Source organism: Gossypium arboreum, chromosome 6, assembly GCF_025698485.1.
Source record: "Gossypium arboreum isolate Shixiya-1 chromosome 6, ASM2569848v2, whole genome shotgun sequence".
Taxonomy (NCBI): Eukaryota; Viridiplantae; Streptophyta; class Magnoliopsida; order Malvales; family Malvaceae; genus Gossypium; species Gossypium arboreum.
In genome coordinates, this window is record NC_069075.1 from 117,763,946 (window position 1) to 117,836,034 (window position 72,089).

General features: G+C 32.5%; 2 protein-coding genes across 5 annotated transcripts; both read right to left on the reverse strand.

Annotated features, from left to right (window-relative positions):
* Positions 1-19,316: 19,316 nt before the first annotated feature.
* LOC108482616 (3-ketoacyl-CoA synthase 10) lies at positions 19,317-21,690 on the reverse strand. The gene is made up of 3 exons (XM_017785742.2): positions 21,245-21,690; positions 20,522-21,147; positions 19,317-19,958 (listed from the first exon to the last, which is right to left on the reverse strand). Exons 1-3 carry the CDS (start codon positions 21,656-21,658, stop codon positions 19,391-19,393), a joined length of 1,608 nt encoding a protein of 535 aa, XP_017641231.1. The 5' UTR covers positions 21,659-21,690; the 3' UTR covers positions 19,317-19,390.
* Positions 21,691-27,452: 5,762 nt separating this feature from the next.
* Positions 27,453-31,378, reverse strand: LOC108480976 (protein WHAT'S THIS FACTOR 1 homolog, chloroplastic). Of its 4 annotated transcripts, none has more exons than XR_001870731.2 (3): positions 29,618-31,378; positions 28,537-28,697; positions 27,453-28,394 (listed from the first exon to the last, which is right to left on the reverse strand). XR_001870731.2 is itself a non-coding variant. In XM_017784135.2 (2 exons), exon 1 carries the CDS (start codon positions 31,023-31,025, stop codon positions 29,625-29,627), a length of 1,401 nt encoding a protein of 466 aa, XP_017639624.1. In that variant the 5' UTR covers positions 31,026-31,378; the 3' UTR covers positions 27,453-28,394; positions 29,618-29,624. The 4 variants fall into 4 exon arrangements, 2 of the variants coding, with proteins under 2 accessions (XP_017639624.1, XP_017639623.1); XR_001870729.2 differs by having other exon boundaries at positions 29,600-31,378; XM_017784135.2 differs by lacking the exon at positions 28,537-28,697.
* Positions 31,379-72,089: the final 40,711 nt, after the last annotated feature.

Sequence of the window (72,089 nt, forward strand, 5' to 3'; positions counted from 1 at the left end):
TATGTTTGAAGGTGAATTTAGGCACACACGATCTGTCACACGGTTGTGTGGTCTATTTGATTTTACGTGCAGGATGTTCCACACTATCACAAATTGTTATATGGCCTAGCGACGTGACCGTGTAACCCTATTTTTCACAACATCAAATTGTAAGTAGTACCACATAGCCTTAGCCTTTCCACACAGCCATGTGACCCATGTTTGTAGCTTTTCCATATTTTTTCTGTTTTGTTTCAGACTAGTCCCTACTTGTTTCTAACTTGATTTCAGGGTTTCGAAAGCTCGATTTAAGGCTCTTTTGTATGTATGCTGTGAATGATAAATGATTATTAATCTATGATGAATAAATATATTTTTGTATTGCGAATATGTATTAATTGAACTTGTTTGCTGTCGTAATATCCCGTAGCCCTAATATGATGACGGAGACAGGTTATGGGTGATACAGTATAGATTTTAGGTGTGACTTTACCCTAGGTTGCCAAAAATAAAATGGGAGGAAAGGAGCTTGAACTTGGGTCTCTAAGGAGAACTCTTTAACACTTAGCCATTGAACCTAATTCATTTCTTATTTAATCATTTCAAGTAATCCCCCTATATCTCGGGGCATGACAATATTACTCAAAATTTGTTGGTTCTAAAAATAATATGTATTTAATAGTTAGAGACTTATGGTGTATTTGATAAATCATTAAAAAAATTATGACATTGAAAATGAAAGTTTTAACATTTAATTTTTAAGTATGTTTAATAATCATATTAATTTTTTACTTAATATAAAACTTTCAACGAAAAAATATTGAATATGATAAGTAAGTAGATAAAAAGACTTCATTAGGTGATAAAAGGAGCTTTCATAAGTCCTAAGATGTGTGTTCTTTTGTAATCTTTTATGCTTTCCTTTTCTACCAAAATCTATTTTTTTTACTATTTTCAAACAAAATAAGTATATTCGGTGCTTGATTTTTACAAATATATCAAACAGTTTTATAATATAAATTCAATAATAAAATTTAGTAATTAATTTTTCATCACTTAATTTTTCAATTTATCAAATAGACCATTAATTTTAATTGCTATAAATTTATAAATAATTAACCGAGAAATACGGTAAAAATTATTGATATAAATGGTAACTCTATAAAGCAAACTTGATAGTTTGACATTAGTGAAGAAACTTAATATAAATATTAGAAATTTTATCATATGTGTATGCATGTAAAAATACGTATTTAAAACATATAAGTTAGTTTAAAATAATATATAATAAATAATGAAACTTATGAGTTGAAACAAATTAATAATAACACATCAAATATGTACAATATTAAAATGTGAGTAAAATAAAATTTAAACACGTAAATACATCATATTAAGAATGCTAAATGCACTATAATTGTTTATCATGGTGTTGTCATTAATCTTGAGTTAGTGTCGAGTAAACTTATGGCATCAACTTAATCAAGGACTTAAATAATAGTATAGATATATAATTGATAGAGATAATAATGTGTACATAATAAAATTAAAATGTATATAAAATACTAAAATAAAATTTTGGTTGAGTGGTAAAACTTAAATTTTATTAATACAATTAGCATAGGTTCAAATATCACAACATGCATAATTTTTTATTCTTTTTAAATAAAAAATAAAGTACCTTCAAATAATAAATTTATTTTAATTATGGAAAGATATTTTCATAATTCTCTAACCAAGTTGGTGCCCGATTGACTCGTAACACAAACTCATCAGGGCTTAAATAATAATAAGTATAAAATATACAATTGATTGAGGTAATAAATTATGCATAATACAATTAAAATATAAATAATATAATAAAATAAAGTTTTACTTTAGTGAAAAATTAATATTTTATTAATGTAAACAATATGAGTTCAAATCACATCATATTTAAAATTTTATTGAGTTTAAAAAAATTATAATATAATTATAATAATGTTAACTCTATAGTAATAATCTATTCTAATGTTGGTTATCTTTGATCAGTTAAAAATATTAAAAATATTTCCATCTTTGTATGATTATAGATGTTTAAAATTCTTAGTTAATAATAATTTCACTTAATACATCAGTTTTATTTATTGACATGTATTTAAAAGATCATATAATGATTTTTTTTTTAAAGCTTCTAGTCTCTATTAATGTTTTAGGAAAAGTAAGTAAGAGACAATATTTTAAAATTAAAAAATAGTTAATAAAATATTACTCAAATCTTGTTAAAAAAAAAACGTGTATTTAACTTACGACTTTAGTTTTAATTGCTGTAAAACTATATAATAATTAACTTAACATTATCTGAAAACTTTTAATAAATACAAGGGATAAATATTAAAATTATATATCAATTTGGATTCTAGTTTAAATGTATAAATGAAACTATAATTTTAATTTAATTATAGATATTTAAATAAATAAATATATCAATTTATTTTTATAATAAATAAATATAATTATTTGTGTGTACAATATGTTAACGTAAAATTATATTAATTGATAATTGTGTTAGATTTGTGAAAATTGAATCAAATCAACATTTATGCCTCGTTTGGTTACTAGTGTAATATAATACGAAGAAAAAGCTTATTTATTAAGTATGTACTACAATAGTTAGACATAAAAAAAAAGTTTAATTAGTACAAAATAATACTTAATCAAAATAAGTGAAAATTTTTCCTTCTCTTTGTTAAAAATAAGCCATAAGAGTGGCTAAATATTATAAATTACATTAGTTTATTGTTAACCTATATATTAAAATACGTGTAAAAAAAATATTTCTACCAAACGGAACATTAATATACAAAATTATATAAAATTAAAATTCATGTATAACATTTCATATTAGATTAAAATTAATATACAATTTTGAACTTTATCCCCAAACACAATAACTATATAAAAATTTTAAGAGATTCACATTTAGTAGCAAACCTGATATAAATATACATAAAATTAAGGATTAAATTACAGAATAAATTTCTTATTATCTTATTTTAACTAAATATTTGGATAAAATTATAACTTCATCTAATAATAATTTATTCTAACGGTGATTATGTAATAATTAGTAGTACAAAAAATTTTATATTTTTTGATACAATGTCTAAATTAGGTATAACTCTCTCTCATAAATCAAGAATAATATGGGCTTAAGTGCACTTGAATCCATGTTTTCCTTATTGTTACAACAACAACAGTATCAATAAGACAAGACTCAATCAACAACTTTTACTTATTTCAATACTTATATAAAATGATTTATTGAATTGGTGTCATGAGTTAATTTATCATAACTTAGTAAGAAAATTATTTTAAAACCTTCTTTTAATAAAAATTAATATTAATATAATTATTTTTTCGTCTTTTACTCTTTTTATATGAAACGTTTAAGTAGAACAACTAAAAACAATCGAGCAAAAAATGTCTAAAGATAATGCCAAGTATTTAACTCAAGCTTTAACCATAAACATTTTACTAATTCACTTATAACTTAATTATTGATTTTTTCTAAATATAATTTTTTTAAATAATATTGAGGGTAGGGGATGAGGGTAATATGGTTTGAACCCATGACAGACGAGCAATTTTTTATAAATATAATTTTAATCTCATATTTTCCTTTCACTTACATCATAAGTGAGGATGACAAAGTCTAGTAATATTTATGTTGTTCTTTTTAAATAAAGTTATTTTTTTATAATTAGGAAGGAAATAAGATTGCTTATGATCCAACATAAACTCTCATGATTACAACATAATACTTTTTCCATTTGATCAAAAGTTGTTGGCTTAAATAAAATTATTATTTAATAATAATTTCTCTTAATACATTAAAAGTAATAATCTAAAATAACTATTGAATTTACAAAATATATCATCATAAATAATATTTTTGTTAATTCTTATTGAGTGCTTGTAAATTTACAAGGATTAATTATATATACTGATTGACTTAATATATACAAAATTAATTTTGTATATCTAGTAATTAAACTATGAATATCACATTACTTGAAAAGTCAAGCATGAATAATATATTTTAAGATACTCGTTTTTATTTATTTAGTATGAATAATTTGAGCTAAGTGCTCTGTACTTAATAAGAAGGGTACTTTGACTCATATTGAACTAGTAAATTATTCAATTTAAAAGATGACCGGTTGGTACAATTAATTTTTTTTATATTTATGGTTATACCCCAGCCTTTTGGGATGTAATATAGACAACGTTGACCTCCTGTTAACTTCATTTGAGAAGGTGTCTCACTTGATCACGTTTGACCACCCACTTTATACAAAGATACATCCCCCCCTCCTGTGTTTTCATCCGTCGTTGTACCAAGGTTCCGTCCCTCCATTCCACTTAGAATGGCCAAGCAACCACTTTTTAAGTGTTAACATTTCTCAAATATCAACACACCCTTGAACCGATATGGGAACCACTCGAGTATAACAATCTTGTATTAATCAAATTCATAATAGAATAGGCTCTACAGTGCACGTTCTTCATGTATCAAATAATGATAACTTCCTTCATAATGATCTGCCATGTCATACTAGTGAAAACGAAGACCTTCTTATAAGTATTCTCATCAACGATGAAGAAATGATCAACTTTTAATACCATGAAGTTATTATGCTTAATTGCTTCCTCAAGCAGCTAGTCTGTCCTCTTATTCTTGAATTGGCTCTTCACTTCTTTAGGTGAACCGACCTCCGTAGTCTCACTGTGATCTCTTTCATATCTCCTCTTTAACTTCCTTTCTTGTTGTATACTATATCTACATTTATAAAATAATCTAAATCATAATTTAGGGCTAATTTAAAAATTGAAGCTATCATTACGAAAATTGAAAAAGTTGATCCATCTATAATTATATGTCAGAATTTGGTATTTATATTTTGTGAGAAGTAAGAAATTAATTTGATTGTTGATAATTAGATGAAATTGAATAATTGATTTTAGCTAATTCTTCGTTTATAAATTTTCAAACTACAAATTTTCAGGTTAACCATTTAATGAAAAATTTTAATTGTGTTGGATTAATTTCTGGATTTTTATAAAATACAATAACTAAATTTTGATAAATTAAGATAGAGAGACTGATTGTTCACAATTTTGTAAAGCAATATGTATGCATTATAGAAGTTTAAAAATGAAAAATGTTTGCATGTTAAAGTCAACAATGGATCTGTATTATTTTCCAACAAGATTATGGCTCCGAAGTCCGAAGGGTAGGGAAATGTGAAGAAGAAACCTTAAGTGGTGTATGTGGAAATTACTACTCAAACTCACTTTTCTTTGCTGACACAAAATTTGGTAGCTTAGTCTCAACAACACTTTCTCCTTTCATTTTTGTGGAATAATTTTTTTTGTACTTAGAAGTGTATGCTGTAAGACCAAAAAGCCAGCACCTTGCATATATATTAAAGAAAATGATTTCCATTGTTTCCTCCTTTTCTTTTTCTTCTTCTACTTGCTCCTACTTTTGAAATTTAATTTTTATTTTTAATTTAAAAATTTAGTTTTATTTAAAATTTAAAATTCAAAATTCAATTAATAATAATATTAATTGACTTCTTCTAAATTTAAACATATTTTGCAATTAAAATTAATTTTTAAATCAATATTAAAATGTAAAATATTCAAAATTAATGAAAATCCATAAATAATGTTACCAAATAGATTTTATAATTTTAAGATGAAAAATAAAAGATTAAAATGACTAAATTGGTGAAAATAAAAGCATCAAACCAAGTTTTTAAATCAACCCTGTAGAAGATTTTGATATTTTAAATTAATTTTAATATTTTTATCTTAACTATTTTAAAAATAAAATACAAACATTTAATTAAATTATTCAACGTAATTAATAATGCTAAAATGTATTTATATGTATGTAATACGTAAATAAAATATAAATATTTTTAAAATATAGGTAAATTGGAAAAGAATATATATTAAGACCAAAATAAAACGGGTAGTGAGTTGGAAATTATTTAAACCTTAATTTCATAATTAAGAAATATAATAGAAAGAAGATAAAGAGGGGAGGGGAGGGGAGGGGTGAGAAATTGAAGCATGTGGCACTCGTCAAAACAGCAGTTTCCTAGCACCACACTGGCTCAATGCATCACGTCACATTGTCTACAGCTCTCATTTTATTAAATCCTAACAACTTTTTTGGGGACAAAAAATCTTAACTAAACACGCTTCATTACTCAAACCATTCTTCCCCAACTATATGATAATAATTACCAAAAGGAAGACCTCATATCAATTCAACTCATATACAAAAATTAATTTGTGACTTTTTCGGTAAAAAAACAAAAAATAACTTTCCTTAATTTGAAATCTTCATTGCTATTAAATTTAAGATTTGAATTTCCACAACTTAATTACTCCCCATCTTATCAAATCAAATATATATAAATTCTTTGTTTGTTTTCTTCCGGTAATTAGAGTTATTAATTAAATTAAATATTAACTTTTTTTTTTGAAAAATATGAAATTGGACTGCCTACTCCCTTATCACCAATACCAAACAATTTTCATATTTAAAGTATTAACAATTTATTAGACTAATTATTTGGACTATATTGATTATATGGTTGATATTTAGCCATTATAGAAGATTATATTACTCTGAGAATCTTATATTGGTTGGATTGATTTGAAATTACATAAGACAATTCGTTGGATCATGGATTAGATCATAATTTTAGTTGTCAAGAGTCCATATTTATAGTGTTTGATATTATTATAATGTATTAAACTTATTTTGTTGTTGCTTTAGTGGGATTGATATAGATCTTCACATGTAAGCAAGTCTTGAAATTAAGGCTACATATTTGAGAGACTTGAATAGGTGATTGTACTAAGAGTTAAGTACTTAATATGTTCTTTTGATAATAATATCGTGTGAGTACATGATTTTACTTGTTGAATTCAAAAATGATAAATTTAGTGGTAAGAGTATCGTGTCTTTAAAGTGCAAGAATAAATAAAATTATCACGAACTGTATGATTGAATATGTTCACTTTTATATTTATTGAAGAGATTACATATTTTTTATTGAGCTAAACTCCACATAAATAGAAAAAACTTTTTATGTGGTGGTTGAAGAAGTGCCACCACTTCAATTTAAGGTGTTTCAAAAATAATTTTGTTATTTGTACCTGTCTTTAAAATCTATTACTTTTAGTAAACTTGAAGCCTTTAAAAAAAGTAAAGCTCCGCTTCGACGACTAATAATATTTAGCCTAGTTAATTAATTATAAGGTTATGATATTTAGATATAGCTTGTATAATATTATTAGGGTCATGCATGGTTTTGGACTGAGCTTTACGTCATACGCGGAGATTTTCCAGTCTTCCGAAGGTTTCCACCATTTTTACTAATTTAAAAGAAAAAAAGGTTTATTTACCATGTCAAACAATTTATTATTAATTGAAAAAGAAAAGAGAAAACCCACAGTATTTAATTGTTTGGTAAAAAAGAAAATTTTGTACATACGCAGTAGTCATGGAGAAGATGGAAAAAAGGAAGTAAATAATGGTTGTTGAGGATTGTGGAATTTTATTTATTTATTTATTTTTGGTTAAATGAAGGATTGTGGAAATACTTTATATAAAATAGTCCAAAGGGAATTTATTACCATCTTTAGTACTACAACCGTCTGCATGCATAGTCCATTTACATAAATATATTTTATTCGGCCCTTTTTTTTGACGAGACAAGCACTTGCCTCTTTTCATAAAGAAGGATTTCATTTCATAATTCATAAGACGACAGAACAAACTCCCAAACAGGAAGAAGACAGCAGAGAGAGAAAGCCATCAAAGTGCCCTGAAAAGCAGGACAGAAAAGGCGGATCCTTATGGGCCTAGCCTCAAAATTATGGGAAATTTTGAAAGTTTTAATAAATTTTAGTTAGGCGTCAAAAATTTTTAAAATTTCTTATTAATTTTATAAAAAATTTAATTAGACCCTAATTTTTTTAAAAAATTCTCATTAAACTTTTAAACTTTCACTAGGACCCCAAAATTTAGTTCTAGGATCCATCACTGCAAAAAAGCAACCTCCAGATCAAAATAACATATGATCCAAGAATTATGTTTTAAGGTCTAGTAAATTTTTTTTAAAAAAAAATTAAGAGTTTAATGAAAACTTTTAAAAAAAATTGAGGTCTAATTAACCTTCTTATAAAATTAAAAAAATTTTCAAAAATTTAATCAGCTTAACTAAAATTCACTATAACTTTTAAAGGAAAGTTTCATTATTGATTACCAAACATGTTTTTCAATTTTTCAAAAGTAAAAATAAAAATTAAAAAATTAAAAATAGAAATAGAAAATATTTTCAAAAATCAAATCCAGCCTAACGCTATTATATAATTTTATAAACAAACATTACTAGTTTTTGGCCCTGTGATGCATGAGTTTGAATTTTATATTAACATTATTGATATTAATTCATTTATTGGTATATAATTTTTATTTAAAATTTGTAACTTTCACAATTTGATCTAGACATTAGGTCCGAATTCAGAATATTACATTGGCCACCAAAATTATTAGTAAGTTAATGGAGTTTATAAAAAGATATTTTAAGCATTTGTTTATTTTAGATGAAAACTTAGTTAATTTCTATTTTATTTATTACTCAAAATTTATTTATATTCCAACAACGAAAAAGTGATATTCAACTAAATAAACCCAAAATCGTAGTCCCATGCCACAATTCAAATAAAGCAATATAGTTCCAAAATAACATAAATTTTAAGTAGTAAATCTAAAATATTTTTTAATAAAAAAGATCAATTCGAGCCGAGCCTTTCATATGCCGAGTTCGTGTCATAACCTAGTGGATTATCTGTAAAGATAGAAATAATGGAGGAGTGAATTTAAGAAGCTCAGTGTGAGTTCAGTCACAAGAAAATCAATGTAAGCAGTAGACAAATCATACAGAATAACAATTCATAGAATAATCACAATTGAATAGCAATTTAGAATATTGGTAGTTCAGATCAACTCCTCAGTATAATATCTCGGTATTCACAACCATGTAAATGCTTATGAATGCAATGCAATTTCAATTTATCAGAAAAGCCCCTGCCCAACTCCACTACACACCACAGTAAGAGATCCTCAAAACTCATCCATCCCTACATACTGCGTTGTAGATAAACCACCAGTAATTTGTATATTAACTGCCAGTAATAAAAATTGTAGATGAACCACCAGTATTTTCAGTTAAAAAGTTTGTAGACAAGCTGTCACTTGTTGTAGATGAACAACAGATTTGTAGATAAAAGCTGCTAGTAATTTGTAAATGAACGACCAGTATTGTAGATTACTAAACTATCAGTACTTCCTCCTTTCATAATGTCCCCTCATGCAATGCAATATGGCATGCTTGTAATAGTATCATGTAATAACAGTAGACATGCTTAACATGTATTTAGTTTAACAATAGAAGTAGACATGGTTAATGTGTATTCGGTTTAACAGTAATAGTAGAAATTCTGAACATGCAATCAGTAATACAATGGAAAATTTTATTAGTATTAGTTTATCATAAACACAAAGACAATAGACATGTATCAATCTTATATCTTGCATATAATAGTAGTAATTAAGTCAATCAGATCATGAATTCTAAAATATTCATATTATCAGAAACTCAATTAGGTGAAATAAAATTTTAAAAATAGTTTAGGGATTATTTAGGGACTAAATAGAATCATTCATAAAATTCTAGGAAAAACTATAAAACAGGGTCACATGGCCATGTGGAAGGGTTACATGACCATGTGGCCAAGCCTTGTAACAGACTATGGTTGTTTGGCAATTGTAAAAATTAACCTACAGGAGAGACACGATCGTGTGTCAAGTCGTGTGGAAGGTTCTCTGCCGTGTGGTTCACGAACTAGGCTAGGGTTTGTAAGGTACATGGTTGTGTAGGAGGCCGTGTGGTCCACTCATGGGTTCGACATACCTGTGTTGGAGACCGTATGGCCCTAAACCTACACACAATTCGCCCCAGTTCACTTCATAAAGAACACATATCTTTCACCGAAAGACTAATTGACGTTCTTTATGCCCGATTTTGATTCAATTTACTTAAATCAGGTCCTTTAAATGATATTTACACATGAGTTAATGATTGATCTCAAGATTTATTAAGATTATCGAAAGATTTGTCAAGAATAGAAAAAAATCAAGTAATTGAATTAAAAGATTAATGTAGAATGATGTTATTGTGGAATTTACAAGTTCTACTTATTGAAATGAATGCACTTACCAACCTTTGGTGAAAATACGGATGTTATTAGCCATTTCGACAACCGATAGAGAAACGAGTAAATGAGGAATGATCTAACTCAATATTGGATAGCAATGGAATGAAAATATGATGAAAAGAAAATGAAAAGAAAAGAAAGAGGGAAGAAATAAAGTGAGGAAGGAAAATTTCTAATTGGAATTGAAGAGGAAACACAATCCCAGCTTAATTAGGAAAATTTGGACTAAATACCTAGGGTATGGGAACTTAGGGGCAAAATGGTAATTTATTCTATACTACCGAAATTAAAAAGAATGGAAAAGTGAAAAGAATGGCTCAAATTCGGGTCAATGGGGGAACATAACACTTAACCATTAGGCCTTATGCCCATTTCTTGATTAATTTTTAATCCTAACAATATATATTTTAGTGTTGTTTACATCTTAGGTAAAGGAAAATAAAAATAAATGAAATGAAAGAAAGGTGGCTCAAACCTAAGACCTCTAAGATAGAGGAGTAGCACTTAACCTGTAACAACCCATTTTCGGTGAGATCGGAACAGTGGTTTCGAAACCACAAATCCAAGCTAAAATTAAAATTTTATTTTATGGTTAACTTTCAAACCGACAAAGATGATTTCAGTTTACAATCAGGATATGTGTTTTGTTTAAATGGTGGTGCTATCAGCTAGATAAGTTCAAAGCAAAGTAGTGTTGCTGATTATAAAACTGAAGCTAAATACATAGCAGCATCTGATGCAGCAAAGGAAATAGTTTGGATCAAGAAGTTTATTAGTGATCTTAGAGTGATTTGTGGATGGACTCCTATAGGTGAGACCCTTAATACTTGTATATTTTGTAACATACTAAATTTAGATGCTTGAAGGCAAAGGTGGTAAGTCAACTATTCATCATGTTAAAGTTGTTAGTAAACATTAAATGCCTAAGTCATATGCTCCAAAGTAAATACTTGTATGATCTTTGATAAAGTTTTGTCACTTTTATTTCTTTTCTTTTTTTTGTTTATCTTACTTGAGGACAAGCAATGACTTAAGTGTTGGGGAGTTTGATCTGCCAAAATTTTGTGTAGTAAATTAAACTAGTTTTCACACTTAAGGAGCCTGAATACAAGCATTTCCATTACATTTTAGTTAAGTTTCTTTAATTTTACTTACATTTAATAAAATATACAAATTGAGTCTTTTATTGACCTAAAAGGTCGAATGTGGCCTAAGGGAGAGCTAACGTATTTTGTAAGTGTGCAGGAGACCATTAGAAGGAATTTTAGGACAATACTGGAAGTTATGTTGCAACACAGGAGAACTGATGTTGCAATATAGGGAACAGAATGAAAAAAACTCAAGTCTGCCTTTGATGTTGCGACACAGACTGAGGGTGTTGTGACATACCCCTGAAAATGGCTACAGAGGAGCATACTAATTGTTATGTCGTGACATGGGTCCTGGTGTGTCGCGAAATCGACTCTAAGACGAAAATTAGACACAAAGCAGGGGTATTTTGATCTGCACAATCAAAATTAAATCTCGAGAATTTCAGCTAACCTAGGCTTAAGGACGACAACCACCTAAAGGCTATAAATAGGCTCTTTTGGAACATGTTAAAATAACCTTGGCATTGACCTATTTTCTTCCATTTAATTTAGTTTTGTTTTATTTCCTTCTTAGGTTTCTATTGTTTAGTGTATTCGTTGTTTTCTTTCAAGAGATCTGAATTGTGGAATCATTCAACTCTGTGGATTTAAGCTTAATATCAGTACAATCAGGCTCTTTCAGTTACTTTATCTTCTCAATTTTATTAGCATGCTTTCTTTTCACATGAATTATATATTATTTATGAACACCATGAAGAACTAATCTTCTATGAGGGATTAGCGAGTAGAGGTATGATCTGTTAACTGTTTTGTAGGGTTACTTAACAGATCAGCTATTTAGGAAAGGAAAAACGTGAAACAAACCCTAGCTCTAACAACCTTAAAAAGTCTTCAAGGTGGGAATTAACCTAAAATTGGTATTGTCTATCCGTGAACACCTTAACCCCAAACCAGTCTAGACTGTAAGGTCAGAAGATAAGTACTTCTTGCTGACTCATTATGCTAGTGGAAGATCGGAAGGTCTTGTTAGGGTAGCGGCTAGTTGATTGATGAGGAATCGAAGTGACAGTTGATGGAGATTACCGAAGCACGATAATCACCCATAATCATATTTGATTTATTCTTCCTTTTTAATCTCTTGAATTTTATCTTTTTATGTTGTTTCATTTTAATCATTATAAAACCCCAAAAATCCTTTATTTTATACTCTTCGTACTATAATTGAATCTAAAGTACTAATTAGATCTTTTAGTGCTTAGGTTAAAATTGATCTAGCACTCGCCTCCCTTGGGTAGGATCATTAGAGTACTTGTAACATCCCGGTTTAGGGCCTAGTCGGAATAGTGATTTCGGGACCAAAAATCTGAGGTCACAAAAATTTATTTTTAATATTATTTTGAGTTCTATAGCATGATAGTATGACGATGTAAAAATTTTGTTAAGAAATATTATCGTTTGAATGCTTAATTGGTGAAAAAGGACTAAATCGCGTAAAGTGCTAAAGTTGTGTTCTAATAGCTAAATGTGTTAAATAGTTATAGAACTTAAAATTTGAAGTCCTTAATGAACAATTAAGCCATTATATATGTGTATGGCTGTACATAAAATATAAAAATTGAAAAGTTAACATTTTGGGTAGGAGTTGGTAAATTGATGACAAAAACCTAGATTAATAAAAAAAAAAAACAAAAGGCTATCTTCTTCTCCATCTTCTCCACTGAAAATTTGAAGCAAAAATCTCCATGAAGCTTAAAATTTTTCAGCAAAATAAACCCTCATATGTAAGTTATTTTGGTGTTAGTTTTTAATGTTCTTTGTATTTTTGGAACCCTTATAGCTTAATCTAGCTAATGGGGGGATTACTTTGCAAAATGGTTGAAAGTATAGGGTTTTTCTATGTGAATATTTATGTTGTTTTCTAAATTTTTATGGAAGAAAATAAGTCATGGTTGTGTAATAAACATCGTTTGTGAAAGGATTTTCATGAAAACACCTAAAAAGGGCTATTTTGTAAAGTTTGTAAAATAAGTTGTAAATGTGTGAAATAATTGAAATTGTGAGTTTATATAGTTATAAAAAGAATTCGGCTAGGCTTGGTAAAGGAGGAAATTCGATAAAAATCAATTTGCGAGCCTAAGGGCAAAATCATAATTTTTGTAAAGTCTAAGGGCAAAACGGTCATTTTGCCAAATTGTGAATTATAGAATGTTTTAATTAATGTAATTATTAAATGAGTGAATTTCATCATGTTAGATCAAGCAAATCGAGATTTAGGCTTAAATCGAAAAGTTCGAGATTATGGACTAATTTGGAGTAGTTGGCCGTAATTGCTTTTGAGGTAAGTTCGTATGATAATAAATAATGCAACGTTATGTTTGAATTATATTTCTTACTATTATTGCATATATTGTATGATTTAATATATTGGAAAAATTGATGGAATGGTGTATATGACATGGAAGAATAGTACATGAAATGCAATAAGATGATGATATATGACAAATGATATATGAAATATGTGCTATATGTTATGTAAATTCTTAAAAGCTTATTTGCTATTTGAGTTCTGCCTTATTATACTATGAATGGGCAATTGGTACTATTGTGAGCATGAATGATATTATGGTTGTTACATACGACATCACGAGCAAGTAGAACAAAGTGTGCCATGTGCAAGTGAGAAAAACCCCATTTGAACCTTAGGGATATTTTAGTATACAAGTGACATGTCACTAGGAATTAAGAAGTCTGAGCTCATTGAGTGATCCGAATTCGTTATGGATGTGAGCATCCGAGCTCGTTGAGTAGTCTGAGTTCATAATGGATGCGATACATGTGATTTTGTTTCAGGCAAAGGTTTCGTGTGTCGTACCGGTGGCTAGGTAATCCTTGAGTGGTCAAATACCTGATAGCTTTTGTGAGCAACCCGCGTAGTTACACCTTGATCGATAGCTTATATGAGCAAGCCCATGAGTAGCTCCTTCGTGAGCGTTACATGTTACATGGTAGCTTTGACTACGTTTGTATATGTGGCACTTATGTGTGAAATTATACGTATCCAATAGTATTCTAAGTATTCAACAGGTAATACAATGAATGATGTAAGGAAAGTCCCGCGGAGGACATGTTACGGAAGGTATGGTTGTATACTATACTATGAGTGGTACAGGTACGTACACTAAGCTCATGATTATTGAGACTTTCAAATGTTGAGACATCGGTGAGCTAAGTGAATTATGACTATGAATTTTGTTGCAATAGCATGTTAACTTATATTGTGCATTTGGACATGGAATTTATGAAGTGTTGAGATTATGATTAGTTGAAAGTGAACTTATGATAGTTATCATTATATTGCACTAGAACAGTGTTTGACAGCAGCAGTTGAGTGACTTTGAAAATCCATCAAAAAATTTTGAAATTGAGTTAGAAGTTGAATAAAATATTAAATTAAAGCTTAATGAGACTAATTTCACATACAAGAAACGTGTAAGCAAAAGAGTTTCATATTATGAAATATTTAAATTGTTCTGAGACAGAGTCAGGATGATTTCGAAATCCCCTGTTCTGATTTGAGAAAATCATTAAAAATTGTAAAAAAATAATTATGGGTTATAATTTATATTCTTAGATTTTTTAATGAGTCTATTTTCAAAAAAAAAACAAACGGGAACATTATCCGATTCCCGCATGAGGAGATAAATAATTTATAGTGAAGAGGGGTTCGAACTGTCAGACAACGAAACAAGGGTAAATTTAAAGAATAAACTGTACTAATTGGCTAAACAAAAAATTCTGAAAATTTAATGGTAAGAATATATGTGAGTCTAGTTTCTGGAAAAATTAGAGATTTTAATTTGGAGTTCCGTAGCTCCAGATATAAATAATTTAGTGACTGTGACTCGAGAAAACAACTTGACTTGAATATAAGTAAAAGTGCAAATATGGTTGTATTACCTAGAGGAGCAAGTTGATAATTGCCTATTATTTTTCATACGGTCTTACTAAGCTATGAAGCTTACTCCCTTCCTTTCCTTTTCTTTAGTGTTGTCAGGTTAGCTCAGGATTGGAGATCGTCGGAGGCAACATCACACTATCAAGCTATCACCTTTGTAAAATTGATATACGTTAAACATTTTTAAGTGAGTGGCATGTATAGGGACTTATCTTTATGTTATGTGTTATTATGATTAGCCAAATGCACTGGCTTATATTAAGTTATTTGTATATGGCCAAGAGGTGTGTCTTATTTTGATTATGGTTTGTGAACCTATCTATCTATGCTATGTTCTAATGCTTGTGATGAGGTGGTGTGATTATGCTTGTTGGCCATATATGGTTGGCATTAATGTTATGAATGTGTCTTAATATAAGATGTTAAATCATTAAAATGATGTCATGATATGTGTCCTTAGTGTGTATAAGGATGTGAAGGATTAAGGGTAACATAAAAGCTTAGAAAATAGCCTCAGTGTTAACCGCACGGACAGAGACACGGTCGTGCGTCTTAGCCGTGTGGGGGACACATCCTTAGCACACGGGTGTGACTCTAAATGTTTGCTGACGTCATAAACAGAGAGTTACACGGGCTAAAGACATGGGCGTGTCCAAGCCACACTAGCGTGTGAAACCCACACAGTCAACCTACACGGGCGTATGACTCTCCAAAGTGTGAAACTTTTCTAAGTGTTATAAAAGTTTCAAATGTTTACGGTTTGGTCCCAAACCACCCCAATTGTATGTTTTGGGCCTCGTAGGCCCATATAAGAGACGGTAAGCATATGTATGAAAGTTTTTAAATAGAACAAATTTTATGGTCGGTTTTTACATGATTGATTATGTTTAAGTCCAGTAATGCCTTGTACCATGTGCCGGCGTAGGACACGGGTAAGGGGTGTTACAGTACTCACCCACTCCATTGTAAAACTATATTATAACTAAACCCTTATACTTATGAAAACCACCTCATAATTCTGTATTTTATTACAGTATTCACACTCTAGATGTTAGTACGTCCGAAGACGGTCAATCTCCTTAATTGGACTTAATAGACAGGATATTAGTCTTTCAATTGGTTTGCTCATTTCTAATTAGACTAATGACATGTTTAGGTTCGTCTACTAATATAAGTTGTCTTTCTGTATTATGATCCAACCACGTAATACCGCTTAGTATAGTTTAAACATTAGACAACCGATGAGCAACATTCACTTCCATTTTGCTTTGTGTGCAAAACCATATGAGGATAATTATACAAAGTATATTAATGTAATCAATGAATTTGTTTTATTAATCAATCTGTTTGAAAAAATTACAAGTTTACAAACAAATATACTATACTCAGGGTATTAAATCCAACACATTGGAGAGCATATCCCCGGATTTTGTTATCGGTTTGCCTAAATCTAATGGGTTTGCGAGTATCATTGTTGTAGTTGATAGATTTTCCAAGTAAAGAACCTTATTCCAACAACTAAGGAGTGCCCTCCTGAAGAGGCAGTTCGTTTGTTCCTTAGACATGTGGTAAAATACTAGAGAGTGCAATAGTCTATTGTCAGTGATTGAGACGGGCAGTTCATAGGCCAGTTCTGAACAGAGTTATTTAAGTTGATGAAGTCAGACTTGAACTTTTCCACTAACATGCATCTGTAAATTAATGAGAAAACAGAGAGAGTAAATGCTTTATTGGAGACCTATCTTCGGCATTATGTGAGTGCCACACATAAGGACTAGCTAAAGTTGTTGGATATGGCCCAATTTTCTTATAACCCACAGCAGAGTGTGGCCATGAATCAGAGTTCGTTTTAAATAGTGACAGCAACAACCACTCACACCCAATGTTGTTGTGACCCGTTATAAAGGACCAAATCCAACAGTTTATCGATTTACTAAAGATTGGCAAGAGTGGAATAACTTAGCCAGAGCTTGCCTACATAAGGCAAGTAAGCACAACAAGAAGTGGGCTGACCAAAATCATAGGGATGTGCAATTTCAAGTTGGTGACTCAATCCTTGCCAAATTGCACTTGATTTTGGACTACATTAGTTTGCACAAGAGGCTTGTACAATGGTATAAGGGACCTTTCAAAGTTCTAAAAAGGGTAAGCAAGGTGGCTTACAAACTAGAGTTGCCAACAAAATTCAAGGTTCATCCGGTGTTCCATGTCAATATTGTTAAGTCGTTCCATGAAGATCAAGATAATCCAAATTAAGGCAAGTCTGAACGAGCGCCTATGTGTATAAAGGTCTCATATGATCGAGATGTTGAATTTATCATGGTAGACCAAGTGACTCGATGGAAGTACTACAGGCTGAGGCATGAGTACCTTGTTAGATGGAAAGGGCTTCCTGATAGTACGACTAATTGAGAACCTGCCGAGGCTTTATGGTGGTTTTAAGAGAAGATAGACCAGTTTCATTTTGAGGACGCGACGAGGGCATCAGAAGAACAAGTGGGGGAGAATGTCATGGGCCACACAAAGAAGCCTGCAACCAAGGCACATTTTGATGTTCCCTCTTGTTCATTAGGGGTCATACGGCCCAATAAGACTGGCCCATTTCTTGGAATAGACTCAAGGCCCATCTACTTGGATTTTGGTTAAATTGTAAACATTGTATTTTACCAGTGTAATTATTGTAAATCCTAAAGGATAAACATGTTAGAATTTCCCCTGTTTCTGCCTACGTATATGGGATATTTTAAGAAATGAACATCCTTATTACTAGTAAGGTCTAAGGAAAGAATAAGAAATGTGATTTCACTATATTTTTTACCAGGAATAGGACCTATCACAAGAACATTTTTCTTAGTGGGGCGATAGTTCTGAAAAGATAGATCACCTATCTTTTCTTTCATCTCAGGCCAAATATGATAGGCAAAGCTAACTCAAACCCCTCTGGTAAAATAGGAACAACACCTATATTCAAAGCCCCTTTAAATCCCTTAGGACTCTCTTATTGTAGATGGGAACTAACCTCAATCATTGATGTAATTTGATTTGTACTATTAGATTTGACGGAGCTTAATTTTAAATAGAGTCCTCCCACTTCATTTGTATTCATTCCATTCATAGTATTGAATATATTTTAGAGTATTTACTCAAGCACTTGGTGTGTGCGCTATTTCTGTTGTTGTTGTTGTTTTTTTTTTTTTTGCTCTTTCTTTTTTAGTTTGCTTTGGGTTTGTTTCGATGCCTTAGAGAAATTCTATGAGAATTCTCACTTTGGAAGAGTTAGACTGCGGATTTGAAAATAAGAACTCACCTAAGGTTGCACAAATTGCGAGAAGAAAGTTCTAGCCTTGTGACACAAATGTGTCACTGGTTTTAAATATAATGATGTATTTGGCCTTTTAAGTTTACAAAAAAAAATCATTTTAACTTTTCATTTAAATTTTCGCCTCCTTTAGCTCCAGAACTTAATTATTTGTTAAATCACCTCAAAATGGATGAAAAAGTTAACATCTATTAAGATGTGGCATAAACATGGATGCTACATCAGCAAAGTTAATAAACATTAACTTTTCCATCTATTGTAGATATGATTTGACAAACAATGCAAATTAAGAGTTAATGATTTGACAAATAATGCAAGTTAAGGGTTAAAAAAAATGAAAATTTAAATGGAGGGATAAAATGAATTTTTTTTATATAAAATTAGAAGATCAAATAAACCATTATGCCTATATATAAAATAACACACAAAAATAAATATTTTTTTCATTTTAAATACATTCCAAAAAACCATGGAAGATATTACTTGCCAGGTTGAATAAAATTGAATAGAACAGTATCAGCCATCTTAGGCTTTTTGCCACCAACTATAATTCAAACCTTTTTCGTATGATTGAATTATCTTGAAACGCTGGAGAACCTTGCCATAAACCAAGCTTCCAACGACTTCCCTTTCCATGTGATTAACAAGAGTAAGAAAAAAATAAAAATTCCATTATTATCAGCCAAGCTACAACGCAGTTTAAGGTACTACAGGGTATCTGTCAATGCAGTCAAGCCAGGGATTATCCCTGGAAGGCTTCTTTACACGGCGCATGCAACGCCAAACGACACTGTTGCACTTGAACCCTGAACCGAAAGTAATCTGCCAAACCCTGTCTCCTCTTTTAACCCTTTCTTTAGCTTCCAAATATGCCAATTCGTACCATATACTGCTGCTAGAAGTGTTACCAAACCGATGCAATGTCATCCTTGAGGCTTCCATATTGTTCTGAGTGAGCTCAAGGTTCTTTTGCAGCTCGTCTAGCACAGTCTTGCTCGCAGCATGCACACAAAAGTGTTCAAATGCAAGCTTGTAATCTGGGATGTCTGGCTTTGACGATGGTGACAGTGATGCTTTGGAGTTATCCCCACCGAACAAGTGCCTCCAAATTAATGTAGCGAAGAAGAGAAGTTGCTCGGAGAAGGGAAGCACGAGAGGCCCCAGTGCGGTGATGTTGGTTTTGAGGGCATCTCCTCCGATTTCCATTAGATCTTTGTTGACCTTAAGCCCCTTAAAACCTTGTCCATCTTCCTCCTGGTAGATAGACCTGACCCGTAATTTACAATAAGGAAAACATTACCATAAACTACAGGTATATAACCACAATGCCAAACGCAACACACTCAAGTAATCTAACAGGTTGTTTGGATAGATAACATAAATTCAGTGATTTGATTTCATGGAGATTAAGAGTTTACAATACCTTAATTTAAGGAGTTTAAACTTGGGTTGAGATATAGCTAAAAGATTTTAACCTATTATTGGAGTTCCCAACATTTCAAGTACCTATAAGTTATAACCACTATAGAATGAGCTATGGAGCCTATCTATTAAATCCCTGTACCACCTCCATAAAGTCTAAGGTGTAATCAATGGCTGGAAAACTAGTTGGAAAGTTTCCAAAAAAAGGAATCAAGAAAGGGGAAAATGTTTTGCTCCTTTGAAACAAAGTATGTGAACATATACATAAACGTGACTATTGTAAACATATAATACAAATTTATAAGACCCTTATTCATCTATCTACCAAGCTATAATGTAGCATTAAACTGATCACAAAAAGTTAAGCAATCAAGACATGAATGGTTGAAGAAAACAATAGGAACAAACCTGAAGCTGCGGTCATCAGCACCTTTATGTGTCCGTACAAGGTGTTCGAGACTGTACTTGGCACGGCGATAGTCATGGCGGCAGTTCGACAAAAGGACTGCGGAGCATCCCATCCTGAAAAAGCAATTCGGAACAAGCATAGACGGGTCCCGCCCTTGGTACCAATTGTAACCAACCATCTCAGTGCTCACTACAACAGCATAGTTGTTCGGGTTCGCTTGCAACATGTCACGAGCCAAGTCCACTGCTATGAGCCTAGCACTGCAGCCCATCCCACCAAGATTGTAGCTCAAAACATTGCCTCTCATTTTGAAGTGGTTGATGATCATTGCAGAGAGAGACGGAGTTGGATTGAAGATGCTGCAGTTCACAACAAGAACTCCAACATCCTGGGGTCGAATCCTTGTCTTCTCAAAGAGCTCATCGAGTGCCCCAAACATCACAGTTGAGGCTTCCAAGCGACCTTCTTTCATGGTTGCATTGTTCTCATCAGACATCACTGCCTTGGGAAGGTAAGTTTCATCCCCAACTCCCGATGATTTCAAAATCCTTTTCTGGAATTGAAGACTAGCCTCATCAAACTTGCCTGATGCTCTTGCCATTTCAATAAACTGCTCCTTGGTCACCTGAAATGTAATATGAATAGGGTATACGTAAATGAATTGTTTCTCGTATAGCAAGAAATGCAAGTATATTTTCATTCATGCATGAAAAGTTCTTAACCTTTAAGTCATCGTGAGGACGAAAACATGCAAAGTCAATCAGATAAATGGAGCGAGGCCCTGACATAAAGTAAACAGAAATTGTGAATACAAAGACGGTGAAAAAAGAGAGGACTGTGGCAAGATCATAGCTAGCATCTTCCAATAGCTTTTTCCATAGCTCTTCCCTACTAAGGCTTCCCACCTCCGCACTAAAAACAAGCACCAAAACTGGTATGCTAGCCAAGTAAATCCCATGATTGATCAGATAATGGTGCCCTAACTTCACATACTTCAAGCTCACTGACTGAAGGAAATCCGGGATACGCCTCTGAACCCTGACAGGAAAGGTTAAGGAACCGGCATTAGGCCCGGAGGACTTGATCCCACAGTTCACAATCTCTGGTGACAAGAGATCTTGCTTATTTCTAGCCATGTTAAAGCCAGGATTAATCGCTAGGATGGTGAAGATCCAGGCTTATATATATATATATGCATATATATAATAATATTAATGTAAGATGGTGGGTAGAGTATAGTTAATGGGCAGACCAACTTGGTGGTGCAATTGAAAGGTTTTAAACTGCCTAAAAGTATTGAATTCAATGAAATCTGGTCTAATTCAAACTTTGAACAGGGTTTCTTTCGTTTATCATCATCAGCTGGTAAATTATACACTAAATTATGATCAAAGCTGTGGTTTGGAACATTTTATTTCTTGTGATATTATGTATCTAAAAAGGTATTTTATTAATTAAAACTTAGACTCTGTTGGTTTTACCGAAAATAGTTTTCGAAAATTATTTTTTTACATTTTTCTATGTTTGTTTCATGCAAAAATAGTTTGATGAGCGAAAATGAATGTCATTTTTCAATAAAGAGCTCATTTATAGTTGATTTTATTTTTATATTAAAATTAACTTAAATCAAACTTAATATTATTATATTAATAATATTTTTATTTTTAAAAATATTTAAATTTAATAAAATATTATAATTTTCAATATTATTAAATATACATATTTAATTATCCATATCTAATCATATAATGAATTGTTTAATATTTCAATTTTATTTTAATAATAAATTTAAAAATAATAAATTTAAATAATATTCTTCATATATTATTGAAAAATATTCAATATTAATATTTTAATAATAAATATTTATTATAATTGTGATATCCCGCCCGACGTAGTCTTGTTGATGATTTGTATGGGCTAAAAGTTAAATTAAGATTTAAGTCAAGGTAAGACTGATTTATATTCTATCCGCCAGTGAGGTATTTGTATTGGTTGTGTGCCATGTATGTGGCGGACTATTTGATTTATAGGTAAGTTTGTTATGTTTCACTTTTTAGGCGGAGTTTAAGTTGTAGTCTTTATATTTTAGGGTGGTCGTTGTGAAAAACTAGACCAATCAATGTTTCTTTTGGTAAGTTTGTGTGTTAAGTTCTTCCGTTTGAGTACACCAGTAGTGAATTGTGGGAATTGTGGATCTAAATGTTGTCTGTTTGTGCACATGTGATTTCTGTTTATGAGTGAGTATTCGATTGAGTCGAATTGAGTTAAAAAATTTTAAATTAGTTGAGTTGACGAATCCTATTTTAGCAACTGAATTCAATTTGAATTTTTTTTAATTGAGTTGAATCGAGTCAAAAATTTTCGAGTCGAGTTAACAAATCTTATTATTTATACTTAATGCTGCATTTACATGGACCCATTATTTAACTTGCATATGAAGTACAAACTTTTAGATTAATTTTGAGTAAAAGAAAAAAGAAAAGTGGTGCGATTCGGGAAGGGAAGTAAGACTATTGGGTAAACATTTATCAAAACGACGTAGTTTTACTTTTTCTTATTTAGATTTTCGGATAAGTCGAATTAAGGGTGAGCGTTCGGTCGAATCGAGTTAAATTTGAAACTTAATAATGTCAAATTAAAATCTTGTTACAATATAACTATTTCCATGTTAGAGCACATGAATTTAAAACCATATATATTTGAAAATTTTTAAAGTAAAATAATAATAATAATAATAATAATAATAATAAGATATTTTAGTATGATAAGCTTGAATTATTAATCACAGATTCCAAAATTATTATTTTATAAAATTTTTAAAATTTTAAATTTTAAATTTTATATATTTTTAGATTTTTTAAATTTTATAATTTTTTAAAAATAAAATTTTAGAATTTTATAAATATTTTGAATTTTAAAAATTATTTTCAATTTTGAAATTTATTTTTGATTTTTTGTAATTTTTGTTGAGAGGCCAATTTGGTCATTTTCAAAATTGACAAAGACCAAAAGGGTATTTATTACTAATTTGTTATTCGAATTATTTGAGTTATTCGAATTATAAAAATTCAACTAGACTCGAACTCGAAATCCAAAATTTCTTATTCGAGTTGACTCGAATAATTTGATTAACTCGATTCGATTAACTCGAAATTTGAATTTTTTCGATTTTTTCAAATCGAATTGAATTTTGCTCACCCCTATTTCTATTTTTTTTTAGTTGCGCTTTTACTAGAATCTAGTTAGAAATTAATTAGATTTTTATGGTTATTTTTATATATATTAAACCTATAATGATTATGTTGGTCATGTTAGAATATGAATTAGCTTTGCATGTTACGTACGCTTTAGCCCTAAGAGAGGAAGCTGTGAGATATAAATATCAGTAGTGACCTTTGTAGTGGGAGATCTTCTTCTCTTTTCTTTTGCTCTGTTATATTCTTATATCTTGTTTAAGAAGAATCATTTGTGGTAAAGGAAACAGCTAGTGACTAATTAGTAAGAAAGGGTTGTGTATGTAGCAGTTGAGATAGAGTAGCAAAACTTCATTGAATTCATTTTCAAGTATCCAAACTATGTTATTCTTCTCAATGTTCTATTCTTTCTTGAGTATAACATTAAAGCGTGGTTGTTATAGCTAGAGTTCAGGTAAGACCAGAGTCTTGGAACTTTGAGAATTGTTGTATATAATTATCTGTGTGTGTATGTTTGTGGCATGAAATTCATATGACTTCCTCAAGGGTATGAACTCAGTATCCTAATAAGATGAGCCATTGATAGGGCATGTTAGATACAAACCAGAATGGCAAATAAGTGTGACCATTGGTAGAGCATGTTGGTTGTTAACCAGATGGGAATGTATGATGGGTCACCAGTAGGACATGATAGTTGCTAACCAATTTGGCGACCATAGGTAAGGTATGTTAGTTACTAACCAATTGGCATGTGTGTTATGTTTGGGAGGGCATATTAGTTGCTAACCAGCCTAACGATATGGGTGATGCCTATGATAGGACATGCTAATTGTGAACCATGGTAAAGAGCCTTGAACTCACAGAAACATATAGGTGTTCGAAATGATATGATACGTAAGATCTCTTTTGATATATGTGGTCTAAGGTTCAACCCAAGGAAGGTTACGAAAAGAAGAAGTTAAATTGATTCTATATGTGTTGTTTGACACGTGTATTGATTGATAGAAAAGAAGGGGTTAATTGTTAAGAAATATGTTCTAATCCCTATTGTTATGTTGAAAATGTAGCATAATTATAAGAATTGATTATGTGTTTATTGAATACACCCTAGTAAGTCTTGAAAGTATGTAAGAATTCGCCTGAAGGGATGTTTGTGATACAAAGGTAAGTATGAGAAAGATTGTGTTGGAGAAGAAACATCAGCTCTATTAAGGTTATAGTTAGAGGTGAGCATGGGTCGGGCCACCTGATCCGGCCTGAAGGCCTGCTCGAAATGTGAGAGGGTTTGGGCAAAAATATTCGTCCGAAAAATGGTTTGGACAAAAAATTAAGGCCCGTTTAAAAAATGGGTCGAGCCTCAAGTAAGGCATTGTTGGCTCAGGCCCAGCCCGAATTCACTAAAGGACAAAAAATTTTGCTTTTTTAATATTATTTTATTTTTATTTTCTCCCTATTTTGCTACCATTTTACTATTATGTTGCTACTATTTTGTTGTTATTGTTTGGATATTGTATAAAACTTATTTTATTGTTAATTTTGTTATTATTTTAAAGACATCCGCTTGTTAAGTTGCATCTATTTTAGTGTTATTTAAATATACATATTTTTTAAAATTTATTTTCAATTTGTTGAGAAATATTTTTTTATGTTTTAGTGTTTTTGATGTACTATATATATTTTAAAATTATATAAAATAATATAAAAATTAATATGGACAGGCCAGGTCGGGTCTAGGTTTTAGCATTTTTGTCTGGGTCGGGGTTAGGCAAAATTTTAGTCCCATTTTTCAAGCCGGGTCAGGCCTGGACCTAGCAAATGGGCCCGAATTTTTAGTCGAGCCTGGCTCGACCCGGCCCATTCTCACCTCTAGTTATAGTTGTCTTTGGAGGGAAAAATACAAGTATACACCCAATGTTATGAAAGAAGGTATGGACCTAGAAGAAGAGTTCGCCTGGAAGGTTATCCGCCATGATTAACTGCTCGCCAATGAAATGGGGGTGTTCGCCCATGTGTCTTGGCATGTAGAGTTAAATGTATTAGTCTGTGTTATTAATTTGCAGTGTAAATCTGTTCTTATTTAAGTGTTGAGTTCTTTTGAACTTACTCCATTTTTCTTTCCCCTCCTTCCAAGTGGGCTGTCGTCGTAGACCTGTAAAAGGAACTTAACCAGAAGAAGCAATTTTTGCAGTGAGCTTTGTTTGTTTTTGTTTTGTAACATACATATGTTTTGGAGGTGGCATGTAACTCTGTTCTAACTGAATTTGTAATAAAATATTTATCTTATTTGGTTATAGTTTTATAAGCGTGTGTAGTTAAGATATTGGATAAGTTATATGAAGTATTTTCTATTTGTATGCGCCAATTGTTTTATATGTATTTGTTACCGCCAGGGCTTTGTTCCAAAAAGAAAGATTTTAACTGAACTTTATTTGTTCTACCACATATACTAATAAATGACATATGTTCTTGAAACTAAATGCCTCTTTTAATCATCCAACTTTGAATTAAGTATGTATATGTTTTCTACTTTTGTAACAAGTCGGTCAACCTTCGACAAATTTAAAATTTAGTCATTATATTTTATTTTCAAAATTTAATCTCTCTACTTTTCATATTTGAAAATTAAGTCTAATTGTTAATATTGTTATTATTTTTTTAATTTTGTTAATGTCACATTTTTAATAAAAATACTCAAGATTCATGTAACTAAAAATAACGTTATAATGAACATAAATTTAACAAAATATTTTTAATAATGCTAACAACTGAACCTTAATTTTGATATCTAAAAAGTAAGACTAACCCAAAAAGAAGTACATGCACTAAATTTTAAATTTAAGAAGAATACAAAGACTTATGATATGTTTTAACCTAGTATAAAAATATAAATATGAGTATTTGTTTAAATAATATTTAGCTTCATTTATCCCTTACAACTCTAATGTGTCACTATGTATTTTCATATATGTAATATATGTAATTTAAGTTCAGTTTTAATTATGACATTGATTATTACAAAATATGTTTATTTCATCGAAAGCAGCTTTTATAAAATATTTTCAAAACATCTAACAAACAAAACAAATATTTTACATAGATTCATCTAAACACTAAAAAATAAATCATTTTCAAAAATCATTTTTCGTAAAATTCATTTAATTTTATTTTAAGCAATATATTATTTTACTGGCATTAAAACAAATTCACTGATTTAATATTACCTTAATCAAATTTGTGTAGCGATTAAATTAGGGTCCATAAGTAGTTGAGGCCTAAATGACAAGTTGATTGTGTTGAAGCTACCAGCTGACTTGTCATTAGCTGTTTATACTTATTGTTTATTGTTTAACAACCACCATCTTTTCTTGGAACTAGTTCATATTGTTATATAAGCATGTATTTATTAATTCATTAAATAATTATAATTCATGTAAAATAATATTATAATATTATAATAAAAGATTTCAAACCATAATTAAAGTCTAAAAGAAAATTATAATAATTTTCAATTTCTTTTTGTGATAATTAGCTAGTACTCTAATTAAAATACGATGTTATTTTATAATTAGAAGTTTTAATTTTATTGGTATATTAATGAAAGTAACTCAGACATCAAGAAAGCAACATATTTTCTAATAATTAAAATTTAACAATAACACAATAATATTTTAATGTCAATTTAGTAATATAATAAATAATATTTTCTAAACTCATGCTTTTAGTAACATATTAATTAATACTATAATGGGTAATTTTATCAATTCAAAAGTTCCGATATCTATTTAGTACATTTCAATTAATAGATAAATTAAGCAAAAGTATACAAAATATGAAAAATACATCAAAACTCATGACAAAAACCATTTCAACATAAAAATCAGCAAAGTCTAGCGAAAACATAACAAGGGATTTGAAATTGTAACACTACACATTAAGCTTGCTCAATGCGCCTCTTCTATAACTAAATATCATCATTATCTTCTTCCACGCATTTTGCATACATACGAATAACATGAGAGATAACCTACTTATATTGTATTAATAATTATAACTACACTTAATTCAGATGATATCCATCATCATCACCATTGTTATTTGCATGCATAAAGTCTCTCACTCTCTGCCCTGCCAGTTTGACAATGTGAAACCACTAAATGTGTAGTTAAGAATTCCATGTTCATTTAAACAAGTTGGTTGAGAATGAGACCATGGAAGCTTTACTCAACTCAACTTAGCTAGGTTAGACTGAATAATATAAATATAGCTTTAAAAACAATCTTTTCCAAGATCGTAAATGTCACAATCATAAAAGTTCTACCACGTATCAGTTTCTTTCCCGGTTGAAAGGATATGATAGGATGTCATTTGGCAAAAGGCGGCAATTAGATAACAGTAGCTTTCAAATTTGATTGTATGCTGGATAGGGTTAATTCATCACAACAGAAACATTCATTAAAATCTAAAATAACATGATTTGCTTTAGGCATCTATAGACTCTACAAAATATTCTAGTTTGGCCAAAGAAATTGTATGTGAGTTACCAGTATGAAAATGGAACATGATCCAGTTATTGGCCGAATTTCTTGCTGCTTGCCATGACCTTCATGTCTCAGAACTTTTCTGCTGTCCTTTCACTTTAAATATTTCCACTGTTGAAGGAGTTCTCTTTTTCAATCTGAGAAAAGGAAAATTGGGTCACAGTTTACGTAAGGGTTTAGTCACAATCATGAGTGCTTGTCATAAGGTAATAATAAGATTGACTTCTGACAGATATTTAAACTTCATGTAAACACATGAAGTGAAAGAAAATTGCTCACTGTAAAACCCAGACATCCCAAGTTGAAGGAAAGATTTCGTACTGAGAACTCATGCTATTATGCAATCTTGCAAATTAGAATTGCTAACATCCAAGATAAAAGCACCCGTATATATAAACCCGTCTGCTAGCTGAACATGCAATCTGAATAGAGGGGAATATCTGAAACAATAAATTGTTTAAACAAAAGAAAGACAAGAAATAGTTTGGAAAAATATAGTTGAACAAAAAATGATAGGCCTATGTTCCAATCAGCAGTTCTTCGAGAATAGACAATCCATTCATAAAGGTTTTACTATTATAGACTTTATAGTGTTCACTCTAAAAGAAAAGCTTGTATCTGATAAGACCAATTAATAGAAGTACAGTGAAGAAGCTCTATTCATATAAAGTGAGCTTCAATCAGATAACATATCTTCATGCGCAAAAAGAAAAGGTCACAATTGAAAATGTAAGTCATTGCAACATTGCCAATAATAAGTAACGCGCCATACTAAACATTGGTTAGAAGTTTCAAATGGCTACCATTAAATCCCAAAACAATGGAGAGACTATTTTCCAAATTTCAGAATCAACAAACGGAATCTGAATATCAAAATATCAGAAGCAAGCAATATGGTATGTGATATTAATTGCTATCCATCCATGTTGGGTACAAATTACCTAGGAATCTATGCATATATAATTGAAACCCCAGCAGGAATCCATATACCTCACTGTGAAAAGCAGTCAAAACTTTTTGGGAAACAAATGGCGAATTCTTATCAAGAACCACCAATTAGTTTCAGATACAGGAAGCTACAAGTCATGAACTCAGAGGACTGCTTAAAGGGACAACATGAGCTGTGAATATCTTAACATTTATTACTTCAAATGCATATTAAGCTTTTAGCTCATTTTCAACAAATAACTTCTATGCACAGGGAAGATAACAGCTAGAAAAAGACAGAGTAAAACACTTAAACAGTTATCAAGGAGGCAATAAGCTTTGCTTAAATTTTTTCATTTAAAAGTAATGACGTCTTTGAACTTTCAAACTTGACTGAAGTGACACAAAAACTAACCGTGCAAAAGAAAATAACCTCAAGTTTAACTAGTGCCTTTGTATGAATTGCAAACATGAGAAATCTCCAACTCATCATCATTAGTAGGTGAAACAGCATCTAAACCACCCATGATTTCTTCTTCCTCAAAATCTGCACATGTGTCTTCCATCTCAGTATCACCCTCGATTATATCCTTTTCCTCAATTATATCCCTTTCCTCCATGTCTGACAGGTCACTGAAAGTAGGAACCTCTTTCTTCTTTCCTCTATAACCAATAAAGCTCAGGACCTTTTCCTTCCAAAGCAACAATGGGCATTTCTCAATCAGCTCAGAACCTTCATAAGCTTCAGTCAAGAAGACACTAAACCTCTTCCCCCTTTCAGAAACATAAAAGATGCCAAAATGCTTCAAAAGAAGCCTCATCAATTTCTGTGGCATCACAAGTTCCCGTCGAAAATGAGTGAGATGGTCAGTCACCAATCTCTTCTCAATGGTAAAGCTAAGTAACTCGTGCATAACTGCAACCGCCCTCTTATCAAATTCCAATGACCCCGCTTTCAGCTCCCTAGCAGCTGCATAGGGAGACAAATAAGACCTTTTCTGAAAATGCTCAATCTTCCCTCCATGTCTATACACCTTTTTGTAGTTAGGAGGGAACTTCAAAGGAAAAGGCAAAGAAATTATACCCGGTTCACGTCCAATCCCATCATTCAAACCCAATGTTCTTTTCTCCAACTCTGTAATAGCCCAAGCAGGATTCCAATTTACAAGCTCCAAAAACTCAACCCCATCTTTAGATTTTTCCACCCTAAAATGTTGGGGATACTGATTCACCCACTTGGTCCTAAACTCAATTGGCAAACCAAAATCTCTCCTAAAATGAGCAATCTTATCTAACTGAATCCTTTTATCAACTGACATCATTAAAATCCTAGTAACATACTCAACAGCTTTGGTTGATTGTTCCTCAATCAGCCTTTCCTCTTCTTCCAACAAATCCTCAGCTTCTTTAGTCATTCCACACCATAAGGTTCCCCTTTGATCCTTGTATAATTCAAACAACTTGGGACATTTCCTAATAAAATCAGTTATTTTATGTGGTTTTGGCAAATTAAGTTGCTTCCTGTATCTGTCCAATGACCTTAAGGGGATAACCATCTCTGTTTCTTTCTTTAAAAGTTCCATCAAAAACAGTACTTTTGATAATATTTTCCATTTCTCTTTTACAATTTCGAGATAGTGAATTCTTTTGTTCTTGCTACGGTCTTGGACTCGTCTACTGGAAGTCATTGGTTTGATTTGAAACCACCCAAACATGGTTTGTTGGTACCACATCCTTCTCATTGACAAAAGATCAAGCATATGGTGGTGGTTAGAAAGTAGTCGCTGGATATGGACGGATTTATTCAACAAAACTTTGTTTATAATAAACGGAATGGCCATTGCTTAAGCTTTATTGCTTTTTCAAGCTTCCTGGAAGTATGGATAGACTATCAGAAGTTTCTGAAAAATGTCAGTAGGGGAATTTGGTGGGGTTTTTCTCTTTCACCGCATGCCTAAGCCAATAAATAGAAAAAGAAAAAGGGAAAGTACCAAAGTGTGGAGCTTGAGGGATTAAGCGAGACCAGTGAAGGCAAGGAAAGTGGAGAGGATGAAGACGTTGGAAGGAATAATAGACGGCGGCGATGACGGCAATCAAAACCTTGCGGAGGCAGAGCACTTGTCACTAATCGTCCATTTAACAGGCGTGAAATATTTTGTGAAATATTTTAGGTAAAAACAACTTTTCAATCCCTCTCAATTTCGAAATTGAGCAAATTAATCCTTATTAATTTAATTTTAAAAGTGAATAAATAAAAGACAATAATTAATAGTATTAGCACTTTTGGTCTAAACATCTGACGTGGCAAAATGGAAATAAAAAGATAAATATATTAAAAATAAAATATACGCATGTCAAGCACTTATTGAACTATCTAATCTAAATTTTTAAAAGGATAAATTTCAAAAATAGTCACTTTTGTTTACCTCATATTATATTTTAGTTACTAATATTTGAAATGTTACTTTCAATTACTCGCGTTATCATTTTATTACGAATTGATCACTCTGCAGTTAAACTCTACTAACTCCCTAATAGTAGTCCTACGTGATAGTCTAAATAGATTTTAAATGACTTGAATATCTAGTTGCTAGGGTAAAAATAAGTTTTTAATTAAATAAATTTAATTTGGACGGTCACGTAGGGCATCTAAGTTGGTATTTAAAATTCATTTAGACTATCACGTAAGACTATCATTAAGGAGGTAATAGAGTTTAGCGGTAGAGTGACCACTTCGTAACAAAATGATAATGTAATATTTCAAACATAAGTGATTAAAATATAATTTGAGACAAATAAAAATATTTATTTTTAGAGTTTATCCTTTTAAAAATGAATATTCTCCCGACCCATTTACGCACTACATAAACCCATTGAATCAAATCTAAGAAAAAAAAAACTAAAGAAAATCTAAAAGAACAGAAAGACAAGATTAAAATCCCTAAATGACAAGAAAAAAACCTAAACCCGGATCATCCAAATCTTTTGGATTTTTGATCGGACTTATATGCACCCCATGTTTCAAGGGTTTTGCACTTGCAAGTTGCGTGGGGAAGATTGGTGTTTTTAAGTTTACATTCGTTTAAACAAACTTTACACTAATGTTCTAAAATGGTGAATGCTCTCCGATCTGGAGCTTGTTTCAGAACCTCTGGAGATGTACTTTGGCTTTTTTTTTCAATCGTAAAGAGGCGAAGCAGATGGCCGAGGGTATGCTGTAGTACTTCTGTCACTAGGATTGTCTGCACTTCGCTGCATGTCCGGGCTGTGCTGCTATTGTTGTTGCTCGAGTTACTTCTGGATTCATTGAAATCCTGGAGTTGCTCCAAGGGTGAGTATTCGATTTAGTCGAGTCGAATCGAGTTAAAAAAATTCGAATTAGTTGAGTTGATGAATCATATTTTAGCAACTGAATTCAATTTGAATTTTTTTCGAATTGAATCGAGTGAAAAAATTTCATGTTAAGTCAAGTCGAATTAACGAATCATATTATTTATATTCAATGTTGCATTTACATGGACTGGTTATTTAAATAATAGACAAAGTATAAGATTATTTAACTATATAAACAATATAATTGTTTTACCTTTTAATTTAATAAGTAAATATTTATCAAAATAACGTAATTTTACTTTTAACTTTAGAAAAAATAAACATTTATTAAAACGACATAGTTTTACCTTTTCTTATTCGAATTTTCAGATAACTTGAATTGTGCAATTCATATTCGAGTTAAACAAAAAAACTTATTTTTTTATTCGAGTTGATCTTAATTTTTTATTCGAGTTGATTCGAATAACTTAATTAACTCAAATAATTCAAACTATTTAATTCAAAATTTAAAATTTTTATCAAATTTTTCGAATTGAATCGGATTTTGTCCAACCTATCCGCAATTGATTGGCTTTCCGACGGATCTCCGAAACATTTTTTTGGTTTTTTATTATGTGAATATATATATTAAATTTAGATTAGATGGTTGAGTTGGAACTCGCCACATGTATCTTTTATTTTTAATATATTTATCTTTTTATTTTCATTTTGTCATTATAGTTTTGTAGACAGAAAGCGTTAATCTCATTCATTGTTCTTTTTTTTTTCTTTTTCCTTTTTTATGAAAATTAGTTTATTCAATTTAAAAATTAAGTGGTATTGAAGAAGTTTTTTTGTTAATATTTTATTAAAGTTGGTTTCTTTGGAAATAACTTTTAGGATAATACAAATTCAGGTAAATTCGTTAGTTGTTCATTTAATTTTTAGGATGTTTTCATTTTGGTCACTCGAAAAAAAAAATCTTTATAATTCTGTCACTTAACATTTAGGGTGTTTTTATTTTAGTCTCTGAAGCGTTAAATCTCGAATAGCAGTTAAGTATACATGTCACATCATGTTTACACTTTTATTTTAATAGTCTAATTTTTAGATCGTTTTTATTTTTGTCACTCAAAAAAATATTTTTAAGGGTAAAAAATATTATGGATTAAAGTAAAAGATGGTGTAAACTAAAATAATGCATTAAAAAATTTTCATATTGTACTTGTTTATCCCTTGTTGAAAGTACTACTTTTTTTCAATATTAAAATTTTGAATTTCAAAATATCAAAATCAATAAATTTAATTGATGAAAATTTGTATCACTTAATAGTGTCAATCGATTTGTTACTAAAATATTAAAATTAATTAATTTAATCTCCTTCTAAAATTTAAAATTTTATTTTATGTTTCAAAATTAAAATTAAATCAAATAATTCATCTTTAATAATTGTCTATAGAACAAAAATTATTTTGATTATATGATCTTGAATCTTTCATGCTAAGCTAAAAGTAATATATATATATATATATATATATTTGCAATTAATTTAATTAATTAATTTTATCTTCAACATCAAATAAAACCCAAATTTATTTTCATCACTTCTTTACTCAAACGTAGAACAAGCAATTAATTTAATTAAATGTAATGATTTTTTCCTTTGCTAAGCTTAGAATGAAGGCTTTGAGATTATATAATAAAAAAAATTGTAAGTTTAGAAGAAAATTATTAAATATAAGTTATTTGAGTTGATTTCATTAAGGATAATTTGTGCACATAAAATAAAATTTTCAAAATTAAGAAGATTGAATTAATTAATTTAGTTAATCTTAATATTATAGTAACAAATCGATTGACAATTATCAAGAGGTAAAAATTTTAACAATTTATTAATTGATTTTGATGTTTTGAAATTTAAAATTTCTAGATTAAAAAGAAGTAATTTAGAATTTTTAATAACAAGATAAACATGTATTATTTGACAAGGTTTTAATTCATTTTTTAGTTTTTAGCTCTTTTTAGTTTAATCCTTAATTCTTTTTACTCGAACCAAGATAAAAAAAATCAGTGACCAAAATAAGATCGATCTAAAAGTTGGGTCACCAAAATGAAATTGTAAATATGATGTGGATATGATTTGGTGTGTACAACCAACCATTGTTTAAGATTTAACACTTGAATGACTAAAATAAAAGCGCCCTAAAAGTTGGGTGACCAACTTGGTAGTTTATCTTAATTTTTTTTGCCCTTGAACTTGCCAGCAAGGTTTACTTTGGTATTTGTATTATATTTTGGTCTATTTTGACACTTGAACTTGATAACTAAGTCCATTTTTGTCCCTAAACTTGAAAGTTATAAAAGTTTAGCGATGTGATACTCTGAGATTATACCATATGATGATGTGGCACAATCTCAAAGTGTCACACTATGTGTTTAATTTTTAGACCGATGGTTGAAGAAGTAAGGACACCAGTTCTCAATTCAACTAGTTCAACCAATGGACCAACAAAAATAAATAATTAATTGAAAAACCATAAAAATGTCTCAGTTTTTTATTTTTATTAATTTCAAGAAATTTTCAAGTTAATTAGATCAATCCCTTTGTTCGAACCATTATATTGATCAATTCTCAGTTTGTCCAGTCCAATCTTGTTCCAGTAACACTAGTAACATCATCAAATCTTGACAGATCCAAGTTTAGGGACTAAAATGGATCTAGTTTCCAAGTTCAATGATCAAAGTGGACAAAAATATATAGGTATCAAAGTGGACTTAGTTGCCAAGTAGGGGTCAAAAATTATATTATCCTTATTTTTTTATATTATTTACATGTACTTCCTTTCTCTAACTTTTATAAGACATACAACTACTATTGATTAAGATTGAGGGTGCTTTTGGATAGGTAGTACGTTTACATTGGGTAAAGATAAAAATGGTAGTAGTGATGGAATTAGTTACTGTAGCTATGAGGTAAAAGATTCTACCACACTACAATGACTTATTAACTTAAACTTTGATTTCACATAAATTTTTTTTAATAAACAAAAAGCTTTTCAAATCAAAACCTTGGTTTTAAACTGAGGTTTTAACCTAAGCCATAAAAATCAAAGTTTTTAGATTTTGATTCTCGGAAAAGTACTTTTCAAATGAAATTATCTTTCTATTTCTTATTAAATATTTTACTTTATAATATCATGTCTTCTCAAAAATATTTTTGACAATAATAATAAAATTATCAAATTTTTAAGCATATTTTTCAACATTAATGATAAATTAGCCCTTGCAAGGAAAATATATTCAAATTATTATAATTATAATTAATTATTATAATGTATATATGACATTTATATTTGACGAGATTTAAACTTAAAATTAATTTATATAAAATTTATTCATAATTTATATATGATAAGATTTAAATTTAAATATTACATTAACTTGATCCGTTAGTTGAATGCAATTGTTGTAGCTTTTAAGCTATAATGGAATGTGTGAATATGTATCCTCATTAAAAATGTCAGGTAATATTTTAATGTGATGTCATTTAGTTAAGTTTATTTTATAAAATTAACAAAATTTTCACTTGTTATAAAAATTGATATTTTATGCATTTTAAACATGCGGATGTTGATGACTGAAGGCAATTTACACGATGTTCATGTAGGGAGTGGTTGATTGGTGTTCACTAACATTGATAAGTTTTTTTTTTTTTAAATATTCAGATGATTTTACATTAAAAAATTATTATTCAAAAAATTTTAACGAATTTATTTTTGAAAATTGTTTTTACTAGAACAAACATAACATAAATTATATTTGTTACAAAATATTATAAAAACATGTAGTTTTAACAATCGAAATTTATTTTATAATAAGATAATATTTTGAAATTATTAATATCGACTCAATAATGACTAATTCCTAATTAAAACTTAATTTAAAGTTACATATATAAAAGCTTATAGTGACATAGTGACATATTAAAGCTGAAAGGGATAAATGAAGTTAAGCATAATTTAAACAAGTACTCATATTTATATTTTATACTATAAAATTTTATTTTAAAATTTTAATTTAAATATATAATTATTATTAAAATATTAATATTAATATTCTCAATAAAATATTAATCATATTATTTAAAATTTAAAATTATTATTAATGTTAAAATTTATTATTAGAATAAAATTCTAATATTAAATAATTTTATTAAAATAATAAATAAATTTAATTATATTATTAGTTTATCATATTATTAAATAAAATACATGTTTAATAATACTAAAATTATAATATTTGATATCAATATTGAAAATATTTTTAAAATAAAATAATTAATTAATAATATAATAATATTAAGCTTAATTCAAGTTATTTTATATAAAAATCAAGTTACTCATGAGGAATTTCTTTTTCAACAAATAACTTAAGATTTTCAGAAGGGGTAGTCCATTTCCAAAATAAAAGGCTTATTTTTGTTTACCTAAAATTCATTTTTTATTTACCAAATTATTTTCTACAAAATAAACATAAGAAAATGTAGAAAATATTTTCATAAGTCACTTTCCACGAAACAAGCACACCTATGCTTTCTCTGAATTTGCCTCAATTCTTCTGTTGGAGACCATAAAGCTTAAGAATTTTCTTGCTTCATACCAAAGTAATATAGTATGATTAAGTTTCATGATATATTCTCTAAGGACTTAAAAAAATTTATTATAAGTCTTGAATACGCTACTCCATAGAGGAAGTTCTGACTAATATACCATCAGCATAGATCTCCATGTAGCGTCCTATCTAACATTCAAACATTTTGTTGACTAGTCTCCATTGCATTACTTTGTAACAAAATAAATTGTTGTCTATAATAGAAGAGGTTTTTTTTCCTTGGCATTAAAAAAAATCTTAATCTAATTATATCTTGGAAAAGTGTTTATTAAACTCATATATTTAAGACTAGCCAATGTGTCTACTAATTGTTAGTGTCTAAGGATAAAAATAAACTTATGAAAAATTGACAGAAGGCTTCAAGATATGTTATGATGTCACTTTCTTTATGGTTCTATTTGCCCCACCTATATTTTGATGTGCAAAAAAGTTACAAGCAAATGAACTTCGAGGATACATTGAAGCCAATGATTGTCTACATTTTGCATTGAAAAAAATAGTCTATTGAACATTAAGTGGAGCATACCAAGAGTATCAAATTCTATAAATAATTTTTGTAACATTTCTTTATAGAACAATATTTGAATACTAAAAGATGGAGAAGAATAAAGAAACTTTTGTTTCTAAGATTTTGGTTTGGTATATCATCCAAGTGAATGTTGAGTCTTATTTATAATAATTCTCATGTCTCTTCATATAGGCATAACTATCCAAATGGATAGTTACATCTTTTAACAATAAACATAATTATTCAATAGATATCTACTTGAATAATTATATATCTATTGAATAATTATGATACTTTGTTAATAATCAACTAACATAACATTTGGTAACAAAATATATAACTTATAACTATGAATAGAAACAACTCTTGGTTAATAACCAAGTGGCATAACTTTTGAATCACGTAACTTTTCAACTATAACTATTGGAACATTAAAAATCTCACCATATTTTCAAAATATGTTAGATTTTGATAATCTTAAAATTAGCTGTATAAAAAAAATATCTTATAATTGATACTTCACTTAGTGAAAACATGTTAAAGTTAATCAAAATTGCTTGGTAGAATATGTTTTAAATCAACTATTCCATCTGATTAACCAAAGACATCTCATACAATGATTTCAACACCAAGCAATACACAATATCTGATGACATTATCATGACCATGTGCCTTTAAAGTCTTTTCATGAATGTTGATAGAGATAAGCCCTTAAGCTTCTAAAAGTGACAACACTTCATACTCACATAGGTAAATCCCATCAGGTGTGTTTCCATAATTATAAAACTCTAACATATATTTATTATGGGTCTATTAAGAGTATATTACTCATCCTTCCCCTTATTTTTATGGATGCCTAACACTTTTTACCCTAGGATGATATATTATATATTATTTTATAATGTTAGTGATTTTTCGAATTTGATGTAGTAGATTAAACTAGTTTTCGCATTTAAGGAGCTTGAATACAAGCATTTTCGTTATGTTTGAGTTAAGTTTTCTTAGTTTTATTTATATTTAATAAAATGTGCAATTTGAGTCTTTTATTGACCTTAGGGACCAAATGAGGCCTAAAGGTGAGCTAATCCACTTTGTGATTGTGTAGGAGGCCATTAAAAGGCGTACTAAACTGATACTAATCGTTATGTCGCAATATGGTATGTTCGATGTCGTAACATAGAGAGTAGAATAGAGAAATCTCAAGACTGCTTTCAATGTCGTGATACAGCTTGAGGGTGTCGTGACACACCCCTAGAGATATCCCAATAGGAGTACTCTGACTATTATGTCGCGACATAGGTCCTAGTGTGTCGCGACATCAACTCTAAAACGGGAATTAAATATGAAACAAGGGCGTTTTGGTTTGCACAAACAAACTTAAAGCTCAAGGACGTCAGCTAACCTAGGGTTAAGGACGACAACCACCTAAAATCTATAAATAGGCTCCTTTGTCACATGTTATAGACATCATTCACTTAGCCTAGACTTTCTTTAGTAAATTTAGTTTAGTTTTTCTTTCATTTTTAGGTTTTATAATTTATTTCAGTTGTTCTTCGTTGTTCTCAAGAGATTTGAATTGTGGAAAGCATTCAAAATTTGTGGATTCACGATTAATCTCAATACAATCAGGCTCTTTCATATACTCTATACTATTGATTTTATTAGCATGCTTTCTCTTTATATTGATTCTATATTGTCTATGAAAACTATGAGGAACTAATCCCTCATAGAGGGATTAGCGAGTGGAGGTATAATCTATTGACTATTTTGTAAGGTTACTTAACAAATCAGCTATTTGGAAAAGGGAGAACGTGAGAACGTGAAACAAACCCTAGGCTTGACAACTCCAAGAAGTCATTAAGGTAGATATCAACCCAAAATTGGTATGATCCATTTGTGAACACCTTCACCCCAAGCTAGTTTAGACTGTGAGGTCAGGAGATAAGTAGTCATTGGTGACTCATTATGTTAGTAGAAGATCAGAAGATCCTGCTGAGGTAACGACTAATTGATTGGCAAGGAACCTGAAACGACAATTGATGAGGATTATCAAAGAGAGCTAATCACTCATAATCAAGATTTGATTCATTCTCCTTTTCTATCTCTTGAAGTTTATTTCCTTTTCAATCTCTTGAAGTTTATTTCTTTTATGATACTTTGTTTTATTATTATAAAACCCTAAAAATCCTTTATTTTATATTTTCGTGCTATAACTAATTTAAGGTACTAATTAGATATTTTAGTGTCTAGGTTACAATTGATCTAGCACTCGCCTCCCTTGGGTGCGATCTTAGGAGTACTCACTTATTCCATTGAAAAACTATATTACAACTCGACCCATATACTTGCAGATATCACTTTGAACTTCTATATTTTATTGCAGTATTCACACTTTGGACGTTAGTACGTCTGAAGGGGTTAAGTTGTTGGCGCCATTGTCGGGGAGGCAACATCACTAGTTTGATTTTAATTTTTGCATTTAAAAAGTATAATTAGGAAATTTTTAGGTAATAAATAATTAGGAAATTTTTAGGTAATAAATACTTTTTTATTTTATTTTATTTACTAATCCTCTCTTTTTGGGTTTAGTCTATGACTCACAGTAGGGGCAAGCCTATTGTAGCAACCACATATATAGAGAGAATTATCCGAGGAAATCGCCGATAGCAACAGCAGATGCAAGATCCACCACCACCTACTGCAAGTAAAGTACCATGTGAAAATCCACTATTTGGCGACGTTGATGATAACATTTTAGGAAACCCAATAGCACCACAGTTGCCTAAAACCGTGCAGATGGCTCATAACAAGAGAACCTTAAGAGATTATGCATTACCAAATTTAGATATAGTTCAAGATAGCATGATAAGGCTAGCTATTATAGCGAATAATTTCGAGATCAAGTCGGAAATGATTCAGACGATCCAGAATAACTTGCAATTTAGGGGCATAATGACAAAGGACCCGAATCAACATTTAAAACGGTTTCTCCAACTTTTTGATACTTTAAAGTATAACGGGGGGCCACTAAAGATGCTATTCATCTTCGATTTTTCCCCTTTTCTTTGATTGAAAATGTTGTTTCTTGGTTAGATGAGATGAACTTGCTGGAAAATTCTTAAAGAAGTTTTTCCCTATCGGTAAAGTGGTTCAGATCAAAAGTGATATTGTTATCTTCAGCTTGCTGGAAAGAGAAAGTTTTTATGAGGCTTGGAAACATTTTAAAACATTGGTTCATAAATGTCTGGATCACGGATTCCCTGAGTGGATGCAATTGCAGGTATTTTATAACAAGTCAGATTCCCTGACTTGCAACCCTTTGAAAACTACAGGGGACACACAGTCGTGTCACCTGGCTATGTGTCACACATGGCTAAGACACATGTCCGTGTGGACAAAAATAGGCTATTTTGCAAGCCATATTTCTCACCCAATTTGGCATCAACCTGCGCTCAACATTGTGCATATAAACAAGGCATATTAATACATCCAAAACAAGCAAAATCAAGCCTTAAACATGTAGTATATTCACATACAACCAATATGCCCTTAGGCACCTCAAATGACAATTCACATGTAACACCCCATACTCGTATCCTATGTCGAGAAATAGTATAAGGTGTTACCTAACTTAAACTCGTGCTTACTACCAATTTCGAGTCTCCAAGACTTTGAAAAATTTAAAACTTTATCAAGCTTATGAACATGTCTTTAATATGGGCCTACGTGTAACACTCCATACCCGTATCCCACATCGGGGTAGGGTACGAGGCATTACTTAACTGGTTCTCATATACTCGAACAACCTCAAGTCACCGAGACTCGATCCAAATCAGAATCTTTTTAATAACCATTTTGGACTCCTTATTATAGGCCTATAAGCCCTAAATCTATCATTAAAAACTATTTAGAACCATTCCGTGTCTTTAAACCCACTCTGAAAAATTTACTCTAAAACAGGGGACACGCTTGTGTAGGTAGGCTGTGTGCTTACACACGGCCGTGTGGCTTGGGACACGCCTAGGTCCATTACCCGTGTGGCCCATTTAATTCCACAATGTTTTTTCATAATTCAAGAGAAAACTTCAGATGGCCTGGGCACACGCCCGTGTCCCTAGCCCGTGTTGCTCACACGGCATTGACACACCCGTATCTTAACCCTTGTGAGAAAACTTGAGTATTCTATTTCTGACGTCAGCACACCCAAAATGTCACACGGTCAAGGCACACGCCCGCGTGCTATGCCGTGTGCACCACACGGCTGAGACACACGGCCGTGTCTCTACCTGTGTGTTTATTACCATGCATACTAACTTAAAATTTCTATGTGTAGAAGACACAAGGCTGGACCACACACCCGTGTGTCTACCCATGTGGGCAATATGAGGCTATTTACCAAGCCCCATTGCCACCCTTACAAGCATAATTTAATACAACTGCAAGAAAATACCAAAACAACACAATCCATATGGCTAGATCAGCCACAATGGACATTCTTTCACAAGAAAAATTACTCCGCTATGGTAATAACATATGCAAATATAACCAAAATGAATATTAGCCATCATTCAAGGCTTAATACCAAGTGTGGATTTATCCCAAGCCAACCCATTTGGCCAATTCTCAAGGCACAAAAATAATAAAGTCTAGCCCTATACATGCCATGCTCAAAGATAAAAAACCAACTATACCAATGCTTTGGCTGATAGTGTGATCTATATCTCTGACTTCCGGTGATCCTTTAGCTAGCTAAGTAGCACTGAAAGAAAATGGAAGGAAAAAGGGAGTAAGCATAAAAGCTTAGTAAGTTGCACTTAAATAATTATACAACAACAATTTTACTACGATCATCAAGCTCTTACTACAAATATAAACGTAGGCTTGACTTACTCGTTACCAACTCACTACTCTTATATTTTACATAGAGTTCATTTCTCATACGTGTCAGTTAGGTACCTGTATCAGTCACAACATGGTTATACTTTTCTTATTAACTCACATTCATAACTTTAACCGTTGAACCTTTCGGAACCCTACCAGATATTTTATCATGCCTTCAACATGGGGTAACTGCCGATGCCATGTCCCTGACATGGTCTTACACTGGATATCATCATCGAGGCCGATGCCATGTTCCAGACATGGTCTTATACTAGCTCTCGCATATCTGTGTTGATGCCATGTCCCAGACGTGGTCTTACACTAACACATCGTTTAGCCGATGCATGTCCTAAACATGTCTTACATTGGCTTACGTCTCGAGGCCGATGCATGTCCCAGACATGTCTTACACTAGCACTCGTCTCTATGTCGATGCCATGTCCCAGACATGGTCTTACACTGGCTCTCATAATGTGGCTGATGCATGTCCCAGACATGTCTTACACTAGCTCACACAAGTAACCCAAATGTTACGGCATGAATATCCGGTTTACTTCCTAGGGTTACAACAGGATCTCTACCATCTTTATTACCAATATGCATTCTCAATTCTCAAACAAACAATTCATCCTATATCAATTCAAACACATCTACTAGAAATGTAGTTGTATTATTTACATACAACTTACCTCGGTTTACAAAATGTACTTGACTAGTCGGTTTAGTCGATTTGCTTGGCTTTCCCTCGGTCTAGGTTTGGATTTGGCAAATCTTGATCTATAATAACAAAATACACTCATTTAATCATTAATTACAATTAGGCAATCATAAATTCATATATTTTTTGTAAAATGACTATTTTGCCCTCAGACTTTAGCAATTTAACTATTTTACCCTTAAGCTCGAAATTCAATTTTTATCGAATTTCCTCTTATCTTAGGCCTAATCTAACCCTTTCTTATCTTGTAGCACCCCAAAATTTCACTATTTCACACATTTACCACCTATTTTGCAACTTATGCAAAATAGTCCCTTTAGGTGTTTTCATGCTAACACCTTTCACAAAAATTGTTTAGAACTCTTCTAAGATCCCTATTCTTCCATAAAAACTCAGCAATAATCACAAATCCATTCATGGCAAAACCATAAACTCTTAATCATTTTGCAACATAGACCCCTCATTTGAAAGCTCATGCTTTAAGAGTCTCAAAAATGCAAAAATCATCAAAAAAGGACATGGAAATCACTTACTTGTTGAGGTGATAAGTTGCTGAAATTTCAAAGCTTCAAAAACTCCTCTTTTGTTGATATTTTCGGTGGAGAAAGAAATGGGAAGAAGATGATATCATTTTTTTTCTTTATTTTATCCAAATAAGTCACCTAAGATACCAACCCTAAAAATTTTGTGGCCCCTTTGACTCAATGGCCGACCAAGCACTCTAAAAAAGGTCTAATTGCCTTTTAAAAACCTCCAATTTAATTCTCTAGCTATTTAACACATTTGGGGTACTAAAATGAAACTTTTGCCTTTTATGCGATTTAGTCTTTTTTTGCAATCGGGCTCGAAAGCATTAAAATTAACTTACCAAATTTTTCATGCACTAATATAATCATACTATGACCTCATAATGATAATAATAATTTTCCCCACTTTGAATTTGTGGTCCCGAGACCATTGTTCTGACTAGGCCCTAAATTGGGGTATTACACTACGAGACCCAAAATACCCATAAAAATCATTTGAAAACACCTCGGGTTCTTTAGTCAACTTTAGAAAAATGAAACTTGACACAGGGGCACACGCCCGTGTGAAAGGGGCAACACGCCAGTGTGATCAATTTGACTTGGTCATGCGGTTAGCCCATGTGGCACACACTACCTAGGCAATACAAGGACACGCCCGTGTCTGACACCCGTGTGGAATTAATTCCAAATGTACACCTACTGGTACACGCCTGTGTCCATGGCCTATGTCCTTCACACAGCCATGACACGCTCGTGTGCTAGACCGTGTCATTCACACAACTGAGACACACGGCCGTGTCTCTGCCCATGTGTTTACTATCATGCATATTGACTTGAAATTTTTACGTGCAGGGGACACACGGCTAAACAACACGCCCATAGTGCTAGCTGTGTGTCACACATGGCCTAGAGACATTCCCGTGTGTCTACCCGTGTGGTCAAAATTAGGCTATTTACCAAGCCTCTTTGCCACCCTTACTTATACAACCTACACAAAAGCAACCAAAACCAGTACAAGACTATTTCATGCAATAAAATCAGCCACAATAGACAACATTTCATTTCTACTCTTCCATGAACATAACACCATTTGTATATATCAAAATGAATATTAGCCATCATTCAAGGCTTAGTACAAAACGAGGAATTTATCCTAAGCCAACACATTTGGCCAAATTAATAACAACACAAAACACAAGTCTAGTTCCTTATACAAGCCATATTCAAAAATATAAATCAAACTATACTGAATGCTTCGATTGATAGTGTGAACGATATCTCTGACTTCCGTTGATCCTTGAGCTAGATAGGCGGCACTATAAGAAAAAGGAAAGGAGAGGGAGTAAGCATATAGCTTAATAAGTTGCATATAAATAATTATACAACAATATTTTACCATTCATCAACAAGTATCATAATACACACGTGGGCATAAGCAAAACTTACTCATCAATATTTAATACACATCATATAGCATATAATGTGGCTCACATTTTATACATACCAAATAGGTACTTGTATCAGTCACAACACGATTATACTTTCCTCATTAACTAGAAATCAGAACTTTCACCGTTGAACCATTCGGAATGCTATCGGATATTCCATAGCCTCAAACGTGGGGTAAGGTGCCAATGTCATGTCCCAGACATGGTCTTATACTGGCTCATATCTCAAGTTGATGCCATGTCCCAGACATGGTCTCACAGTAACTATCATCTCGTAGTCGATGCATGTCCCCAACATGCCTTACCCTGGCTTATGTCTCAAGGCCAATGCATGTCCTAGACATGTCTTACACTAACACTCGTCTCGATGCTGATGCCATGTACCGGTCATAGTCTTACACCAGCTCTCATAATGTGGCCAATGCATGTCCCAGACATGTCTTACACTAGCTCACAATAACCCATATGTCATGGCATGAATATCTGATTTATTTCCTAGGTTTAAACGGGAACTCTACTATCTCTATGCTTATCACATTTTCGCATTTCCACAAGTCAAGCAATTTATGCTATAATAGTTTCGATACAATTCAAACACATATATTATCAATGTAGCTGTATTATTTACATACAACTTACCTCGAATTACAAAATGTGGCGACTAGTCGATTTAGTTAATTTTCTTGGTTTTCCCTCGGTCTAGGTTCGGATTCGGTATTTCTTGATCTATAATAGCAAAATACACTTATTTAATCACTCAATAAAATTAGGCAACTGAAAATTCACTTCTTTGGTAAAATGACCATTTTGCCCTTAAACTTTGACAAAATGACCATTTTACCCCTAGACTCGAAAATCAAGTTTTATCAAATTTCTTCGCATCTTAAGCCTAGCTGAACCCTTTTTACTCTTATAGCACCTCCAAATTCCCTCTATATTACACATTTATCGTCTACTTTACAACTTATGCAAACTAGTCCTTTTTAGGTATCTTCATGAAAATCCTTTCACAAAAGTTGTTTATCACACCACTAAGCTTCATATTCTTCCATAAAATTTCAGAAAACACCCTAGATGCTCTCATGGAAAAACCCTAGACTTTCAACCATTTTGCAAAATAGTACCCTCATTTGAAAGCTCATGCTTCAAGGGGTCCAAAAATGTAAAAAACTTCAACAAAGGGTATGAAAATCACTTACTTCTAGAGATGATAAGTTGCTGCAAATTTCAAGCTTCAAAATCCTCATATGGCTGGTAAAAATCGGTAAAGAAGAAAAATAAAGAGAATGTGACCTTTGTTTTATTTTAAATATTAAAACTAGTCAAAATTAGTGACCAAAACTCACTTAATTTTGACTTTCTCATCAATTCGTCTCCTATGGCCGGCCAAGCTATCTCTATAGGGTATAATTTTCTTTTAAAGACCCCCAATTTAGGTTCTCTAGCTATTTGACACTTTTAGCTATCAATTTAGGACTTTTGCATTTTATGCGATTTAGTCATTTTTCGCAATTGGGCTCACAAACGTCAAAATTAACTCACCAAATTTTTCGTACACTAATATAAACATGCAATGACTCCAAAATAATGATAAAATACTTTAGTCGAATCTGCATTTTTTGTCTCAAGAGAACTATTCTGACTAGGCCCTAAATCGGGCTGTTACATCATAAACATGTGCAAATATAAACACAATTTTATCATTAAACCAACAAAGGCTTAACCAAAACTAAGCTATATTATGCCACTTGATTTACCCTTTAAAAACATACCGAAATGTACCATATATGACATACAAAAACTAGCTCCAAACGGTCATTTAATTTACATATAACTAGTGCACTAAAAACACCAAATAAGTCTTTCAAACAAGTACTAATTCACAACCATTCAAGGCTTACACAAAATGCATATTCAAACCACCATTTTACCTTCCGTTATTCTACCATAACAAACCATACCTCAACTATATAAGGCAACTTATATACACATCAAAATATACCATTTCACCAACACAAGGCCAAAACGCAAACCAACCAAATGGTCATATCCACAACCAAAACACATAGGCTAACATTAGCCAAAATAACCTATACATGCCATTATAACCAAAATTAAACCAACCGAAAGTACCAAAAGAGCTGATGGATAGTGTGATATAGCTTCGACAAGCTTCCAACCCGAACGAGCTTCCAATTCACTAAAAACACGGAAAGTACACAGAGTAAGCATTTAAACTTAGTAAATTTGTATACAATAGAATTTAACTTACTATTTAGTCATGATTTAAGTAAGTAAACATATCATATCCCAACTCAATTTGGCCAAATACCTAAGCACATATTCACCAATATATTAGCCACATAAAACATATGTAATAGCCAATAAACATGGATGAACATAACCACTAATCAAGTTTCATATACATGTATCATCCATTTCATGTTTCAATATATCATATAATATCATTTCCATGTATGTCATGTATAAACCCGTAATAGTTCATATCGAACTCATATCGTCTCGTAACAGAACATTACTCGTTGAACCATTTAGAATATTGTTGGATACTCGGGATAACTCACACATAGTGTGCTAAACTGTAATCTGTCAATTCCAGTACATGTATGCTCATACAAGCTATGAATCGGTATGCTCTTACGAGCTGTAAATCGATAAGATCATACGAGCTAAGAATCGATAAGCTCTCACGAGCTAGAAATCGGTAAGCTCTCACGAACTAAAAATTGGTAAGCTCATACGAGCTGTGGTGTGTCTGTAACACATGCAGGACCTCAACCAAATCAGTAATCCTAATGACATGTCATTTGTACCTTACGAATTCCTAAGGTTTAAACGAGACTCAGTAATCGACATACATTGTCGAATAAGCGATCGGTATTTATACATGGCAATTATACAAATCACACACATATAATTCAATTAAAACATATAAATACTCAATTTAATTACACGAACTTACCTCGACGAGTATACATAGATACAGAGGCGATTAATCTGAGATTTTCTCTTTGCCCTAATCTAACTCTATACAAGGTCTGACTGGATCTATACGGATAAATTTAAATTAATTCAACATATAATACAGTTAATTTAATCCAAAACACTTTTTGGAAAAATTACCATTTTGCCTCTATAGTTTTAATTCTTTGCAATTAGTCCCTAACTCATAAAAATGGAAATTTATACAATTTCAGCACAACCCACTATGGTCGAATATCAAATAGGTCCTTAGCGTGCACTATACTTTAATTATTTCACAATTTCTCCATGTAATATTTCATATTTTTAATTTAGTCCCTATTTGACAATTTTACTAAAAATTCATTTACAAAAGTTGTTTATCTAACAACAACCATTCATTTTCTATCATCAAACTTCAAAAGTCAAGCATGTTCATCAATGGTAAAATGTTAGCAGTTTCACAAATTAGTCCACAGGTTAGCTAGATTAAGCTACAACCCGGAAACATAAAAATCATTAAAAAGGGGACAAAAATGAATACCTAATTGAACAAGATGAGCTTGTCAAACCTCGGTCTCCAAAAATGGCTTCTTTTCTTTGAATTTTTGGTTGAATAAGGGAGAAAAAGGTGATAGCATATTTTGTTTCTTTAATTTTTTAACATTTATTTACCTATTTACATATTTAACCTTTTAATACATTAAAAATTACACAAAATGCCAAGCCATTAGAATTCACTATCACTAATATGGTCTAATTACAATATAAGGACCTCAACTTTAAAGTTTTATAGCTATTTAATACCTTTAGCTATTAGAACTCAACTTTTGCACTTTACGCTATTTAGTCCTTTTTATCAAATTGAACATGTAAATGGTAAAATTTCTTATATAGTAATACTATCATGCTATAGACCATAAAAAATAATAAAATAAATTTTTTGACTTCAGATTTGTGGTCTTGAAACCACTATTCCGATTTCACTGAAAACGGGCTATTACAATGTAAAATACATCAGGAATAGCTGTGGAAACCCTTACTCAGATACATATAGTCTCGGCTGGAGAGATCACCCGAATCTGAGATGGGGAAGGAACCAAGGAGCAGGTAATAATTCAAATCAAGCTAAAAACACTAATTGTAACACCCCTTACCCAAGTTTGAGGCCAGGACAGGGTATGAGGCATTACCGGACTTAAACGTACACAACTATGTAAAACCGGGCCATAAAAAAAATTTCAAATTAAAAACATTCATTCATATTCATAATGTCCCTTATATGGGCTTACGCAGCCCAAAACATACATCGAGGGTGGTTTGGGACTAAACCGAGAACTTATGAACTTTTTACAACACTTAAAAAATTTTCTAGTTTTGGAGAGTCACACGCCCGTGTGGCTTGGGACATGCCCGTGTCCTCAGCCCGTGTAACTCTCTATTTATGATGTCAGTAATGATATAGGGTCACACGGCCAAGTTACAAGCCTATGTGCTAGACTGTGTCCTCTACACAGATGAGACACACAGCCTCGTCTCTACCCGTGTGGCCCAAAAAATAGCTATTTACCAAGCCATTTGGCACCCTCGTTAGCACTTAGTTAAACATAAATTCAATGGCACTTTTCGTGGCAATTTCATATCGATTTATTCATGCATAAGGCACCATACTTTGCCTAGTTTAAACTTATCAACTTCATACCATGATTATCGTTAACACATTCTTACACTTCATACTTATTATGCTAAGGTCTATCCATAGGCCAATTTAGTCACTTTAAAACCATCAAGTAATCTAGGGCACATTCACAATTCATCCATACCAACCACACATGACCACACCATATGAAACCTTTAGCACATGCATGCATATATGAATAGGTTTACAACCCAAAACCAATATGAGCCACATCTCATGGCCATATAGAAAATGAATCCTATTCCCATTATGAGCTAATACATTTGGCCAAATCAAATGACACGTACCCAATTGACTAAGTCCCTATACATGCCATAGACTTAAAGTGCTTGAAATCATTTATACCCTTCAATAGCTGGATAGTGTGATAGCATCTCCGACGATCTCCAATCCGAGCTAGCTTAGTAACCCTATAAAATGAGGAAAAAGGAAGGGGTAAGCTATATAGCTCAATAAGTCCATATGAAAATAATAAGAGATTTATTGACATGTTTTTTTCATATTCTCACAACATGTTCTCAATGTAACACAATCATAATTGCACATAATTCCACTGTTTATTTATATTCCATCCAAGCTATCTACGCGAGTCATAGTCACTAAATTATTGATAACTTGAGATAAAAAATTCTAAATTAAGATTCGTTAAAAGAATTTGAAACTAGACTCATATATATTTCTACTGTAAAATTTTTAGAATTTATGGATTAGCCAATAAGTACAGTTTATTCTTCAAAGTTACCCCTATTTTGCTATTTGATTGCTTCGACCTTTCTTTACTAAAAATTAATTATATCACAGTACGAGATCCGAATAATGTACCTGTCTATTTCTCTTAAAAATAGACTCATTAAGTATTTATTCATATGAATTCTAACCCATAATTATTTTCATAAAATTTTTAATGATTTTCCAAATTTAAGACAAGGGAACCCGAAATCACTCTAGCCTTGTCTCATAGAAATCCAAATATCTCATAGCATGAAATTCTTTTGCTTACACCGTTTCTTCTATGTGAAACTAGACTCGATAAGATTTAATTTCATATTTTATTCAACCTCTACCTCAATTTCCACAATGTTTTGTGGATTTTCAAAGTCGGACTACTGCTGCTGTCCAAAACTATTTTAGTGTAAAATAATGATAATAAGTTTATAACACCTTTATAAATCATTTTAACCATCATGGTAAAAATACATATTTATACATCATAAGCATAGACCTATAATCACAGGGTCATCACAAAATCATTCTCATGGACATGACTTGCTTATTTGCATCCTTACCAAATGTGCATCATAAACCAAAATCATTTCTCATGAGTTTTACACACATACCTGTACCACTTGCAATATAATCATAACTTTTCTCAATCATGACACAATCTTTTAAATCAACCGTTGAACCAGCTGGAATACTAAAGGATACCCGATAAGCCTCATACAAAAAGGGTAAAATGTCGATGTCATGTCCTGGACATGGTCTTACACTGGCTCTCATAGATCGGTGCCGATGCCATGTCCCAGTCATGGTCTTACACTGGCTCACATAACAATGCCGACGCCATGTTCCAAACATGGTCTTACATTGGCTTGCATATTTAGGCTAATGCCATGTCCCAAACATGGTCTTACACTAGCTCTCATAACAATGTTGATGCCATGTTCCAAACATGGTCTTACACTAGCTCTCATAACAATGCCAATGCCATGTTCCAAACATTGTCTTACATTGGCTCGTACATAACCCTAGTATCATGGCATGGATATCTGATCTATTCCTACGGCTTAACCAGGAGTTTTACCACATCAAATCTCGTCATGCATATTCCATGTAATATCACTCTTTAACACTAAGTTACCATTCATTACAATGTCATCAAACATCATAGACATATGTTTTAGGTCATTGCATATACATAGTATACAATATAATTTCGTGAAGCATAACACCATCATGTACATAGTACCACAAACATATAATTCAACGCATCCGAATTATCATATCAATTCAGATTTCAATCACAAATCACAATAACAATATTGTCTTACCAATTTTATCATACGACTCGTTTGTTGATTCCTTGTCGAGTATATCTGTAACAAATCATACAAATTATATAATAATAATTAAGCATTTCAATTCAAATAAGACATTGCATTATTTTTATCACACAAACTTACCTTGAATGCAAAAATGGCTAATTATTCCCTTTTTGTCATTAACCACGTACTATCTCGATTTAAGCCCGAATCTCGATTTTCTTGATCTGACATTTCAAATATAGCTTATTTATTACTCACAATATTAAAATTGACCGAAAAATCATACTTTGGAAAATTTATAATTTTACCCCTAAAATTTCACTTATTTACAAATTAGTCCCTAGGATTGAAAAGTAAAATTCGTTCAATTTTATCCCAACCCAACCCTAGCCAAATATTTATCTTACTTACAGCAGCCCACATATTTCACATATTCACACTTTCATCACACAATTTAACACATTTCTCAACTTAGTCCTTAATCGACATTTTTATCAAAAATCAGTTTACAAATGTTGTTTATCTAACAAAAAGGATGCATTTTCTATCATCAATTATCAAAATACACATTTTATCAATAATGTCAAAATTTAAAAACTTTAATAGTTTTACAAAAAAAAGGTACGGGATAGCTAAATCGAGTTACCATGACTCTGAAAACATAAAAATAATTAAAAACGGGATAAAAATCGTACCTAGATGAGCCATAGAAGCTTGGCCGAATATCATTCTCATCCATGGCTACCCATTTTTCTTCATTTCGGTGGAAGAAAGAAACGTAAAGATGATAACTTTTTTCATTTTTGTCTTATTATACCTTTTTAACTTAATTACTAATTTACCCTTTTAATTTCTAACTAATTTCAATAATACCAAACAAATATCTTCCACTAACTTATTAATGGGCTAATTACCACATAAAGGCTTCCACTAAAAATTCTATAGCTATTTAATACCTTTAGCTATTAGAATGCAACTTTTGCACTTTACACAATTTAGTCCCTAAAGCCAAATTAAACACTTCTCACATATAATTTCTTCATGAAAATTTTATACAATCATATAAACATATCATAGACATTATAATAATTATAAAATAATTATTTCTAATTAGGATTTATGTTCTCGAAACCACTGCTCTGACTAGGTCCTAATTCGGGATGTTATACTAATTACCAACCTCCTTATTTGTAAAAACCCCAAGATAGGGCCAACCCAAGTGACCATATTGCATGTGGTCAACATCTGGATAGAATTGGGGGAGAGATGCAGTCAATGAGAATAGATGTCAAGCAGGTGCAGTCTGAGTGCACCAATTCAATAAGAACATTGACTAAGCTCGAGGATCAAATGAGCCAATTGATGAGCATGATGGGTGACATCAAAAGACAAATTAGTACAGGTATTCCTAGCAACACGAAAGATAATCCAAGAAGAGATGGTAAGAAGCATGTGAAAATGATTGCGCTTTGATCAGGCAAAGTACTGAGAGCCCTAGAACCACTACTCCAGAGACAATTGTAGAAAATAATAGCGACATTGAAGAGAAATCCTTCGAGGCTAAAAATGAGCCAGAGGTTGAAAATGAGCCTAAGCCAGAGGAGGTAACCACACCAGCAACGGAGACAGAGAAGGAAATAACAGAAGATTTTGCTGGTGCAAAACTCTCATTCCCCTCAAGACTAGAGGAAAAAAAGTGAGATGAGGATGAATTCGTAAGTTTCTTGAACTTGTTCAAAACATTAAATGTTATCCTACCCTTAATTGAGTTAATAGAGAAAGTTTCTAAGTACACCAAGTTTTTAAAGGAAATTATGTCTAGGCTTAGGAAAATTAAGGTAGGTGAACAAGTTAGTATAAGCATTTCCTGTAGCGTTATTATCTCAAGATGGGTTCCCAAAAAATTAAAAGACCCGGGAAGTTTTACTATTCCCATAGAGATAGGGAGTATTGATTTTCATAGAGCTCTATATGATTTAAGAGCTAGTATTAATTTGATGCCTTTATTTGTCTTTGAAAAACTCGAGTTAGAGGATCTTAAAAATACACACATAACACTATAGTTGGCCAATAGATCTTCAGTTCATCCAAAAGGCGTACTAGAGGATGTGTTAGTCAAAGTGCAAAGTTCCATTATTTCGGCAGATTTTGTGGTGCTTGATTTTGAGGAAGATCGTGAGATACTGATCTTATTAGGTAGACCTTTCCTAGACACTTCTAGATCCATCATTGATTTAGAGAAAAAATTAACATTCTCAAGTCAAGGTATATGATTCCTTTTATGCATGCAGAAAAAATAAACAGGTTTAAGGAAAGGGACAAGTGAGCTCAGGTGGAATAGCACGATGGGCGATGGACTAATATTGACAGAACAAAAGAATCATCCATTGGTGAACTGACGATACTGTCGGATGAATCCGATAGTAAAACTTAAAAAATATTTGAATTGCCTAAGTATTATAAATTATTGTATATTTAACTAATCATAGAGTTTAGATGTTAACTCTTATTTGATAGATGTTCATTCAAGACTGAGACATCCTCAAAGATGGAAATTTGGTCTGACACAAAGTCGGTGTCATAACATGACAACCCTGTGTCACGACACTTTGTGTAGAATGCAAGAACTAAAGAAACCAACTCGACGTTGTGACACCACACTCCTATGTCATGAAATGGATGACAGTCTCCAACTAAAAGATGTGTCGTGACAACGGTAAGCTACCAGGGATGTCACGACATGGAACCCTATGTCGCGATGTCGCTGCAATTTTCTGCAGGGTTAATTCGACCCAATTGTGCAAATTGTCGACTAATCATTTTTTTACATGATTTGTACTATTAAAAAAACATCTTTTATAACCTTAATACACCCCATAAACATATTTAACACCCGTTTACTCCTTAACCCTTTTAAATTTTCCAAAACCTTTTAAACCTTAACATCTCAATTCTCACTCTCTTATTGCAATTAGTGTGAAATCCCTTATCATTCAAAATATTTTGGTGTGGCAATCGAGGAGAGCACTCAAAATAATGATAAATTAATGCGTACGTTAAGTACTTCAAAGATTTCTTCAAGGTTAAGGGTTCATAACTCATACTTGTTAGTGTTCTATTGAATATTGCTTGAAAAATTTATTTGGTTCTTAGTTTAATCATGCCTTCTAAAAAAGTTAGACGAACCAATGAGCCTAAAATATTTACAGTTCCAAACCCCTCTAATTTTGTAAAACCGAATATTGGAAAATATTTTACTGAACTGCAATGAAAAACCTTTATCCAAGAAAGGGGATTTGATTCATAGATGATTTTGTGTAAGGAAATATGACCTTTAGTAAGATAACATAGGTGAGAACCTTTTTGGATGATCTCGAAAGATAATGTTGTAGTCTCTGTTGTTGAAAAGTTTTATGCATCATTACTGGACTAGGAGTTTAGATATATTGAAAGCCATATGTGGGATATAGTACCTATGCGAGGAAAAGAAGTGTGAGTAACCCCTCGAATAATTTGCGACTTTTATAATGCTCAATACTATGGAAAAGATTTTATTAAGGAAACTGATTTGGAATATTTTCGAGACATAGATATGGATAAAATTATAAACTTTTTGACTGAAGGTAGGGGTGAATGGAAATATCGCTTAGGTACCAATGTTCTTGTGTCGTTTAGCCATTATGTTTCTAGAGGCTAAAATATGGATTCAATTTGTGTGTACACAAATATAACCTAATTTAAATGTTTCTAATGTTAATATTTTTCGAGCAGTTTTATCATATGAAATATTACACAAAAAACATGTGTGCATCGGTGAATGGATACACCAAAACATGAAAAGATGCATTAGTAGCCAAAAGGTGGGCGTTTTCTTTCCCCATTTAGTGACGGCCTTATGCAAAAAGACAGGTGTACCTATGACATCTTTTGAGCAGTCACTAAAACCTTCCAGATTTATCATTGGGGACACCTTGTTCCAACAATACATTAAGCTGAGAGCCAAATAAATAAAAGTGTAACACCCCTTACCCGTACCCTAAGCTGGGATAGGATACGAGGCGTTATCAAACACATACACAATCATTCATGCAAAATCAAGCTATAAAATTTCATTCAACTTAAAATGAATCAAACACATGTATATCATCCCTTATACAGGCCTACGAGGCCCAAAACATACGCCAGAGGTGATTCAGGATTTAACCGAGAATTTTTGAAAATTTTACAACACTTAAGAAATTTTCCATGTTTGTAGAGTCACACGCCTGTATGGCTTGGGACACGCCCGTGTCCTCAGCCCATATAACTCTTTGTTTATGATGTTATCAACAAATAAGGGTCACACAACCAAGTCACTCGCCCGTGTGCTAGGGTCCTCCATATGACTGAGACACACGGTCGTGTCTCTGCCCGTGTCACCGAGAAAATGGCTATTTACCAAGCCATTTGTCACCCTTATTTACACACACTTAACAAAACCACAATAGTACATTTCATGGTATAAATAAACTACCATCAAGCAATAACATATCATTTTCATACCATCATCTATCATGCATTAAACATCATGCCTTACCAAATCATTTCATGCTAAATTCACACTCAAAAGGCATTAACATATGAATAAATTCATATCCATTATATATATCAAGCAAATATAAACCACATCACAAAACATTGCCATAAGCACATGCATAATTATATGGGCTTACAACTAATTAGCCAATATAGCCAATTTGCATGGCTACAAATTACATCCAACCTTTAGCCTTAACAAGCCAATACATTTAACTAATTCATAATGACTCATATAGCAAATAAACAAGTCCCTATACATGCCATAAAATTAAAGGGGTTTCCATTCACTTATACCCAACATGATAGCTTGATAATGTGATAGCATCTCCGGCGATCTCCAACCCGAGCTAGCTAAATTAACCTATAAGAGATGGGAAAAAAAGGGGAGTAAGCTTTAAAGCTTATTAAGTCCGTATGAAAATAATAATCATTTTATTAACATGCTTCTACCAATTCTCACAACATGATCTCAAGGTAATACAATCATATTTGCATTTTTTTTTTACTTATATTCATGACAAGCTGTCCACTTGAATCATGGTCACTCAATTATTTATATCTAGAGCTATAGAACTCCAAATTAAGATCTTCTAATTTTTTCATAAACTAGACTCACATATATTCTTACCATAAAATTTTCATAATTTTTGGTTTAGCCAATAAGTACAGTTTATTCTTTAAAGTCACCCCTGTTTCGCTGATCAATAGTTCCGACCCCTCTTCACTAAAAATTAATTATCTCCTCATACGGGATTTGGATGATGTTTTTGTCTATTTCTATTGAAAATAAACTCATTAATAATTTATTCATATAAATTCTAATCCATAATTATTTTTTTAAAATTTTTAGTGATTTTCTAAGTCAGAATAGGGGAATCCAAAATCATTTTGACATTGTATTACAAAAATTCAAATATCTCATAATATAAAATTATTTTGCTTAAAATTTTCTTCTATGTAAGACTAGACTCAATAAGCTTTAATTTCATATTTTATTTAGTCTCTAATTCAATTTCCACAATTTTTTGTGGATTGAACTATTGCCGCTGTCCAAAATTGTTTTAGTGCAATATAATGATAACTATCATAAGTTCATTTTCAACTAATCATGAACTCACCATTTCATAGATTCCATGTTCAATTGCACAATGTAAGTTAGCATGATATTGCAACAAAATTCATAATCATAATTCATACATCTTAGCTCACCGAGGTCTCGACATTTCAAAATCTCAAAAACCATAAGCTTAGCGTACATTCCTGTACCCTTTCAACAATTTTCACATATTCATTCTTGTCTTTGACATACCCTTTTGGGACTATCATCAAATCATTCTTTGAACTACCCGTTGAACACTCAGATTAACATTGGATATGCGAAAAACCTTGCACCTAAGTGCCATATATACATACGTAGCCAAAGCTACCTCATAACATGTAACGCTCGAAATGGAGCTACTCACGGGCCTGCTAGCATAAGCTATCGGTCATGGTGTAACTACGCGGGCTGCTTACACAAGTTGTCAAGTATCTGAACCACTCAGGACTACCTAGCCATCGGTAAGACACACAAGACCAGTACCCGAAACCAAATTACATGTATCTCATACATCATGAACTCAGACCACTCAATGAGCTCAGATGTCACATATATATCACGAACCCGGACCGCTCAATGAGTTCGGATTCCTTAATTCCTAGTGACATGTCACTTGTATCCTAGACTATTCCTAAGGTTCAAACAGGGTTTCCTTGCTTACCGTATCACTGTCAAACTTGCTCGTAATATCGTTTACGATATCCGTAATACCAACCATGTACTCATGGAATATCAAGGCATATAATTCATGATAGCAATTAAGCATTTAAATTCATATAACATTAAAGTATTAAAATATGTAACACATCACATTATTTACACATGAACTTACAATTCATGTAATATCAAGCATTAACATTCAAGTAATAACATTGCATTATTATTATCGCACGAACTTACCTCGATACCAAAAATGGTGAAAAAAGATTTAACTGTCAAATACTTGTTTTTCCCCGATCTAAGTCCGAATCTCGTTTTCCTTGATCTATAATATCACATTTAACTTACTGATTAGTCACATTATTCATTGTGACCCAAAAATCATATTATGACAAAATTATGTTTTTTCCCCTAAACTTTATCATATTTACATTTTTACCCCTCGGCTCGTAAAATGAAATTTATTCAATTTCTTTGTACTTCAAGCCTAGAAAAATAATTTTCATAACTATAGTAGCCCACAATTTCCACTAAATCACACTTTTATGACAACTTTTATAACTTTTACAAATTAGTCCTTTTTAGCATTTTCACCGAAAACTACATGGTAAAAGTCGTTTAACACACAAAAAACATTCATATTCCTCCCTTAAACATTATAATACACACATGTAGCACATGGGTAATTTTTTAAACATCAACCTAGCTTAAATAAATGGTAGAAATAACTAGATCTTGTTACGAGGATTTCAAAAATGTAAAAATCATTAAAAACGGGGCAAGAACGGACTTACAATCGAGCTTGGAAACTTGGAAAATCCTAGCCATGGTTTCTCCATGCAAGTTTCAGCCATAGCTTGAAGATGGACAAAAATTGGCTTTTAATTTTGTTTTTAATTCATTTTAATTACTAAATGACCAAAATGCCTCTAATTTAAAAATATTCTATTTCACCTATTTCATGTCCATTTTTGTCCAAAAAATTAACCAATGGTCTAATTACCATATAAAGACCTCCAATTTAATATTTCATAGCAATTAGACACCTCTAACTTCTAGAAATTAAGTTTTGCACTAGTTTACAATTTAGTCCTTTTGACCAAATTGAGTGCCCAAATATCAAAAATTTCAAACGAAAGTTTCACGAAATCATCCTGTGAAATTGTAGACCATAAAATATAATAAAAATAAATTTTATTACGACAAATTTATGGCCTTGAAACCACTGTTCCGACTAGAGTCTAAATCGGGATGTTACAAAAAGATTGGAATAAGCGACAATAAAACGCGACAACTACACCAGCTTCATCCCAGAGATTGGCACAAGCTCAACAAGAAGTTGGTGAAAGTAGTTATCTAAAGCTAGATTGGATGATACAGTGGATGCAAGAATTAGGGCCAATTTTCCAAGAATTTGCTATGCAAAACAACATCTGGGGCCCCAATTATACACCCGACATGTTTGGGCCAAAAAATATGGAACAAGAAAAAGAGAGGCAAGAAAGCTAGGAGGATGAAAAGTATGACGGAATTGAGGAGATGGATTTTGAAGTGGATGATTGAACATTTTTATTTTTGGGAAGACTTGTATTAATTTTTGGATAATTTTGATTTAGACTTTATAGGAGTATGATTAATAAGTAGATTTTTTAGCTTTATTACATTTTGTTTAAGTTTTCTATGTAGGTACCCAACACAAAGGAGAAACAAACAATTCGAGCTTTAAAGGATCAAAGGAAGAAAAAACTACCATTAGTAGTTGGAGCGACCACGATCAATCGGGTAATTTCTTTCCTTATCTTTTTATGGGTTACACATTAATGACAATGTGTCAACTAAAGTGTGGGGGGTCATATAGAAAACTTGTTTATTTTCAATTTCTACATTTTTCTTTGATTTTTTCTTGTCTTTGGTGAGCTTGAGCTTGTAGAAATACAAAGGATTGGTTAGGAACATGTATATAGGTTACTTGTGTTTACAAATAAATTTGGTTTACAAATAAATTTGGCATGATGATAGGTTGTCTTAAATTTTTTATTATTAGACTACTAAGTTTTATATGTTACATTGTAAATAAGTATTAAGCAATCAATTGTACCAAATGATATAGAAAATATAAGGAAACGTGCATGCTAGTATGAATGATAAATGGTTGAATTTGAGTTTGTTTGGTTCATTAAATTTGTGCATATTGAGATATTTAGGGATGACCTAAGGTATTGTCAAAGGACAATTCCTGCATACTTGGTCCACTAGCACATGTCTGCCTAAAGGGTTGGATACTTTTACCACAAACTTAGTAGACTCTACTATCACGTTCATACGAGGTAATAACTCTATATAAATATAAGAGTGAGTAAACCCTGGGTCAATTAAAGCAACAACAGATATATCATGGATAGAAAAGGTGCTCGTGATCACGTCAGGAGACTCTGCCTCTTCACGGGCACGAATAGCATAAGTCCTTGCAAGCGCTCTGCCCTCAAACCTCACTACCGCATCTCTTGGCGCACCTCTTCTAGTAGCCCTACTTACAGAGTTCTTTTGTGGTCTACTCCTCAATGGAGCACTATTTGCCTTCACTTCTTATTTTCTCTCTCTTTTTTCTATTTTGGGACAGTCTCGGGTGAAGTGGTCCAGTGACCCACATTTGAAACACCCTTTTTCTTTACCTTGGCACTCACTGAAATGGCGTCTACCACATTGTGAACATTTTGGCCTATTTGGTTGAGCACTACTGACACTCGCGATAGAGGTGGCCTAGGCTCTAGAGGCCGTGTTCTGCTGGTTCTTGATCTTGTTCGTAAACCCCACCGAAGCTTTCAATCAGGTAGAGAATTCCTTAGATTTGTTAGATGGGGACTGATGCGATTTCCCTATTTGTCTTTTTCATGAATCTGGTGACTCAATAGCTGCCTTTCTCCTCTCTTTAACCAATTCTTCTTCCTTGCATGCTCTCTTAATGAGCACCACAAATTCTCTTAGTCTAAAATGCTAACAAATACTCAGAAATCCTCATTTAGACCATACTTAAACCTTTTACACATGGTAGCTTCTGTGGATATGCACTCTCGCGCATACTTGCTGAGTTTCACAAATTCACGTTCATACTCCGTCATTGTCTTACTACCTTGCTTCAACTTTAGAAATTCCTTCCTTTTCTGGTCTATAAACCTCTAGCTAATATACTTCTTTCGGAACTCTTCTTGTAAGAATTCCTAAGATACTTTGTCTCTTTCGGTACCAAAAACACGAGAGTGTTCCACCACTAGTAAGCCGAAGCTCGCAAGAGCAATACTGCACACTTTACGCACTCTTCATTCGTGCACGGCAGTTTGTCAAACACACTGACGGCATTCTCTAACCAAAACTCTGCTTTCTCCGGGCTGTCATCTAAGTTAGCCCAGAATTTATTGGCCTCTTGCTTTGTAATCTTGTCTACCGGAGGCTTCTCTCTCCTAATCAAGTCTGCATCTTGCGGAGCTACCGGGGCATACTGAGGAATCGGAGGAGGTGGAGGAGGTGGAGTGTTCAGATTCGCACGAACGAACTCCGTGTACCAAGTGTCCATCATTCGGAGATAAGCTTCTCTAGCCCCTTCGTTTTGGCCCATAGTCACGGGCTCACTCTCAACTGGCGCGGTCCCTTCAGCGGGAGCCGGTATGTTACTCTGTACGTCATCCGTCGTAACTCTGTTAGGATCCATTTACTATATGAAAATACAATTTCTAATCGTCAGAAGTCGTCACACTATCAATATATAGTTATGGCATGTATAGCTAGACTCGTACTTTCGCCAGGTTAGTCCTAGAACCTACTAAACTATAGCTCTGATACCACTAAATGTAAGACCCCATACTTGTAACCCACGCTGGAGCAGAATACGAGACTTTACCTAATTCGATCTCATGCACATAAACGTTCCCCAAGTCGTCAAGACTTGGTCCACTTAAGAAATTTTCAATTTCTACTTTAAACTTCTTATTATGGGCCTATGAGCACCAAATCGACCATTGAAAACTATTCAGGATCAACCGGATTCCTTAAACTATTATAGAAAATTTTACTTTGGAACAGGGCACACGCCCGTGTAAGCATTCATTCTAAATGCACACCTACAGAGGTTTTCACACGGCTTGGCACACACCCGTGTCCTTCACACGACCATGACACGCCCGTGTCCTAACCCGTGTGCAAAAACATGGACATTCTGTTTCTGACGTTAGCATCCTCAAAATGTCACACGGCCAAGGTATACGTCCGTGTGCTAGGCCATGTTCCCCACACGGCTGAGACATACGGTCGTAAATGTAACACCCCTAACCCGTAACCGTTATTGGATTAAGGTTACAAGGCATTACCAGACAAATAGAACATTTTAGACCAATTCAGAATCACGTAATATAATACATATGCAATCATCAACCATTCATCCCTTATGATGGTCTACAAGACCTAAAACATACTTTTAAGGATTGTCAAGATTAAACCGAACATATTCACAAATTTCAGAACATAAAAAATTTTCCAATTCTGTTGAAGTCACACGCCCGTGTAACCAGGCCGTGTGCCTCACACGGGTACCAGACACACCCATGTGAACCAGTCGTGCCAACAAGGCATACATACTGACTTTCACCCAGGGCCAACAGACATGCCTGTATGCTATGGCTGTGTGAAACTTAGCTAGCTACTGACTTGAGCCCATGGCCATATGAGACGTCCATGTGCTATAGCTGTGTGGATCTTAAGAGGTTACTGATTTACATACATGGCCACAAGACACGCCGGTGGTACCTGACCGTATGGCAAAATACAGGCTTGATTTAAGCCAACTTGCCACCCCTATTTGGGCCATTCCTACAAGCAACACTAAAAAACATTCTTGCCACAATTTTTAGCCAATTCCATGCTTAAAATGACCAAATCATATTAGATCATAAAACATTACCAATATAAACCATTAGGCATTACCAACCAAATATCAAAACTATGCACAAATATATCATTTGCTAGCCAACTCTCATGGCATAACATATATACATATCAAAGCTTTAAATACCTAGACTTTCTAACCTATACATGCCATACTTAGACATATTTACACTTTCAAAAGTACCAAATTGAGTTCGATAGTGTGGTGACGGTCCTCGACTATCCCCGAGCCTTCAGTAGCTATGATAACTGTAAAACAGAACAGAGTAAGCTACAAAGAGCTTAGTAAGCCAAATACAATTGGTCTAACTACTAAAGCATATAAAATACAATTCAACAGCAAAAATTCATAATCATTTCACAGAATAGTTCATAAGCCTAACCATTCTCATTTGTTTGCATACATGTCATGCTTCAATTCCAAATTCCATACATACTTCACAGAAACAGAGTCTTTCATATTTAAAAATTCAGTACGATACAAACACACCTATATAGACTATACATTTCATATATTCGTTTCCATAACTTGTACTCTATCATCAGATGGTTCAGAAACGATTCAGATACTCATAACCGGGCACAATGCCGACGTCTTGGACGTGGTCTTACATGTAATTCAGTATCGATGCCTCTGTCTCAGATAGGGTCTTACACAAAATCAGATACGATGCCAATGTTCCGGACATGGTCTTACACGTAATTCTCAAATCGAGGCTTGTGTCCCAGACACGGTCTTACACGATATCTTGTATCAATGTCAACATTCCTTTAGAATAATACAGATCTTTTCAGATACTAGCATATCATAGGAATTTACTTAGAATTCATACATCAGGCTCTCAAGGCCATCCAACACAGAGTAACTAGTGTATACAACATTCAATCAGTTTAGTCTGTAATTGTAATTTGACTTACCTCGTACAGATTTCGGACGGAACGAGTCAACTATTCAACTATTTTAAGCTTCCCCGATCTAAGTCCGATTTTCTTTGTTCTTGATCTAACACAATACAAATTCAACCATTCAATCATTCATTTCATTCAATTTAATCCATATACACATATTTAGGGCACTTTGCAATTTAGCCCTTACACTTTCTCACTTTGACAATTTAGTTCATTTTTCACAAAATCACAAATATGTAAAATTCACCAAAATCATAGCTTGGCCAAATATACATAGCTTCCATACAAGCCCAATTAACATATTTAATTCACAATTTAGTCATTTAAAACCTCATTTTCACAAATTAGTCCAAATAACTCTATTCCATCAAAATTCAAGAGCAAAGTATAATAATCTCACATATATCTTTCATAATCCATATAAAAACATTACAAAGCTCATATAATCATTAATAGCACATTTCATAATCTTCAACAAAAAACTAAAATTCAGACATGGGTTTTGAAGAACACGAAGCAACGATCACAGAAACATAGAAATTATCAAAAATCGAGAAAAACTCATACCTTAATCAAGTTCTTCAATAGCCGAATGTTAAAACATGAAAACCTAACTTTTCTTTCTTCAATTTTGGTATGAAAAAAGTGAAAATGGCCATTTGCATGCTTTGTTTTATTATATTAAGCATTATATTCAACTTTTACCATTTTGCCCTTAATGAAATAACATTAAATTTACCAACTACATGACCATATTTGTCCATCATTAAAACAAATGGAAATTTTGACATGTAAGGACCCTCACTTAAGTAAGCCAAATCAAATAGGTGCTTTAACATCTAGCACTCAGCTTTTACACTTTACGCGATATAATCCTTTTTCATAATTAAGCACAAAAATAGACAAATTAACTCACAGAAACTTCGTAGATGTAAATTCATATATCACAGACAACGAAAATCATATTAAAATATTTTTCAAAATTGGTTACGTGGTCTTGAAACCACTTTTTCGACTAGAGTCGAAACCGGACTGTTACAATTCTCCCCCCAAGGGATTTTCGTCCTCGAAAATCTTACCATTAAACAAATTCAGATATTGTTGTTTCATACATCTTCAGATTCCCACGTTGCCTCTTCAACACCGTTTCGATGCCATAACACTTTAACTAATAGAATTTTCTTGTTTCGCAACTCTTTAACCTCACGAGCTAAAATACGAATTGACTTTTCTTCGTAAGTCATATCGGGCTGAATTTTAATCTCAGACGGTGAAATTACATGCGAAGGATCAGATCTGTATCGTCTAAGCATCGATACGTGAAACACATTATGAATCTTTTCTAGCTCAGATGGTAGCCTCAATCTATAAGCAATCGGCCCAACTCGCTCGATGATTTTATATGGTCCAATGAACCTCGGACTCAACTTGCCCTTTTTGCCAAATCGGAACAGTTTCTTCCACGGAGATACTTTCAAAAAAACTTTATCACCGATCTCAAATTCGATATCTTTTCATTTTAAATCTGCATAAGATTTTTGACGATCAGAGGCAACTTTCAGACTATCTCGGATTACTTTTACCTTCTATTTTATTTTTTTTATCAGATCAATACTGTAAATCTTATTCTCACTGAGTTCAATCCAGTATAATAGAGTTCTACACTTTCTACCGTATAAGGCTTCGTACGGTGCCATTTTAATGCTCGATTCAAAGCTATTATTATAAGCGAATTCAATCAAAGGTAGATATTGTTCCCACCCACCTTCAAACTTAAGAATGCAACATCTCAACATATCCTCGAGTATCTGAATAATCCGTTTAGATTGACCATCTGTTTGCGGATGAAAAGTAGTGCTAAAATGCAATTTAGTACCCAGAGCATCTTACAACTTCTTCCAAGATCGCGATGTAAATCTCGGGTCTCTATCTGACACTATCGATAATGGTACACCATGCAATCTCACGATATCAGAAATATAAAGCTCAGTTAACTTATCAAGTGAGAAATCAGATCGAACTAGAATAAAATGAGCTGACTTCGTCAACCTGTCAACTACAACCCAAATTGCATCTTTCTTTTTCGGAGACAGGGGGCAAACCCGAAACAAAATCCATGGTCACTCGATCCCATTTCCACTCCGGAATTATAATAAGTTGTAATAACCCAAATGGCACCTGATGTTCAGCTTTAACTTGCTAACAGATTAAACATTTAGAAACAAAATCAGAGATATCTCTTTTCATTCCAGACCACCAATAATGTTGTTTCAAGTCATTATACATTTTCGTACTTCCAGGATGTACAAAAAATCTACTACTGTGAGCTTCACTCAAAATTGACTAAATTAATTCTGGATTTCTCGGAACACAAAGTCTATTTCTGAATCTCAAACAATCATCAACATCAACTCAAAATTCAGAATCACACTGAGCTCGTTTTGCTATTAATTTATTATCAACCTTCTTAGCTTCGATAATCTGATGTAAGAACAAAGGTCTCGCTTTTAATTCAGCTAAAACTGAACCATCATTAGACAACCAAATGAGCATTCATTGTACACAAAGCAAACAATGATTTTTGACTTAAGGTATCAGCAACAACATTTGCTTTTCCCGAGTGACAATCAATCAGAAGTTCGTAGTCTTTTAGCAGTTCTAACCATCTTCTCTGTCGCAGATTCAAATCTTTTTGAGTCATTAAATACTTCAGACTTTTATGATCAGAAAACACGTGACATTTCTTACCAAACAGATAGTGACGCCAGATCTTCAAAGCAAACACAATGGTAACTAGCTCAAGATCGTGTGTCGGATAGTTCTTCTCATGAGGCTTCAACTGTCTCGAAGCATAAGCAACAACTTTTCTTTCTTGCATTAGAACACAACTGAGTCCATTCAATGAAGCATCACTGTAAACAACAAATTCTTTACCTGATTTAGGTTATACCAAAATTGGAGCTTCAATTAACAGAGCTTTTAACCGATCAAAACTTTTCTGACATTTCTTAGACCATTCAAATTTCACATCCTTCTGGAGTAATTTTGTCAACGGAGTTGCTATCACAGAGAAATCTTTTACAAATCGTCTGTAGTAACCGGCAAGTCCCAAAAAACTACGGACTTTAGATACATTCCTCGAAGATTTCCAATCCAAAATAGCTGAAATCTTGCTTGGATCAACTCGGATACCGGAGGCTGATACAATATGATCCAGAAAACCAACTTCTTGCAACCAGAATTCACATTTACTGAACTTTGCATACAACTGTTTATCTCGCAGAGTCTGTAGCACTATTCTCAGATGCTTAGCATGTTCAGATTCATCACGTGAATAAATCAATATGTCATCAATGAGTACCAAAACCAATTGATCTAAATACTGTCTGAAAATTCTATTCATTAAATCCATAAAGAAAGCAGGTGCATTCATTAAACCAAAAGCCATAACTAAAAATTCATAATGTCCGTACCTCGTTTTAAAAGCAGTTTTCAGAATGTCAAAGTCCTTAACCCGTAACTGATAGTAACCCGACCTCAGATCTATCTTTGAAAACACAGTAGCACCTTTCAACTGATCGAATAAGTCATCAATTTTGGGCGGAGGATATTTGTTCTTTATAGTCACTTTGTTAAGCTAATGGTAATCAATACACATTCTCATTGTGCCATCTTTCTTTTTCACAAACAGGACAGGAGCACCCTATGGTGAAAAACTCGGTCTAGTAAATCCTTTATCAGTCAATTCTTGCAACTGGGATTTTAATTCTTTTAACTTGGTTGGAGCCATTCTATACGGAGCTATCGAAATCGGAGCAGTACCAAGTACTAATTCAATCCAAACTCGACTTCTCGAATCGGAGGCAAACCCGGTAGTTCTTCAGGAAACACATCAGAAAATTCGCAGACAACGGGCACTGATTCAACTTTCCTATCATCCACTTTCGAGTCTAACACATAAGCTAAGTAGGCTTCACAGCCTTTCTTCACAAATTTCTGTGCTTTCATTTCAGATATCACAGCTGGTAGTCCATTCAGATTGCTAGACTCAATTCGAATTATTTCATCATTCTTACACCTTAAACCAATGACTTTTCGTTTGCAATTCACAATAGCATCGTGCAAAGTTAACCAGTCCATTCCCAGAATTATATCAAATTCATCGAAAGGTAAAAGCATCAGATCAGTAGGAAAATCGATATCTCGAATCATTAACGGGAAATTCTTGCAGACTTTATCAACCATGACACTTTTGCCTAAGGGGTTCGATACTCTAATTACGAATTCAGTAGACTCTACATGTAAAGTCTTACTGTGCACTAAATTCATACAAATATAAGAATGTATTGATCCAGGGTCTATCAATGCAATCACAGAAGTATCATAAAGAGTAAAAGTACCAGTAATCACGTCTGGAGATAAGGCTTCCTCACGAGCTCGGATAGCATAGGCTTTAGCAGGTGCTCTGGCCTTATATCTAACAGCAGTATACCTAGCAGCTCTTTGACCACCACTTTCATTTTCTGTGTTTTTGGAAGGTCTACCTCTCGCTGAGGTGTTGCTCGATCTTGAATTTTGTACATTCTCTTGCTCAGCAGGTTCAGAACAATCTCTTACAAAATGGTCTAGAGATCCACATCGGAAACAGGCTCGGTCATTCAATCTACAATTTCCTGGATGTCTTTTACCACAGTGCTTACATTCAGGTTTCTCAGATCGAACATTCCCGACACTTGCAACAGATGTAGCAGGAGCTTTGAAATTCAAATACGATCTAGCTCGATCTTGGCTTGAATGTCTCACATCAGCCTTTGAACAGCTATAATCATCTCAGAATTTCTTTGGCACAGATTGAAATTATTTACTTGAAGATCTCTTTCTAACATCTCTAGCTTCAGAATCAGCTTTTCTTTTCTTTTTACTTAATTCTTCAGCTTTACAAGATCGCTCAACGAGAACTATCATTTCTTTAATCTCCAAAATCCCAACTAATAGACGAATATCTTCGTTTAGTCCATCTTCAAACCTTTTTCAAATTATTGCTTCATTCGATACACATTGCCGAGCATACTGACTCAATCTCACAAATTCAGGTTCGTATTCTGTAACAGACATACGGCCTTGTTTAAGCTCGAGAAACTCTTTGCGTTTCTGATCGATGAATCTTTGACTGATATATTTCATTTGGAATTCAGCTTGGAAGAAATCCCACGTAACTCGTTCACTCGGAACCACAGATGTTAAATTTTCCACCAATGATACGTTGTATCTTTCAGAAGTGAAACGACACATTTTATACATTCCTCAAGATTTAGAGACATTTTATCAAACACTCGTATTGTATTCTCTAACCAGAATTCGGCTCTTTCAGCATCATCATTCGTTGTAGTTCGGAACTCTTTAGCCCCATACTTTCTAATCTGATTAATCGGTGGTCTACTTAATTGAACCAGATTCACTGAGGGCATAATCAAAATTTGAGAAGGATTAACCGGGGGTGGAGGTTGTTGTACAGCCGGATTGGTTCTAATATACTGAGTGAACCAATCATTTATCATTTGATAGAAGGCTTGCTTAGCCTCACCATCACGGCTACTCGTAGTCGATCGAGAATCAGCTTGTACCATCCCTTGTGCGGGGGCAGGCACGTTGCTTTCTACATCGTCAGCTACAGCTTTATCGAGATCCATTTACTATATAAAATCACATTTAAATGTCAGGATTTACCACACTATCGCAGTTTCAGATATATGACATGTATCGCTAGACTCACATACGCTATGGTAGTCCTAGAACTGACCAAACCATAGCCCTGATACCAATAAAATGTAATACCCCTAACCCGTAACCGTCATCGGATTAGGGTTACAAGGCATTACTAGACAAATAGAACATTTCAGACCAATTTAGAATCACGTAACATAATACATATGCAATCATCAACCATTCATCCCTTATGATGGTCTACGAGACCTAAAACATACTTTTAAGGACAGTCAGGATTAAACCAAACACATTCATAAATTTCAAAACTCAGAAAATTTTCCAATTTTGTTGAAGTCATATGCCCGTGTAACCAGGCCTCGTGCCTCACACGAGTACCAGACACACCCATGTGAACCAGCCGTGCCAACAAGGCATACATACTCACTTTTACCCACGGCCAGCAGACATGCCCATATGCTATGGCCGTGTGAAACTTAGCTAGCTACTGACTTGAGCCCACGGCCATATGACACGTCCATGTGCTATAGCCGTATGGATCTTAAGAGGTTACTGATTTACGTACACGGCAACAAGGCATGCTCGTGGTACCTGACTGTGTGGCAAAATGCAGGCTTGATTTAAGCCAACTTGCCACCCCTATTTGGGCCATTCCTACAAGCAACATTAAACAACATTCTTGCCATAATTTTCAGCCAATTCTATGCTTAAAATAACCAAATCATATTAGATCATAAAACATTACCAATATAAACTATTAGGCATTACCAACCAAATATCAAAACTATGCACAAACATATCATTTGCTAGCCAACTCTCATGGCATAACATATATACATATCAAAGCTTTAAATACCTAGACATTCTAACCTATACATGCCATACTTAGACATATTTACACTATCAAAAGTACCAAATTCAGTTCGATGGTGTGCTGACGATCCTCGACTATCCCCGAGCCTTCAGTAGCTATGATAACTGTAAAACAGAACAGAGTAAGCTACAAAGAGCTTAGTAAGCCAAATACAATTGGTCTAACTACTAAAGCATATAAAGTACAATTCAATAGAAAAAATTCATAATCATTTCACAGAATAGTTCATAAGCCTAACCATGCTCATTTATTTGCATACATGTCATGCTTCAATTGCAAATTCCATACATACTTCACAGAAACAGAGTCTTTCATATTTAGAAATTTAGTACGATACAAACACACATGTATAGACTATACATTTCATATATTCATTTCCATAACTTTTACTCTATCATCAGATGGTTCAGAAACGATTTAGATACTTATAACCAAGTACAATGTCGATGTCCCGGATGTGGTCTTACATGTAATTCAGTATCAAAGCCTCTGTCCCAGACAGGGTCTTACACAAAATCAGATACGATGCCAATGTCCCAGACATGGTCTTACATGTAATTCTCAAATCGAGGCCTGTGCCCCAGACATGGTCTTACACGATATCTCGTATCAATGTCAATATTCCTTTAGAATAATACAGATCTTTTCAGATACTAGCATATCATAGGAATTTACTCAGAATTCATACATCAGGCTCTTAAGGCCATCCAATACAGATTATAACTAGTATATACAACATTCAAACAATTTAGTCTGTAATTGTAATTTGACTTACCTCGTACAGATTTTGGACGAAACGAGTTGACTATTCAACTATTTTAAACTTCCCCCGATCTAAGTTCGTTTTTTTGTTCTTGATCTAACACAATACAAATTCAACCATTCAATCATGCATTTCATTCAATTTAATCCATATACACATAATTAGGGCACTTTGCAATTTAGCCCTTACACTTTCTCACTTTGACAATTTAATCCATTTTTCACAAAATCACAAATATGCAAAATTCACCAAAATCATAGCTTGGCCGAATATACATAGCTTCCATACAAGCCCAATTAACATATTTAATTCACAATTTAGTCCTTCAAAACCTCATTTTCACAAATTAGTCCAAATAACTCTATTCCATCAAAATTCAAGAACAAAGTATAATAATCTCACATATATCTTTCATAATCCATATAAAAACATTACAAAGCTCATATAATCATAATGGCACATTTCATAATCTTCAGACATGGGTTTTGAAGAACAGGAAGCAACGATCACAGAAACGTAGAAATTATCAAAAATCGAGAAAAACTCATACGTTAATCAAGTTCTTCAATAG

Coding starts and splice junctions, on each gene's coding strand:
- LOC108482616 (XM_017785742.2), bottom strand. CDS start 21,658: ATGGCTAGAAATAAGCAAGATCTCTTGTCACCAGAGATTGTGAACTGT. Junction 21,148..21,244: donor GTCCTCACGATGACTTAAAG/GTTAAGAACTTT, acceptor ATTACATTTCAG/GTGACCAAGGAGCAGTTTAT. Junction 19,959..20,521: donor GCTGATGACCGCAGCTTCAG/GTTTGTTCCTAT, acceptor ATTACGGGTCAG/GTCTATCTACCAGGAGGAAG.
- LOC108480976 (XM_017784135.2), bottom strand. CDS start 31,025: ATGGCCATTCCGTTTATTATAAACAAAGTTTTGTTGAATAAATCCGTC.